At 51.7% G+C, this 66,503-nt stretch overlaps 6 protein-coding genes across 9 annotated transcripts in view; 2 read left to right on the top strand and 4 right to left on the bottom strand.

The window, feature by feature from the left end:
* The first annotated feature begins 9,102 nt into the window (after positions 1-9,102).
* Hsp90ab1 (heat shock protein 90 alpha family class B member 1) lies at positions 9,103-15,621 on the top strand. The gene is made up of 12 exons (XM_027950538.2): positions 9,103-9,212; positions 10,546-10,692; positions 11,030-11,236; positions 11,337-11,496; positions 11,856-11,989; positions 12,116-12,424; positions 12,871-13,036; positions 13,217-13,407; positions 13,635-13,782; positions 13,904-14,172; positions 14,780-15,113; positions 15,239-15,621. Exons 2-12 carry the CDS (start codon positions 10,546-10,548, stop codon positions 15,346-15,348), a joined length of 2,175 nt encoding a protein of 724 aa, XP_027806339.1. The 5' UTR covers positions 9,103-9,212; the 3' UTR covers positions 15,349-15,621.
* Positions 15,622-15,776: 155 nt separating this feature from the next.
* Slc35b2 (solute carrier family 35 member B2) lies at positions 15,777-19,206 on the bottom strand. Of its 3 annotated transcripts, none has more exons than XM_027950539.2 (4): positions 19,079-19,206; positions 18,370-18,566; positions 18,045-18,199; positions 15,777-17,253 (listed from the first exon to the last, which is right to left on the bottom strand). In XM_027950539.2, exons 1-4 carry the CDS (start codon positions 19,087-19,089, stop codon positions 16,315-16,317), a joined length of 1,302 nt encoding a protein of 433 aa, XP_027806340.1. In that variant the 5' UTR covers positions 19,090-19,206; the 3' UTR covers positions 15,777-16,314. The 3 variants fall into 3 exon arrangements, with proteins under 3 accessions (XP_027806340.1, XP_027806341.1, XP_027806342.1); XM_027950540.2 differs by having other exon boundaries at positions 18,370-18,563; XM_027950541.2 differs by lacking the exons at positions 18,045-18,199; positions 19,079-19,206 and having other exon boundaries at positions 18,370-18,542.
* A 1,220-nt stretch (positions 19,207-20,426) lies between these two features.
* On the bottom strand, positions 20,427-27,465 carry Nfkbie (NFKB inhibitor epsilon). Its single transcript, XM_027950388.2, has 6 exons — positions 26,853-27,465; positions 24,422-24,524; positions 23,502-23,724; positions 22,393-22,481; positions 21,997-22,236; positions 20,427-21,119 (listed from the first exon to the last, which is right to left on the bottom strand). The coding sequence occupies exons 1-6, from the start codon at positions 27,215-27,217 to the stop codon at positions 21,054-21,056; spliced, it is 1,086 nt and encodes a 361-aa protein (XP_027806189.1). The 5' UTR covers positions 27,218-27,465; the 3' UTR covers positions 20,427-21,053.
* A 4,269-nt stretch (positions 27,466-31,734) lies between these two features.
* Positions 31,735-40,332, top strand: Tmem151b (transmembrane protein 151B). The gene is made up of 3 exons (XM_027950377.2): positions 31,735-32,277; positions 34,718-35,158; positions 36,318-40,332. Exons 1-3 carry the CDS (start codon positions 32,161-32,163, stop codon positions 37,443-37,445), a joined length of 1,686 nt encoding a protein of 561 aa, XP_027806178.1. The 5' UTR covers positions 31,735-32,160; the 3' UTR covers positions 37,446-40,332.
* Positions 40,333-41,085: 753 nt separating this feature from the next.
* On the bottom strand, positions 41,086-50,516 carry Tcte1 (t-complex-associated-testis-expressed 1). Its single transcript, XM_027950374.2, has 4 exons — positions 50,213-50,516; positions 48,605-49,173; positions 43,170-43,619; positions 41,086-41,295 (listed from the first exon to the last, which is right to left on the bottom strand). The coding sequence occupies exons 1-4, from the start codon at positions 50,514-50,516 to the stop codon at positions 41,086-41,088; spliced, it is 1,533 nt and encodes a 510-aa protein (XP_027806175.2).
* A 10,888-nt stretch (positions 50,517-61,404) lies between these two features.
* Aars2 (alanyl-tRNA synthetase 2, mitochondrial) overlaps positions 61,405-66,503 on the bottom strand; it is an 11,978-nt gene continuing 6,879 nt past the window's right edge. Inside the window, exons 11-22 of one of the 2 annotated variants that reach the window (XM_027950502.2) lie at positions 66,051-66,195; positions 65,662-65,834; positions 65,430-65,543; positions 65,190-65,330; positions 64,440-64,577; positions 64,231-64,340; positions 63,973-64,081; positions 63,550-63,672; positions 63,219-63,329; positions 62,571-62,654; positions 62,351-62,461; positions 61,405-61,976 (exon numbers count right to left, since the gene is read on the bottom strand). In XM_027950502.2, the coding sequence (XP_027806303.2) occupies positions 61,812-61,976; positions 62,351-62,461; positions 62,571-62,654; positions 63,219-63,329; positions 63,550-63,672; positions 63,973-64,081; positions 64,231-64,340; positions 64,440-64,577; positions 65,190-65,330; positions 65,430-65,543; positions 65,662-65,834; positions 66,051-66,195 (1,524 nt within the window). In that variant the 3' untranslated portion in view covers positions 61,405-61,811. The remainder of the gene's footprint in view (positions 61,977-62,350; positions 62,462-62,570; positions 62,655-63,218; positions 63,330-63,549; positions 63,673-63,972; positions 64,082-64,230; positions 64,341-64,439; positions 64,578-65,189; positions 65,331-65,429; positions 65,544-65,661; positions 65,835-66,050; positions 66,196-66,503) is intronic. The other variant, XM_027950503.2, reaches the window with a different exon arrangement.

The following is a 66,503-nucleotide window of genomic DNA, read 5'->3' as shown; positions in this document are numbered from 1 at the left end:
GGTTCCTGGGATGCATTGGCACTGAGCATAGAGATGGGCAGAGTTCCAACCCAATCCATCAGTGGCCTTGTGTCCTGGCTGGTTCCTGCAGCCTGTGCACATGAACTGGCCTTTGCCTGGTGCTCTCAGGCCTGGCTGTGCCCACTCAACCCTCTCTAGCCTTGGCTGTGTTGTGCTCCCTGCAAAGGGACAAGTTGGCGTTCCAGCTCCAGGCTGCTGTGAGTGCTAAGTGGGTGAGTGGGTCAGTGTGGCCCATGAAGGCCTCTGCCCAAGAAGCTGCGGTCTCCTAGGCCTTTTGCCAAACAAGAGGGCCATCGTGTTTGGATTCAGAGCCTGGGATTCTGTTCTGGGCCTGCCACGCATTCTCTGTGGCTCTGGCTCCTTTCCTTAAAAGGGGAGGTCGGTATATGTATGGACTTGTTAAGGAAACAGAATCTAGATATAGGAGATGAGGTCCCCAGAGCCACAAGGTGCCATGGTCACTAGGATAAGCCTAAGCATGGCCGGGTCTCTTGTCTAGGCCACTCTGCTCTTCCCCCGTGTCATTCATTCCCCTCTTCCACACTTCCAGGACCTTGGAGCTTGAGAATCAAGCCATTCTTCCCCAGCCTAGCCATTTCCAGCGTCAACTACCGCCTGAGGGCCTGCTTGCCTCGGGACCGCTGGGAAACCTCACTGCACGTTTGGGGCCTGAAGCAGGGTGGGGGTGGGAACAGCCCGGCCAACGCCCCGCCCCTCGGGGAGGGGTGGAGGGTGACGTCACCCAGCGCGCAGGTGACTAGAGGGCAGCCCACGCGCTCTGCTCATCTGGGCTGCTGAACCTGACCCTTTCCGTCTCGCAGCCACTCATGTGTAAAGCAGGAATAGTGACACTTGCCCTGCCTGCGGGCGTGGGATTGTGAGAGTCCACTCAGATCTGAGTCGCAGCGTCACTTTCACCACGGCTCTGTACTGTCTGGCGCATTGTTTCATCTGCTTCCCCAATAGCCCTATGAAGTGCTGACTAGTGCTATGCCCATTTTACTCTGGAAAACCAAGTTTGAAAGGTTGAAGGATGAAAAAAAAAAAAACTGTAAACTGAATCAATCTGTCTCCTTGCACTCCCCCTCCCCATCCCCCAACGAATTACCAGGCAGCAAAGGAGACAAAAAGACACAAGGGATCCATCGCATGGCATCATACTGCAGGTGTGGTCTGCTACCTCCCATCTCTGAAACATCCCAGAGAATCGAGTCCGTTCACATTCCCAGGAGTTCCAAGCCTCTGGGATACTGAACTTTCATGGCAGCCTTCCAGATGATACCAACAAAGTCACTGATGTCTAACCTCACCCCCACACCCAGATTTCCTCATCACCCAGCAGCACTGTCACAGACCTACTTGTCCCTTATCTGGGTGGAAGTGAACCAGTCAGGCACGGGTCCAGTGAATAGTTGAGAAATACAGTTAGTTGAGACCTGCATATTGAAAAGGTGTGCCGGCTGCCTGAGACAGGACAGGTGGCAGGTAGAACATTAAGTAGGTCAAGATTGTTTGTGGGGCCACTTGCCTTTGTGCCTTCCCCTGAGGCAATCTGAGACAAACAGATTGGGGTAATGTTTTACCTTCTTACTCAAATGGGGGCCTGGAACACTGAACAAAGCCCAAGACAAACGCTTGGGCTGGCTGGCAATGGCAGGCAGGCAAGACTTAGTCACAACCCTTGGGCCCTTGAAAAGGTGAGACACAGTCACATATGTATTAATAGAGCAGATTACCAAAGATGCCTGGTTTGTAATTCAAGAATGGCTCCCCATTGCCCTAAGTGATTTTGTCTTGTCCTTGACATTAGCCATCAGCTTGATGGTGCCTAGCCCTACCAGTCCAGCCCAGGCCTCTCCATGTGTCCCTCTGCCTGCAGACCTCTCTCTTTGGTGTCCCACAACCTGTCTAAAACAGGCATCCTCACTCCTCCAATCTAGAGGTGTGCTTCCCACCCCCAGCCCCAATTCTATCCCTCTTCCTCTCCTCCTCCCACCTCTGCCTCATCTCGCTGTCTTCAGCCGCTCCTCCAAGATTTGTTCTGTGCAAACTTCAGACATTTTTTTGTGTTGGTTATTTTGAACAACACAGTGCATTTGATTTAATACATTGAACCCAACAACAAGATAGTATCTATTTTTTTCTCAAGGATTTACAAGTGCTAACCATATTCAAGGTGACAAATCAAGTCTCAAAACAAAAGAGCCAGTATAACATTCATACACATTGTCTACTACATAAAGGATAATGTAAAAAATTGAAAATTTAAAACACTTCTACATTGATCAAAGATACCAGAAAATCTTTAAAACTGAATCATAAATAAATACTATACAATATATTGAATTTTATGGGGTGTGGCTAATATAATTCTTGAGAAATATGTACCCTTAAATCCTTATGTTAGAAAGGAGGAAAGGCTAAATTTAAATGCACTAAGTATTAAGGTTGGAAAATAGAGAACAATGGAACTAGTCCAAAATAAGTAGGAGCAGAAAACTGTGGTATGGCTCAGTGGCAGAAGGTTTGCCTAGCAGCCATAAGGCCCTGTGTTTGATCCCCAGCACCAAGAAAACAAAAACAAAAAACTTTCAAGAAACATCCAAACCAGGCCAGGCACGGTAGTGCACACCTATAATCCCAGTGGCTCAGGAGGCTGAGGCAGGAAGAGCAGGAGTTCAAAGCCAGTTCAGTAAAAAGTGAGGTGCTAAGCAACTCAATGAGACCTGTCTCTAAATAAAATACAAAAGTTAGCTGGGGATGTGGTCAAGTGCACATGAGTTCAATCCTGGTACCCACCCCCACACACACACAAAAAAGAAACATCCAAACCAGGTGTGTGATAGCGCACACTCATAGTCCCAGCTATTCAGGAAGCTAAGACTGAGAATGAATTCAAGACCAGCTTGGACAAGAATGGTAAGATCCTGTCTTGGAAAAAAAAAAAAGTAATATCTAGAAAAATTATTATGTAGGGCTGGGGATGTGGCTTAAGCGGTAGCGCGCTCGCCTGGCATGCACAGGGCACTGGGTTCGATCCTCAGCACCACATAAAAATAAAATAAGGATACTGTGTCCACCGAAAACTAAAAAATAAATATTAAAAAAAATTCTCTCTCTTTTTTTTTTAATATTTTATTTACATTTTAGTTTTTGGCAGACACAACACCTTTGTTTGTATGTGGTGCTGAGGATCGAACCTGGGCCGCACCCATGCCAGGGGAGCATGCTACCGCTTGAGCCACATCCCCAGCCCCCCCCCCTTTTTTTAATATTTTATTTACATTTTAGTTTTTCTCTCTCTCTCTCTCTTAAAAAAAAATTAAACCATTGACTCAAATAAGTCATTTAAAAAAATTGAATCCTTAATTAAAGTGCTTCCATATGAGACCTAGGTAGTTTTTCAGGGTGGGGGGATGAGTTCTACAAAACTTCAAAGAAACAGGTCATGCCAGACTAATATTAGAAAGATTATTAAGAAATTAATGATTTAAGGGGATTAAAATGTAATGTTTTCAGTAGATGCTGAAAATGCAATATTTTCTCAGATTAAAATTCACAGAAAGTTGGGAAAAGAAAGACCAAGTGTTATATTCAATGGTGAAATGTTAGAAGCACTGCTTTTCTTATCAGGGATGCCCAGAAGCACAGCTTCCACTTGTCATTGTTCAGTGGGTCCTAGATGATGCGATAAAACAAGAAATAAGAGATATAAGAATCAGCCAAGTGTGGTAGTGCATGTATGTAATCCCAGAAGCTCAGGAGACTGAGACAGAAGGATTGCAAGTTTGAGGACAGCCTCAGCAATTTAGTGAGGCCATAAATAACTTAGTGAGACCCTGGCTGAAAATATAAAATGAAAAAGGTGGGGGATGTAGCTCAGTGGTAAAGTGCCCTTGGGTTAAATCCCCAGTACCCCTACCCCCCAAAAAAGGCAGACAAGAATTAGGGAAGGAGAAATCAAACTGTGTTCCTACATGTTTCCATCTAAAAACACACCCAAGAAATTGACAAATTAAAATTTAATAAGGTTATCAAGTTACTGGAGCAATAAACAAAAAATCGATTTTTTTGAGTTCTCTGAGAAACAGAAAATGAACAAAAATTTCCATTTGCCATGGCATCAGAGCCAAACCAGGCTGGGTGCAATGACACATGCCTATAATTCCAGCAGCTCAGAGGCAGTCAAAGCCAGCCTCAGTTACAGCAAGGCGCTAAGCAACTCAGTGAGGTCCTGTCTCTAAATAAAATACAAAATAGGGCTGAGGATGTGGCTCAGTGGTTGAGTGCCCCTGAGAGTCAATCCCTGGTTCCAAAAAAAAAAAAAAAAGTACTAGCAATAAGGTGAACAGCAGCTGTGTAAGACTGATGTCCTTGAGCAATGTGAAAACAGGTGACCATGCTGGTTGTACACACTTACCTAGTTGTCTTGAACCTATCTGTCAATATCATTGGCTTGGAAAGGTGTCAATTCAGGATATTCCCTGAGGAATTCAGAGATCTAGGAAATGGGGAGGGGATGGAGGAGCAGCCTGGAGGTCCAGCTCTTGCTAGGCATGGGAGAATCTCTGGGTCTATCCCCAACACCTCAAAGAAAGAAGAAAAAACAAACAAATCGGGAGGCCTAGAAAGTGACAGGACACATCTGACAGGCAATGAGCTTGGGAAGTTACTTGTTCTGGGGGTTCAAGATCCCTATCTTCCGCCTCTGTCATGGGATCCTGAATGCCCCCAGTGGTTTTCTTCATGCCTTGAGCCTTATCTCACTCAGCTCAGTGGCCTCCCAGAATTCCCCTGCCCAGGCTGACTGTGCTTCTTCAAGACTTCATTTAGCATTAGCTACCTTGGGGGTCTGCAAACCTTTTCTGGAAAAGGTAAGAGTATGGGCTGGGGATGTAGCTCAACTTGTTTTGCATGCACAAGGCCCTGGGTTTGATCCCCAGCACCACGCGGGGGGGGGGGGGGGGGGGGGGCAAAATGGTAAGAGTAAATGGTTTGCCAGCTCTGTTATGAAAACAAAAGCAGTCAAAGACAAAATATAGACAAAGGAGGAGTGTGGCTGTGCTTCAATAAAACTTTATCGACACTGAAATTCAGACTTCATATATAATTTTCACTTGTCAAAATAATATTTTTTATTTTTTCCCCCCAACCATTGAAAAATGTAAAAACCTGGGCTGGGGCTAAGGCTCAGTGGTTGCCTAGCATGCCCAAGGCCCTGGGTTTAATTCCTAGCACTGCAAAACAAAAGGTAGAATTATAAATGTAATTTTTTTAAGAAAATATAGAAACCAGCTGAGTGTGGTGGTGCACGCCTGTAATGCCATTGGCTCAGGAGACTGAGACAGAGGATCTCCAGTTCAAAGCCAGCCTCAGCAACAGTGAGGCACTAAGTAATTCATTGAGACCCTGTCTCTAAATAAAATACAAAATAGGGCTGGGGATGTGGCTCCTGATTGAATGCCCCTGAGTTCAATCCCCAGTACAAAAAAAAGTAGAACCATTCTTTGCCCACATAGAAAAACAAGCAACAGTACCCCTAGCTGCAGGAGTTGGTTTGTCAATTCCTGCTTCAGGGACCACCCTCCAACCTCAGGTTGGACCTGATCAGGAATAAGGGATATCTTGAGAAACTCTATGGTTGTAAGTGCTGTTAGGAATAAGGGTTCTACAGAACTAAGGTGTTTGAAACCTGTCTTTAAAGATGCTCTTAGTGGTCTCCCTCACCCTTAAGGTTATAGTTTCTCAGCAGGGTATCTGCAGCCTTCTGAGACCTGATCCCCACCTTTGGGGCCACTCTCAGCAGCTCTTACTCAAAGATTCCTGATCTATGGTACCTTTGTTGGTGTTTGTGCCTTTCCATGCTTTCCCTTCTCCTGGGAGCAGATCTGTACCTTGGCCTGGCTAGCCGTGGCCATAAGCCTGCCTTCTTTACCAGGTTGACTGGGGTCTCTGCTGTTTCTTCTATATCTCCACGGTTCAGCCCTGGAGAGCTGAGGGCTCCTTGTCCTGTGTATGAAGCTTTATATCCCCAGGCAGAACTCAGGGTGGGGGCTTAGTGTCAATGAGTCAAGAGGGATAGAGCTTGTGAGCACAGGCAGAGGTCTCCTGAAAGGCTTCCTCAAAGAAAAAAATGGAATTTCTGTACTGGTATGATTTGAGATTTTCCCAATTTAGAAAGTCCTCAGGGGCTAGGGTTGTGGCTCAGTGGTAAAGCGCTTGCCTAGCATGGGTGAGGCCCTGGGCTCATTCCCCAGCACCACATAAAAATAAATAAATAAAGATATTGTGTTCAACTACAACTAAAAAATAAATATTAAAAAAAAAAAAAAGAAAGTCCTCAGGAAGTCTCTGAGGAGTCTCTAGTCCTGACAATGCTATGTGTTCAACTCAGGAGAAGCCCATTTACAGGAATAGTTCCTGATCTGCTCTGGACCCAGGTCCTGGGAGGGGAGACCATATTTCCCATTCCACTTCTGGAGTGGGAAGGGCTCTGAGCTGAGTGACCAGGTAGTCAGTCACTGATGCCTTTATTTTCCTAGTCATAAATGTGCAAACTCACTTTCACCTGCTCACAGGTCAGTGAGATGTCCTGACTGCTCTTGGCAAACCATGAAACTCAGGGCTTGGTTCATGTTTGTCAAGCACTCTACCACGGAGCTAAACCACCAGCCTAGGCAGATTTTTTATTAGCTAGGACCATTCTGCTCAGAGGGAGAGGGCATGTTGAGGGAGGCTTCTCCTGACTTGAGGTTTGCTTTTTTTTTTTTTTTTTTTTAAATTGTGTCCTACTGTGTTGCCCAGGCTGGTCTCACACTTCAAGATTTGCAGAGGCTCAGCCTCCTGAAATGCTGGGACTACATGTCCTGCCAGCTTTGGTTTGGGATTTTTTTTTTTTTTTTGGTACTGAGCATTAAAAAGGACGAGGTGGGAGGGGCCACTTTACCAATGAGCTACAGCCTCCCTAGCCACTCCCCTCCCCCACCTTTCTTTTTTGGTACTGGGGATTTAACCCCGGGCTGCTTTTTACTACTCCTGAGTCACAAGCCCGGTCCTTTTCATTTTGAGACAGGATTTCACTAAATTGCTGAAGCTGGCCTCGAATTTGTAAATCTCTTGCCTCCCAAACTGTTGGGATTACAAGCTTGTACCACCACCCTGATTAGCCCCAGCTCTTTTTATTCTGTATTTGAGACAGGGTCTCACTAAGTTGCAAAGGTTGGCCTCCTCCTTGTGCTTCTCCATCTGAGCCTCGGAAATTGCTGGAATTACATCATGTGTCAACGTGCCCTGGCTGATTTGAGATTTTTATTTATTTTTATGGTTCTTGGAATCAAACCCATGGGCCAAGGGCTTCACGTATGCTAGGCAAACGCTCTACCATTGAGCTACCTCCCCAGCTCTTGGCTTGAGATTCTGATCAGGAATAGAGCACCGTGGGGCCCTCCTGGCAGAAACATCCAGTGCCCCTTTCCACATTCATTGACTTCGCCCAACCATGGGCTTCTTACAGACCAAGAAGGATGATAAGAACAGGTAAAATGGGAGTGGAGATGGCGGGGTTGATTAAATGAAGTGGGTAAGGAAGAAGAAATCAAGGATCCTCATTTGTTCATCAGAATTCAACAATAACTAAGGTGTATTAGGGAAGGTGTACCATGTGCCAGGATGGGTGAGGAAGGTGTGGGTGGGGGTAACCTTTTCAAGTATTTCAGGGGTAGACAGAGTGGGTTAAGAATGGAGCACATGGACATCTAACAGTCCTCGGAGAAGGGGGCTATTCTCTCCTAAATACGTCAGGCTTCCAGATGACGCCTTGGAAAGGCAAGGACAGCTTGCCAGCTGGAGCACAGGCAGGCTCATAGCCTAAAGGGCTCGGGCTCCAGGGGGCTGAAGAGAACAACTTGGTATAGGCCCGCCCTCCGGCCACCATCTTCATACTATCTCCTAGGACTCCTGCAGCTTCGTTGATGTCCTTGGGGACCCCCACCCCCACAGATGCAAGCAGCTGCAAGAGGGAAGAGGGAGAGAAAACCTAAAGCTGCTGGAGAAACAGCTTGACGTGCCCGTGTAGGGGGTGCATATGTCCCTAAGCTTTGTGTACTTTCGTGAACGCAGAGGCTGGGAAGGTCCTTCCGGTAGCGACGCGGTCACTGAGAGCTGCCCGCAGAGCCATCCCAGCTGTCTATGCACTGTGTGACCGATCCGGGGGATCTTTATGCCTATCCCATCCCCGAGGTAATACTCCCCCAACGCCCCGCGTGGAGAGAGGATCCAGCAGGCGACAGCCACAGTAAATGCGACAGGGACAAACACGCCGCTAAACTAGCACTTCAGACACCGCAGCGGGAGAGGCGGAGCCTCGCGGCGGTGGGGGCGGGCGGGGGTGGGCCCGCTGAGACAGGCCTGGAAACTGCTGGAAGTGCCGCATGACCGCCGCTGCCGCTCCTTCCGCCGCATGCAGGCAAAGAGTCCCCCTCCGGCCCGGCCCCGCGCCCTCCCTGAATCGGAACTACGCCCCGCCCTGAGCTGCCGGTCTTTCCGCTGCTCCCGCGAGAGTGGGGGGTCTCTGGGGTGCTCAAAGTTGGACCCTGAATGCCACATCGTCCGAGATCTGGACGTGAGATGTGTAGGAGAGACTCTAGGAAGATCAGCTTTAGGAAGGGCAGTGGGGATGATTAGCTGCCTCTTCTCCTTTCGATGTCCACAGAGGCCCGGCCTCTTGAGTGTATAGATGCCAGTTCAGAGGATTTTACGGAGTTGATGGGATCCTCGACCGTAGACCCGCTGTTTAGGCCCTAAGAACACTCCCGATTCCTCATCCTGGTGGGGTCATGTCCCCGATCTGCAGACACGGGGCTGAGAAGGGAAGCAAATGGGTGAACGGACCGATACTCCATCTGGAAGCAGAGCCGGAGGCGGGCTGCTCGGGCTCCTCTCCGCCCCATCCCTGATTTCTGGCCATGACGTCAGGTGGGCGGGTGGCGGCAGGTGCGAGTGGACAGGCGCCCTCCTTTAAGGCGGAGGGATCCAGGGGAGGGCGCCCGGACCGTGCTTCGCCTTATATAGAGCGACTGGGGGCACACGGTAGCTCTCTTGAGTCACCCCCACGCTGCCTAGGTGTCGCGAGCGAGTCGCACACTCTTTGGGCCCACCCTTCTCTTAACACTCCCAGTCCTTTCTCTGTCAAGGTAAGGCCGCAGTCTTCTGTCCGGCTTTTCTCCTGCGGGGGCTCGTCTGCGGTGTTTGACTCTCTGACCTTTTGAAGGCCAGTCGCCACCGTGCTAGGGCGGCCTGTGGGAAAACTGGTTTTCGGGGTGGTACGTTCGGGCGTTGAGGTTCGTCTATATTGTGCTTGGGCGGCGGGGCGCTCTCCAGGCGGCGACCAGCCGTGGGCGAGAGGAGTGGCGGAGCGCGGCCTGGGGGGGTGGGCGGCCGCACGTGGTGGCCGCGCCGGTACGGGACGCTGCCATGTTTGCTGCCCACTTCCGGACGCGGCCGTGGGGGGCCGGAGCGTGGTGGGGCCTCGCGCGCGCGGGGTGACTCAGCACAGCCCGGCGTGGTTGGCTGTGTCACCTGTCTCGCTGGAAGCGTTTTCCAATTCTTTCGGGTTGTGTGAGGGTGTGCCACGAGGGAGGAACGTCTTGAGTCCTCAGTCTGCTGGGGACCACCGCGATTTTTCGAGATTTTCTTGCAGTCCCGGTGAAGGAGGAGGGGCGGGGGAGGCGCTGGAAGATTCATGGGTCCCTCCCCCGCTCCTCCCAGAGAGCTGAGATTGTTCTGGAAGCTTCTGGAGCCTGGCGCCCCGCCCCATTGCCCGGATGCTGGGGCGATGGGAGGGTGCACGGCGGCGCCCCCTCCTCGCATGGCCTCGGCCGACGCATGTCCGGCAGTGACGAGGGTCGGGCGACGGCTTTGGCCACCATCTTAGTTATATGCCCTGTTAGCAATGACGGTGGAGCTTTTCCTCTTTGGTTCTTTGTCCTGCTTTAATTGCCCTTTGGGCGGTTACCCCATCGATCTCAGGTTATCCCTGCAGAGTAGAACAGCACATTTAGTGGACGTTGGAGATACTAAGGGGCAGCTGTTAAAAATCAGGGCTCCTTTTGCTCGATTTGTCCTCTCCCAATTAAAAAAAAAGACTGTTTTCACATCAAAATGTACATGGGCGTTACTTGGCGTTCTCAAGATACCTGTGATGCCCCTCCAGTATTCTGAATTTCTCACAAGGTACCCGATGATGCCGAGGCTGGGCCCTGAGATGAATCTTACAAAAAATGTCTCACTTTCGCATTTGGTTGAAGGATTTAGGTTTTTCCTGGGTTGGCTTATTATTTAGTGTGTAGCCTAACATCTTGAAAGAAATGGTGTTTTCAGTTTCTTGGGAATAGACAGTACTCTGCGCAAGGTAGTTTGAATTCCAACTTCTTAAGGTTTTAATTGAACCCATGAACCTTGAGGATTCTTAAGTATGGAGCCATTGCATGTGTGTTCCTTTGTAACTGTTGATCATCTTTATTTTAGATGCCTGAGGAAGTGCACCATGGAGAGGAGGAGGTGGAGACGTTTGCCTTTCAGGCAGAAATTGCCCAACTCATGTCTCTCATCATCAATACCTTTTATTCCAACAAGGAAATTTTTCTTCGGGAATTGATCTCTAATGCTTCTGATGTAAGAGTTTGAACAAGTCCCCACAGTAGTATTGTGTGCCCCCCCACCCCACACACATACTTCAGAGCACTTCAGAAGAGGGAGAAGGGATAGATTGAAGTGGTGGGAGCTGCAGCTGTTTGAGATAAATCAGCAGCTGTTCCAAAAAGATTTGCCTTATTCTGGGTGGCTATCACACTTGAAAGGGAAGACACCAGAGAAGTGGATAATGTTAACTGTTGGTCTGAAGATCTAAGGGATAGCAGAATTGAGGCTATATGGAAGTAGAAAAACCAAGATTTGTGGGGGGGTGAAGAGATGGACTATAAAAAAAAGATGTGTCATTTCATATTTACAGGCCTTGGACAAGATTCGCTATGAGAGCCTGACAGACCCTTCCAAGTTGGACAGTGGTAAAGAGCTGAAAATTGACATAATCCCCAACCCTCAGGAAAGGACTCTGACTTTGGTGGACACAGGCATTGGCATGACCAAGGCTGATCTCATAAACAACTTGGGAACCATTGCCAAGTCTGGAACTAAAGCATTTATGGAGGCTCTTCAGGTATGTAGCACTCCATCTATGCACATATTAAAATTTAGGATTTTTTTTTGTCTTGCTGTTTCAAATCTCATATTTGATTTTTAAAAATATTCTTTGGCAGGCTGGTGCAGACATATCCATGATTGGGCAATTTGGTGTTGGATTTTATTCTGCTTATCTAGTGGCAGAGAAAGTGGTTGTGATCACAAAGCATAATGATGATGAACAGTATGCTTGGGAGTCTTCTGCTGGGGGATCCTTCACTGTGCGGGCTGATCATGGTGAGTTGGCTTTCCATATGGAAGTAGCTGGGTTAGAATTCTCTGGAAGAAGAGAGAGAAATCTTGAGTATGATATTTGTGGAGCAGTTTCTTTTTCTTTTCTTTTCTTTTTTTGGTACCTGGGATTAAACTTGGGCACTCAAACCACTGAGTCACATCCCTATCCTATTTTGTGTTTAGAGATAGGGTCTCACTGAGTTCCTTAGTGCCTTGCTTTTGCTGAGGCTAGCTTTGAACTCATAATCCTCCTGGATTATTGGTGTGTGCTACTGCTCCCGGCATGGAAAGTTTCTTTTAAAATCATTAATGCTTTTAGCCTCACAGCTTTATACTTTATTGTGATTGATTGATTCTTCTAGGTGAGCCCATTGGCCGGGGTACTAAAGTCATTCTCCACCTCAAAGAAGACCAGACAGAGTACTTGGAGGAGAGGCGGGTCAAAGAAGTGGTGAAGAAGCACTCACAGTTCATAGGCTATCCAATCACCCTTTATGTGAGTACCAACCAGGCTGGCAGCCTATCTGCACTGAGTGTCTATGGTTGTGGAGTTTTGTGGTCCCTGGCTTTGTTTTCCTGGTGTTGTGTTTTTCACACTTAACCACTATGTTTGGTACTTTAGTTGGAGAAGGAACGAGAGAAGGAAATCAGTGATGATGAGGCAGAGGAAGAGAAAGGTGAGAAAGAAGAGGAAGATAAAGATGATGAGGAGAAACCCAAGATTGAAGATGTGGGCTCAGATGAGGAGGATGACACTAGTAAGGATAAAAAGAAGAAAACAAAGAAGATTAAGGAGAAATATATTGATCATGAAGAACTGAACAAGACCAAGCCCATTTGGACCAGAAACCCTGATGACATCACTCAGGAAGAATATGGAGAATTCTACAAGAGCCTAACCAATGATTGGGAAGACCACCTGGCAGTCAAGGTGAGAAACCTTATATGTGGGCTCAGCTGGAGAGGAACAGGTAGAAGTGTATTGGCAGATAGTAGAGTCCACAGTGGACTTGCCCAACTGGTTGGTAGCTGAGACTGTGAGAGTCATGGAGCCCCTTGAGTTCACTTATTACTAGTGACCCTGCCACAGTAGAGAGATTCTGTTCTCCTGAACGACTTCACTTTTGTCTTTTAATAGAAATCTGGGTAATGTTGATGGCAGCCTTACACATAACAGGGTTCTGATTGGAGAACTATTCTCTTAATTCAACAATTATATATAGCTAGGATAATCTAAGATTTATTGGCATTAGGGTTCAGGGTTTTTTTTTTTTTCTCTCCTTACGGAGGCTCTTCAGGTATATAGCATTCCAGTTGTAGATGCTTTGGTGTGGCTGAAAAGCACTCTTGTCCTGAAATGTTGGGTTTTTCTCCTAGCACTTCTCTGTAGAAGGTCAGTTGGAATTCAGGGCATTGCTGTTCATCCCTCGGCGGGCTCCCTTTGACCTCTTTGAGAACAAGAAGAAGAAGAACAACATCAAACTCTATGTCCGTCGTGTGTTCATCATGGACAGTTGTGATGAGCTGATACCAGAGTATCTCAGTGAGTGTTTCCTGTGTCTGTTATAGTGGGTAAAGTCTTTTGAGATCTGCAGTGTTCTCCTGGGATTGTAGTCTGAGAAGGGTAATAGTAAGTGAAGGTTCAGGGAGCAAAAGAGCCTTCTGCTTGAATCTGGGTTTGGGTCTTGTTATTTATATTGAATTTTCTGCCATTTGATTGCAGATTTTATTCGTGGTGTTGTTGACTCTGAGGATCTGCCCCTGAATATCTCCCGAGAAATGCTCCAGCAGAGCAAAATCTTAAAAGTTATTCGCAAAAACATTGTGAAGAAGTGCCTTGAGCTCTTCTCTGAGTTGGCAGAAGACAAGGAGAACTACAAAAAATTCTATGAGGCATTCTCTAAAAATCTTAAGGTATAGAGGCAAATGCTTATTCCCTTTGACATTTTTTTTGGGGGGGCACTTTACCACTAAGCTCAGCCCTTTTTATTTTTGTGATAGGATGTCACTATGTTGGCTGAGGTTGGTCTTGACCACTTTCTTAGTAATTAGAGTGTATTTCCTCATTTATTGGAGAGGAAGGGTATTATCTGTTAGGTTATTTTTTAAGTTGGGTTATTTTTTTTCCTCCTACCCTTAAGCTTGGAATCCATGAAGATTCTACTAATCGGCGACGCCTTTCTGAGCTGCTGCGCTATCACACCTCTCAGTCTGGAGATGAGATGACTTCTCTGTCAGAGTATGTCTCTCGCATGAAGGAGACACAGAAGTCCATCTATTACATTACTGGTGAGTTAAAACCTAAGTCTCATCAAAGCCTCCTATCTGGGGTTGGATGGACATCAGGGCTAACTGGGAACTGGCAGTGTAAATCCTTTTGGTCACTAAGTCACATTAAATAACTTTACAGGTGAAAGCAAAGAGCAGGTGGCCAACTCTGCTTTTGTGGAGCGTGTGCGGAAGCGTGGCTTTGAGGTAGTATATATGACTGAGCCTATTGATGAGTACTGCGTACAGCAACTCAAGGAGTTTGATGGGAAGAGCCTGGTCTCTGTGACCAAGGAAGGCCTGGAGCTACCTGAGGATGAGGAGGAAAAAAAGAAAATGGAGGAGAGCAAGGCGAAATTTGAGAACCTTTGCAAGCTTATGAAAGAAATCTTGGATAAAAAAGTTGAGAAGGTGAGAAATTTGGATACATTTTTGTAATCTCTTTGGGGGCTGCTGTTTTCAGAATTTAATGTTGCTGATTAGGAGGTTTACTTTGTTTAAGCCCCCCCCCCTTTTTTTTGTGAGTACCATACTCCGGGTCCTCCACTACTGAGCCACATCCCCACTTCTGTTTTGTATTTTATTTAGAGACGGGATCTCACTGAGTTGCTTAGTGCTTTGTTTTGCTGAGGCCGGCTTTGAACTCTCATCCTTCTGCTTCAGCCTCTCAAGCGGCTGGAATTATAGGCATGTGCCACCTGGCTCAGCAAGATCTTATTTCTCTTAGTCCATTATACAAAATTTGATGGAGATTAGGTATTAATTCTTGTGTTTGGGAACATAGAAACTTAAAAAAATATGGACCATAATTTTTAACCTTTTAGATGATCCAATCTAAACCTAAGGTGTTTGATTTTTTTTGTTTGTTTGTTTGTTTATTAAGAGAGGGTCTCCTTGTGCTTCTCAGCCTGTCTTCAAACTCCTGAGTTGGAGTGATTCTCCTGCCTTAGTCTCTTGGAAGAGTCAGGACTACAGGTTTGCACCATGCTCCACTAAAAATTTTTTTAACTGTCTACAGGTGACAATCTCCAATAGGCTTGTGTCTTCACCCTGCTGCATTGTTACCAGCACCTATGGCTGGACAGCCAACATGGAGCGGATTATGAAGGCCCAGGCACTTCGAGACAACTCCACAATGGGCTACATGATGGCCAAAAAGCACCTGGAGATCAACCCTGATCATCCCATTGTGGAGACATTGCGGCAAAAGGCAGAGGCAGATAAAAATGACAAGGCTGTCAAGGACCTGGTGGTGCTGCTATTTGAAACTGCGCTGCTCTCTTCTGGTTTCTCCCTTGAGGATCCTCAGACCCACTCCAATCGCATCTACCGCATGATAAAGCTAGGCCTAGGTAGGCACTGTGGACTGATTTGATGTGGGGGCAAGTTCTGCAATTGACCTTTTGGACAGATTTTGTTTAATGCTCTTCAGTTCACATCTCACTGGGCCTTTTTTTTTTTTTTTTTAAACATTTAGGCATTGATGAAGATGAAGTGACAGCAGAGGAACCCAGCAGTGCTGTTCCTGATGAGATACCCCCTCTCGAGGGTGATGAGGATGCATCTCGCATGGAAGAAGTAGATTAGGAGTTGCTACTGAGAAATCTGCCCTCTGTATAGTTTCCCCATGGCTCCCACAGTAGCCTTGAGTGGCCCTCTCCCACCTGGCTTCCTCTGCTGATTGATGTTATAGTGGTTTTTTTCTCCTGTCCTTGGCATCTTAATTAAGGCAGGAAATAAGGGCCTCAAGCCCTCTCCATCCCCTACCTAGTTTGGCAGGGTTGGATGTTGTATTGTGTTTTTGTTTTATTTTGTTCCACAATTAAAGTATGCAAAATAAAGAAGATGCAGTTTTATACAGTTCTGCTCTCCCTTGTAAAGTGATGCTGCTTCATAGCATTCTCTATCCGTATAATATAAAAACTCGCTGTTGACCTGGGCTATGTGCAAGTTTGAAAGTTGTATATATACATTCTCATTTCAATCACTTAAGGCAACCAAAACACAGAGCCAAGTCCATTGCAGCAGTTTAATAAAATTATTATAAGAGCAAAAAGTGACATTTCCTAAGTACCAAAACCTGCAATTGGCTCATGGAGCAGAGCCTAGGACCCCAAGGGCATAGTTTTGTTGAGCAGGGCTCTTCATTCACCTCCCTTGGCACTCCCATCTTTACTCACCCTCCTGGGGAAGCAGCATTCAGACCCTACAATACTTGTGCTTCTCTCAACAGTAAGAAATGAGAGTGTATAGAAGGTAGGGGGCAAGCAGATAAGTTCCACCAGGTGGGTCAAAACTTCATTCTTGGAAGCTTGATGGAGGAGCTTTCCCTTTACACCTCCATACCCCAAGACTTCCTTCTACCCTGAGGCTCAACTTGCCTACTGGAGGATGGTGGCTTAAGGCAAAAGGGAAGATACCTTCTGGGCTCCCTATCCCCAGCTGCAGAGCTGGATTATGATACTGAGAAAACCCATATTTTGTCCTTGAGCCAGCACCTCTGAAAGTATGGTGAGGGTCCTATTCCATTTCACCTCTCAGGTCCTTATCTTTTCAGACCTTCTGCACTGGGGACTCTATAGGTACAGCCTTCTTTCCCCGTTGCTTTAGCCGGCCTCGGGCATAGACTCTGAGCAGGAGGGCAGCAAAGACCACAGCTACCCCTAGCCCACCCACCACAGTGACAGTGTGGCCATAGAGGAGGCAGGAAAGAAGGATGGCAATGGCCTGGCGGAGGGTCATGATGATGGTGAAGACAGCAGCCCCAAACTGCCCAATGGTGTAGAAGATGAAGAGCTGGCCACATGCGGAACAGACAGACAGTAGCAGGGCATGGGCGGCAAACTCACTGTGTCGCCCCATGAAGCGGGTCCCTTCCAGGAGGGCCCCCTGCTGTAGCAGCGAGATTACTGTGAAGAGGCAGGAGAAGAAATTGACCCCAAACATCATCTGCACTGATGACATCTTATAGGCAAACAGGGCATCCTGCCAGTTTGAGGTGAAGCTGTCAAAAGCGATGTAGCCTGCCAATAAGATGAGGCCTGAGAGTGTGGTGGCTGGGGAGCTACGGGGCTCTGGTCCACTGGACAGCAAAAACATGCTGACCCCGATGGAGATAAGTCCAGCTGTCAGGTATTCCCAGTGTTCATAGCTGCGCCGAGACACCAGCTTTCCCATCAGCATGACAGGGATCACTTTAGAAGCCTTGGCCAGCACCTGGGTGGGGAAACTGATGAACTTGAGAGCTTCATATTGGCACCAGCTGCTTAACACATTTGACAGGCTGGCAAAGGAGTACCGGTACATGGGTGCCCCATGTCGAGGTTGCTTGCAGAGGAGGCAGTAGAGGCCAGCCACAATCAGTGCCAGCACACGGTTCATTAGCACCAGGAACTGCGAGTCCGTGAAGCGCTCACCTGGTGATGTGGCTGTGGCCCCATAGCTTCGGGTCATCACTCTTTCCTGCAGCACACCCCAAGTAAGGTAGAACACCTGGGTTGGGGAGGGTAGACAGGAGACAATAAGAGAAGGAAAAAGTAGGCAAAAGAAGATCTTAACTTCCCTCTTCCTCAGGATAATTCTCAATGACAAAGGACAGCATGTGCGTTTCTCTGCAGTAGAAATTTCCTCTCCTAAGTCTGGATTTACCTTGTAGAAAATCCGCTGTGGTGAAAAACATTAACACATGCTTTAGAACTCCCTGGACCCTGTTTGTTCCCACAGTATGGGAACACTAGAGTTAGCTCTATCCAGAGTGTTCTCTTACCTACTTTCAAACTCAGGGAGGCAAAAAGACAGAGTTTGACTCCTATATAGTTCAACATGCTCCAAAAAAGGGGACTAGTACCCACTCTAAAATTCCACACAGTCAGTGCCTTAGGACCCCTTTCTCATGTAGTACTGAATGGCTTCCCCAATCTTTTTTATCAGTGGGTTTACAGCGTATGAAGTACATCAGGGGAGAGGGAAGTATAATAACAGCACAATAGATGTCACCAAAAACTTCGGAAAGAGATGAGCCCTCTTCTGCTCTACACATCATAAAACAATAGTGCATTGTTACTTGCAGTACCAATGCTGGAAAAGCAGAGGGGATGAAGAAAGGAAAGTCACTGCTTCCTCCAAACATTTTGAAGATAGTGCTCTGTGTGTCTGAGAGAAAGGGACACATAACACACAGACCCGCAAACCTTTGAGATGGACAGAATGAAAACTGAGTTCACAGAGTCCCTGCCCACTGAGCTCAATCCAGGACAAGAAGCAGAGCTTGCCTGCCTACCTACCTGGAGCCCCAAGGTACAGAAGAGCAGCTTCAGAGCCTGCCAAGTGGGGGTGGTCTCCACTGTCTCTGTCCGTGGAGCCAGGGGAACCTCATCAGAGGCCTTGGGCTCATTGCCAAACACACAAGCTTTCACCAGGGGGTAGCAGAGACCCCTGCCTGAAGAAGACACATATAGTTAAGTCCCAAACCTCCTCCACAGCAACTCAACCTGCCCTGCTGTCCAGCCTATTGGCCTCCCCCCTCCTTCCCTTTCCAAGTCACATTCCGGTTTGAACCAACATCTGCAATTCACACCTAGCCCTCTTCCCCACCCTCTCTCCACACACCTGTCTCCAGGTAGTTTTTCCTCCTGAAGTAATGCACCAGGAAGTAGCCAGGTACCATAAAGGTGGCATAGCCAGCAGCATTCACCAAAAAGCGAAAGAACCACAGCTGGGTCCATGACTCCGGAGGGGCTTCAGGAGTCTCCCCACCAGCACCCAGGGAAGGGAGCGCAGCCAGTACCACCACTGCCCACCACCTGCTGGGAGCGCGGACATAAGAATTAGAGTGCAGTTCTCCAGCCCTCTGGCCCAAAGAAGGGGACCGCACATAAGTGCCTCGTCTTCTCCCCGCCCCCTCCGCTAAAGCCCAGCGGGACAAAGAGCCTCTCTCTGTCTTGGGGGGTTAGGCGCGGGGCGGGCAGGCAGGGCCTCCTCCCTCCCCGGAGGCGGACCCGCCTCTTTGGCCACACAGGTCCCCTCTGTTCCCTCCAGCGCGCCCAGGCTGTTCTGGCCAGAGACAGCTCCCCCTCCCCCCATCCCGCCTCCCACGTTCCCGGACCGCCAAGGTCCCCAGCTCCTTCTCTCCTCATTCCCCCAAGTCCCACAAGGAGCACAAGCCCACGCCGCGCCCCCGTCAGCACGGCTCTGTGCAGCGCCACGCGGGCCGGCTGCCTGGCGGCTGGGACCCCACCCGGCCCCCAGTGCCGAGAAGCGGCGATCACGTGGCCCAGGGGCTCGATCATGTGCGCTGCCGCTGCCCTAGTCCCCCCACCTGGTGTCCATGACCCGGGCCGCGTGGGGCGGAGGGGGACCGGGGAATGCGAGTCCCCGGGCCGCGCGCACCCTCCGCCGCCTCCGCTAGCAGCCAGCGAGCGGGCGGCTAGCGGAAGTGCCGCGCTCTTGGCGCCTCCCTCCCGGAGGCCGCCCCCCGCCGCCCCCTGCCGCTACCACGCAGCGCCCCGGCCGCGGTGGGCTACAGCGCCCCCGCGCGGCCTGGAGGCAGACGAAGCTGGGTTCCAAGAGGTTGGGCTGCTTTTGGGCGGAGGAGCCCAGAGCCCCAGCCCAGGAGCGACGCCTCCCCCGGGTGTCGTCGCTCTCAGTCCTCACCATCCTGGGAATAGGGGTGACCACTGCCCTCTTGTGGACTGGGACGTCGAGTCTCTGTGTCCCAAATACTTCCCCTTTATGTCATTCTTCAACTTTTTTTTTTTTTTTTTTTGGTACTAGGGATTTAACTCAGGGTCTTACTAAGTTGGCCAGGCTGCTTTTGAACTTGGATCCGCCTCTCTCAAGTCTCCTAAATCGCTGGGATTAGAAGCAACACACCCCACTAGTTCTCCCATGTTCTGACAGGATGAAGATGTCTCCTTCCTTCTTTGGTTGGGCTAGTAATTCTGTCCCCCTCGTCCCCGTGACCACTGAGGCTCCGCATGACCTAACTGACCCATTTCCTCGCCCACTTACCCAGGCCCTGTAGAGCCTCGCTAGTCTATTCTCAGTTCCTCTAATTCTCCAAAGGCTTTCCCCCACCGAAACGCTCTACCCCATCACTTACTCATCCTATGTCCCAATGAGATGACTCTCCTCAGAGGCGTCCCTGGAACATCCAAAGAAGGGTCCCTCACCCACTTTACTGTCCTCTTTCCTCCTCGTGTTTCCCTTCACAGCACCCACTGCATAAATATTTGGATATTTATGATTTTAATGTTTATGAGTGAGGCTGTAAACTCTAAGAGTCAGAGACCATGTTGGTTTATTCCTCCTTTCTTCATGCCAATGTAGGCATCACTGGTATAAAATATGTAAAAAGTTGCAGGTCTCTGGTGCCTAGCCTCCTCTGGCTACTCCAGATGGCAGCCTCCAGGGCCTGTGTCTTCTCATTCCTCTTCCTCTCTCTTCATCCCTCATTTCCACAAAAGGACAAGGGTCTGCACTGGATAGCGACAAGCCTGAGGACTATTAGCTCCTTATCATACCCAGGGGATAAATTTCCTTCTCTTTGCTTTTATCAAAAGGTCACAGAGCAGGTCTGCCTATGCACATGCACAAAACAACTCTAGAAAGGATGACCCTCCCCAACCCCTTAACACTGGGGATTGAACCAGGGGTGCTCTACCAGCTGTATTCCCCACCTTTTTTATTTTTTTCTTTAATTTTGAGACAGGGTCTTGCTAAGTTGCTGAGGCTGGTCTCAAACTGGTGATCCTCCTGCCTCAGCCTCCTGAGGTTTGTACCACTGCACCCGCGTAGGAGGAAAACACTTTTAAAAAGTCTCTGCTACTTTAGTGTTATGTTACTGCAATGTCCCTTTCTCAAAGGCTCAGTTCAGGGCCTTCTGTTAAAAGTTTTTAGACAAGAGTGTTTTGGAATCTTCAATAGCAGTAAGGTGGGACCCCTCAGGGCCCTGCTTCTTCTATTTCAGTCTCTCCTCACTCAGAAGCCTCCACATTTTCCCACTGGTTGGCAGTTTCAAACTGACCCGACAGGTAGAAATGAGAGCCCTGCCATCTCCAAGAGAGGTAAAGAGACTTCACCCAGGATGCCTGGGGCTTAGGCGCCTCTCAAGAATCTCCATCCAGTCCACCTGGGAAGCTCTTTCTTCCAGCCTGGCTCTCTCTGACTTGCAATCTCTTTTCTCACTCAGAACCATACTGGCTCTAGGCTCTGGCTTCAGTAGTCCCTAGGACACCAGAAGGCACATTGGGCCCAGGTTGCAGCAACAGTGGCCCCAGTTTCCTGTCCTGGCTTTAGTCAACACACATCAGCGGCTTCCCGGAGATCTTCAGGTCATCGAAGGGCAAAAGAATAAGGGGCTGAGAAAGAGAATAGAGAGAAGCAAGATCAGTGGCCATGAGAAAAGTCAGTAGTGGAGGAGACCTAGGGAAACTTGTTGGGCCACTCCCTCCTCACCAGAGTTGAAGAACTTGAGGGAATACATCTTTATACTAATGAAGGCCTCCTGACATGGCAGAGCCTTCAGTCTCTAAAATGATGCCAGAATATCTAAGCTAGGAGGGACATTAAAGATGATCCAGCTCTGGGGGCTGGGGCTGGGGCTGAGTGGTAGAGCACTCGCCTGGCATGCATGAGGCACTGGCTTCCATCCTCAGCACACATAAAACTAAAATAAAGGTATTGCGTTCACCTACAACTAAGAATATCTAAATTTTAAAAAATAAAAGATGATATAGCTCTGTATCTACTTTTGTTGGGGGGGGGCCACAACATTCTGAACATTTGTTTTATACTTAACATTTAAAAACAGGAAGACTATACAGAAAACCTGGGTTTCACCTCTTGAAAATTTCCAAGACCTAGAAACATGGGGCCTACATTCCTATGCCTAAGCATTTGCTGGAGCCAAGGAGAGACCCCGAGGTATGGCTCTTTGCTCTCTCCCACGCCTCACCACTTGCTGGTCGTACACCTGGCCAGTTTCACTGATTCACGCTAGTTGTGGAGCCCCTGTAGGAGTATAAATTGGGGCTCTTGGTCCTGATCAACTAAGGAAACCGGTTTGGAGAGGGATAAAGGTTGGCCCATGGTTGCACGATTGGTTGGTAAGTGGCAGAGTCCCGGTTGTACCCCAAGACTCCTAACTCTCTGGTCCTTCCAACTATTGACAGTCCCTATCTCTGCTATGGGTGTGAGAGGCCTTGAAACCAGAATGGAGAAGTTTATGCCTCGTACATCCTCAGCCAGGTCCTGCGGTGTCTCATCTTCCACATTCAGCAGCAGGGAGTCAGCGCCGGCCTCACACAGAGTGGATGAGATGCCACTGAGGCCCCGTCCAGCTGCCAGATGCAGGGGTGTACACCCATTGAGCATGCGGGCATCTACCTGAGCACCAGCCTGGAGTAGGAACTGTACCAGGCCCCGCTCCTGGGTTTCCACAGCTAGATGCAATGCTGTCTTCCCACTGGTGCCCTCCTGGAAAGGCATAAGGATGTCAGCCAAGGCCCTGAAGTGGCAGTGGGATCTGGGAGGAGAGCAGAGGCACCACTTGCCATGTGGGGTAGGGGAACTTGCAGGGGGAAGGCTGGGTCAGGTGCCATGAGCAGGCAGTGCCCTGATGGGTTACCTCACCTGGGCATCAATGTCAGCTCCATTCTGAAGCAGTAGTTCTATGAGAGGCTGGTTCCTCTGCAGAGTGGCAATGTGAAGACAGGCCAGACCTGGGGTAAGGTGGGTAGGGACACTGATTGGCATTCACCAGCTCTCTTTCACTCTCTTCAGGGACCTCCCTAACCCTCAGCCCCAAGGGACTCCTGCCCACTCAATGCCTTTAATCACAGGACTCTTAAAAATGCAACCCCGAAAACCCCCTCAAAAGTCTGAGGGGAAAGGAACTGCAAGTTTCCACCTTTCAGTCATGTTATTGAAACTTTCATGCTTCAGGGGTCAGCCTGCTGAGTGACAGCCCCCAAACATACCCTTCTCCAGGGCACATACCCCTCAAGCCCACACATACTCTAGAACTCTACTTGCCTTCAAGCTCAATCCAGATTTCTCCGAGGAGCCATCTGGGGATCCTCCTGCCCCAGACTCTCTCCAGGGGCCACTTCCTTCTGTGTGCCCCGCCTTTCTTTGCTTATCTCCTTTTTGGTCTATAACTCTCCCTCCCCCACTCTCTGCTTATAACAGAGATTCAAACGTTATTTCCTTCAAGTTTTTGTTCAAATGACCCTGGTCTTTCCTGACTACCCTTTTTAAAAATCACATCAACCTCCCCACCACAGCACATTCCAGTTCCCCTCCCTCTGCTCTACTCGACCATAGCACTTACTTCCTTTTAACATACTATATAATTCACTTCTTATATTTATTGTCCATCTCTATCTTTCTCATTTTTGTTTTCAGATGGGAGCTGAGCTCCTGGGTAGAATCTGGCACACAGAAAGGCACTCAGTACATTTCTGTTGAATGAATGAAGGAGTTCATTTAATCTCTATTAAACTATATATTTTAAGGACAAAACTTAGATTTCTGCTCAACACTCAGTAGGTGTTGGGTCAATTCTGAATCAAATCATTCATCCATCATCTATTCCTTCATCTAGCAAAGATGTACTGAGTGTCCAGGTGCTTAGAGCTGGAGGAACATCAACAGACAAGCTGAGTCTCCCCCTTTCCTAGGAGTGGGGTCCCTGTTTCCTGCCCCCTCCTCTTCCCCAAAGGCTCTGGGGCTACCCAAACCTTGCCAGTTTTGCAGCTGGAGGTCCAGGGAGTGAGATGTTCCTCTGCCTGGCTCTGGCTGCCCCTCTAGCAGGCAGCGGGCACAGGCCAGATGCTGGCGCTGGCATGCCACATGTAGGGCTGTGTCACCATGCCGATCCTGTAGCACCCGGCTGGCCCCCTTCAGCACCAGGGCCTGAACTGCATCCGGCTGGTCCAGATGAACAGCCAGATGGAGTGCTGTCTGCAGGCACAAACAGAGGGTTAGTCGGCTACTGCAGCATGCTCCCACCTCTGGGACCATGCTAGATGCTAAGGTGGGCATAGCAATATCCAGATGCCATCATTTTCTTTGAGAGCAGCTTACAAAGGCCATAGCCCTGGTCTTCTAAGAAAGTACTAGCAAGTCCTTCCCTCTATCACCCTACCACCAAGTTCATAGGACCCCAGTTCTGGAAGCAGAGTGAGGGAAATGACCCCCTGTTCTTCTCATAGGTCTGCTGAACTCCTAGAGAAAGAACATGTGGGATCAGAGTCCAGTCACTCACCTTCTAGGGAGACCTGTGCTATCCCCTGGGGTTAGGCTGCAGGAATTGGCACTAGGCAGTCTCCCGGGGCAAACTCCTTCCTTCCTTAAGTCTTCATTCAGATGTCACCTCCTGTACTAAGCCTTCTCTACCTGTTCCATAAAGACACTGGACCCTACAGTAGCAGGTATGAGTCTTTCTCACACCGTTTGTCACCATGATGTATAATTAGGCGTTTACACGGGTCCTCCAGACCAGACTGTGCCCTGTGGGCAGAGGCTGGGTCTTACTCATCTCTGCATCCTCCACTTCAAGCCCAGCATCTGGCATATAGGTCCCAAATGAGCAGCCTAAGAACCCTGGTGTGGCTTCTGGGGATGGCTGCTATGGACACAGACTCCTCCTTCTACCTACCTGGTAAAGGTTGTTCTGAATGTCCAAGACCTCCTGGGGCAGCAAAGCCAGGCAACAGAACAGCACCTCTGGAGCCTCGTGAATCACTGCCAGGTGGACCAGCCTGGGGAGCAGGGGAGTGCCTGGGGTCAGGGCCCAGGCCAGAGAGGGTGACTGGGGTCTTGGGTTTAGAGGGACTGTGTTACCCTCTAATTAGCAACCTGAAAGGTAGGTGCAGGAGATGAGTTTGGGCCAGGAAGTGAGGGTTGATGTGGAATGGCAGGATTCTGGGGATGGAGGCCCACATTCCCATTTGTGGCCTTGAGGAGGGCCTTGGCTGGGTGGGCACGTAGGCAGGGTGCTGACAGGACAAGGGCCTTCCTGTCCAGCCTGCCCACACCCTGCTCCCCCCTGCCCCCAGGGCCCTGCGAGGCCAGCTGCAGCTCAAAGCCAAACTGAAAGCCGCGGGAGTGGTGCAGAGGGGGTTTCCAGGGCCGAGCTCCCCACCTCCCCACAACAGGGAGGACAGGAGGAGGCAGATGTGGGGTTCCCCCCAGTAACTCAGTGTTATGCATTCCAAGGGAGGGAGACAGAAGTTCTTGGGAGACAGGCAGGAGACAGCATTTTGTTCTGCTGCCCTTCCTAAGGGAGTCATGAGGGCCACTCCTCAGATGGCACAAGCCAGACGGGGCTTGATTAGTGGCCCTGTGCACTTCTAAGAGGAGATCTGTGCAATGCAGAAAAGGTCTGTTTGATAAAGGGGACAAGAGTCTTAACCTCGAGGTAAGGGGGAGCATCGGGCAAGGGAAGTTCCAGTCTTGGGGTTTCCCCACATCAGGTGGGGAAAATGAAAGCCGGAGCTGGAGGATTTAGGCCTGGACAATTGCCTTGCAGCATTAGTGAGGGGCACATCTTGGCTAAAAGGCCCATCTGGGCTGGGCAGGGGGCTGCTCAGCAGGAGAGGGGGCAGGCTTTGGCTGCAGGCAAGCGGCAGGAGAGGCCCAGGAGAGAGTGACGAGGGAGGGAGGAACCGCTCTGGAAATCCCCTCGGCCAGGGCCTGCTCTCTGGGTCACATTCCTGCAGCCACCTCCCTCTCTCCCTCAGTCTCCCCTCCTCCCACTTCCTCTTCCCACTTCCACACCTCCCACAGCCCAACAACCTCCAAGGGAGGAAAATGCCCACCTTCTCTTGAGGGACCTGCTGGGAGTCTTTGCACCTCTCTCTCTCTCTCTCAGACACACACACCACCTGTCTCTAACTAGATATGGTAAAGGCTGAGGCTGAGAGGCCAATGAAAGAGGGAAGTATCAGAAGTCCCATTCACTGGATCAAAGGTCAGCCATAGATAGATATCTTGCATGAAGCCCCTGAAACCTTGGAGTTCTGGGGTAGTGATCTAGGCACAGAGTACAAAAGCCCTAGGATCTCTCCTCTCCCACTCACTGGGTCTAGAGGATAACTATGTCAACATCCACCAAAGATTACAACTCCTGCATCTCCAAAAAGCAGGTCAGAACAGGCACCCCCGCCTCCCCTATGCCTATTCATTCCAGCATCTCTGATCAGGGACTCCATCCCTCCTCTCCCATTTCTCACCCCGAAATCCCAGCTGCCAGTGTTTTCTTCTTTTCAAGTCCTCAACTGACCATCCCATCCCACACAATCACTTGTAACTTCAGCTGTCCCCTGGCCCAGTGCCCATCAATCTCCCTCTGGGCCTGGGAGAGGAAGAATAGAATGAGGGGGTAAGACAGAACAGTAGGGAGGATTTGGGGTGCTCAGGAATGAAGGGTGTTGGGGGCTGACTTCAGCCCTCACTTCCCCTTTCTCAGTAGAGGAGGAAGTAAGCTGGGGCAGCCAGTCGCCTGTCTGCCTGGGCACTCTGGCCCCAGCCTAGTCACTCTCTTCTTCTCAGGGCCAGTCCCAACCCTGCACCCTGCCAGCACCCCCATCCCAAGCTTCCTGGCACTGAATGGCAACCTGTAACTGGTGTCTCTTTTTCCTTGAGACAGGGCATTCTGAGGTCAGGAGCTGGGAATCCCAGATATTGAGCAAACACGGATGCCCCCTCCCCCAGCAAGTTAAAAAAAAAAAAAACAAAAAACAAAACTGGACTGGTCAGGGGAATTTTCTCTTCCCAGGGATGGGTTATTGGTAGATTTCCAAGATACTGGCTGGGGTTCCAGGTGCCTGGGTAAGAAATGTGCTAACTCTAATAATTTCCCAAAAAGAGGGCAAATAAATGATGACAAGTCCTCTGGTCTGGACCTGGCTAGAGTACAAAAGTGGGCTAAGAGTTAGTAGGGAGTTTGGAAGAGAGTGGGGACTGTCCCTTCCACCGTGGGGGTACCTTGGGGTGTACTCTGTGGGTAGTGGTGGGGTACCTGGACAGTTGCAGCCCCTGGAAAGCCCAGAGTTAGTATGACATCTCAGCCTAGCCCCCATACTCACGTGTCTCCGTCCTCAGAGATATAAGTGAGTGCTTCGAGCTGTGGGCTCAGCGCCCCCGCGGAGGGCAGTGACGATCCTGGGGCTGGGTCCTCAGCCTCGGGATCTCCCAGCAAGGGCAAGGGCTCGGTGAGCGAGGAGGAGCCATAAGTGGAGTCAGCCCGCTCCCCGTCCCCGTCTTCCTTTTCCCGCGGCTCCTTGGAGGTCCTCGGAGGATGGGTCCAGGGCTGGGGGCTGCAGCCGTCCGAGGGCCTGGAGCCTGTGGCCGGGGTGGGCTCCGGTAGGGAACGCAGAGAGCGTAGAGACTCTATGCCGGAGTCACACTGGCTCTCGTCCGCCTCGTCCGGCCCCTTCCGCGCCTCCGACATGCCCGCGGCGCCAGCCCGCTGGGGCCGGGTTCGAGCAGGATCGGTCTCCGGGCTACGCCGCGCGGCCTTTCCGGGTTGCGGGTCCGCCTAGTAAAGACAGCGCCGGGCTCTCAGTTGCCTCGGTTCCAGGTTGTGCCGGCGCAAAGACTGGACGATAAGCGCGGACGAGGTTAGCAGCGTCGATCCGGTCCACGGCAGCCGTTTACTCTGGGCAGCTGGGCAGTCCAATCAGGTCCTCCCTCTCGCCCCACCCACTCGGGCCAAAGAAGTGGCCGCCCCGGGATGGCCCCGCCCCGGGCCCCGCCCCGACGGCGCTTCCGGGCAAAGGCCCCGCCCCTCCGGAATCCCCCTTGCCGCCTCTGTGCGTAAGTTCAGAGTCCATGGTTACCCGCTCTGACTCACTCCTTCGTTGATTAATTTGCCTGTTCATCATTCATTCATTCATTCATTCGTTCATTTTCTCACTCTTTCCCCCTTCCTCCTTTATTCCATTCATTAATTCCATGCAGTCATTCTTTTCTTCCTTCTGTTTCTTTGTTTGTTTTGAAGGAATATTAATTTTCTGCACAAGCTGGGAGTCTTGTGGGGAAAGCACGTAGGTGGTGGGCTGGGAAGCACTGCTTCCTATTCGCAGCCTATTTCTCTCGATTTTTCTTGCTTTTTCATCTTTCCAGGTTCAGGAGTATAGGTAGAAAAGGGATCCATTATTATTAGAGAAGAAATTCTTCCCTGTAGTCCCACATAGAGAGTCATTTCTCTAGATCACATAGAATTGGGCAGGAGAATATGTTTTTATTAAATGGGGTTTCTCAGGCAGACTTGTTTAACAGGCAGAGTGCTCATGGGTTTCTTCTTCCTCACAGGGTGAGCACTGACCTTGAGTGGTTACAGTATCTGGCCACCCCGAATGGTCAGGGAAATTTAGTTCCTTAAGGTAGGGCCAGGGTGGAGAGGCCCCAGACACACTGCTGAGGCCCCTTCCATTTCCTCAGTCTCAGCCCCCAAACATATTTTCTTCCCAGTTCCTGCTTTCCTTGGGCCCACAGAGGCCATGGGAAAACATCTCCCAGGTGAGTTCCATGCCACTGGTCATAGTTTGCTCCTTTCACGCTACTTCCTGGGACTTCAAGGGCCACTGACCTTGGGTTAGCAGTGGTCTCAGAGGATCATCCCGAAGGTAACAGCTTTTTTTTTTTTTTTCATCTCTGGCATGGGAGGAAGAAAGCTGGGGTGAGGAGGCTCCTAACCAGCTCTCCCCACTTCTCCCCAACCTCATTTTATGCATCCATCCATTCACTCATTTGACATTATGTATAGGGCTTCTGCTATATGCCTGACATTGTTATCTCTTCTGGGAACAAAACCAACCATCACAGTAATAACCAACAATTCCCCCGCCCCCACCAAGAAAATCCCAAGGTCCCAGCTTTCACAAAAACTTCCTGGCAATTGCAACTCAAGGTGGTTGTGTTAAGACAGGACACAGAACAGTGTTGGGGGGCACACGGTGGGCCACTTATTCAGTGGGGTGAGATGAGGGAGCATTTCTTTTGAGCTGAAAATGGGAAGGGAAAAGGGTAGATAGGGAAAGAGAAGGGCCTGCTCTTATCCACTGTTCTCCATCCACGTGGAGGACTAAAATGGGGAGGATGTGTTGAGCATGAGGCAGAGAGGAGTCATGAGGGAAAAGCCCAAGGAAACTGAGGCATCTCCTTCCCTTGGGGATGCTGGGGTGTAGCTCAGTGGTAGAGTGCTTGCCCAACAGGTGAACAACCCTGAAAACAAACAAGACATTACCAAAACCCCCAACCCCTCTCCTTCCCTTGGGTCAGTGTGATTTCAGATATTCTTAATCTCCTCCCCTGCATGCTTCTCTCCCATCCTCAAAGTCTAGAGCAAAAGTATAAACTCCAGACCTAGAACAGACAGGTTCAAAATCCGGTACTATCACCCCCATTTTAATGTTGGGAAGCTGAGGGCCAGAAGGGTGAGTTGAATTGCCCAAGTTTCAGAGGTCAGGAAGTGCAATGCTGACCTCTGGGTTCTTCTGACTTAACTCAAACCTTGAAATTCATTTCAGTGAAACTGTCTTCCTTTGTCAAGATCTAAGCCATGCATGGATGGCATCTGAGCCCTGTTCAGGGATACAGAACTCAAGAGAGTTCAGTGACCACCCTTCTAATTGACACAGAGGCTAAATTTAAAGAAAAACCCATCCCAACCCAGCTAGATGTCTGGCCCTGAGCCATAACAGGTGTGTATCAGCCCCTTTCATGGCCACATGAGGTCAGCATTGAGTCACCCACTGCCACCAGCACTAGAACCTGCACTCTCTCAGGAAGCCCTCCTGTCATTCCAAGAATGGGGAAAGGGACCATGGCAGTGTTATTTGGAAAGATGCCCTAGGAACTTCGACTCAGGTTATAGCGTGTTCACGGCCCTGACTTTGCTCCTCAGTAACAGTCTTGTCCGAGGCTAGGCCCCTGAAGTCCTTCTCTCCCTCTGCTGAGTTCTCTGGTTCCCTTTGTTCTGCCTTCACTCCCCATCTCTGCCCACCCTAGCCAGGCTCATCTTGGGAAACAGTTCTAGTTTCCATGGTGACCAGCTGGTCAGCTGGCTCATCCCACCATCCCCCCTCTCTACCCTTTCCTGGAGCTTCAAGGGAAGGGTAGTGTGTGTGAATGGAGAAGGCAAGGTAGTATTTTGTGTCTTGGGAGCTGTGGCATTGGCCAAAAGGAGTTGGATTATCTTTCCTCCAAAGGCCCTTGGATGGGAGGTGGAAAGGCAGTGGGGTTGATGTCAGAAGGAAGATTATAAACACCTACATGGGGAAGTAAAGAATCCTGCAGGTTAGGAAGGCTGCGTTAGGACCTTGGCCCTTTGTCTGCATGGAGGACTAGAGTCCTGATTTCAGTCTGAATGGGCTGAAATCACCCAAAAAGCATGGGTGTGAGACATTGGAATAGCCACCAAGAGATTCTGTCCTCTGCCACAGGAGTGAAGAGAGGCCCCACCTCTTCAGTACCACACCCTTCTCTACTTGGGCAGGGAGAATGCACTCACCAACCTGGAAAGGATCATTCAGGTTGGATGGTTCTGAAGTGATGGAACCTCACCTTGACTGAAAAGGGAAAACGGAGGCAGGACCAGGTGGAGGAAGTGGTTCTTCTGCCCCAGATGAGGTGCAGGAATAGCCCCTGCACATATATTTGCTTGTATCCTACACTCAGAGATCAGATATCCAGGCTTTGCTATGAATTACTTTTTTTTTTTTTTTTTGTAATGGGGATTGACCCAGAGGTGCTTTATCACTAGCTACATTCCAGCCCTTTTCAGCTTTTAGTTTGAGATGGTCTCACTAAATTGTTGAGGCTGACCTTGAACTTGTGGCCTCCTGCCTCAGTCTCCCAAGTAGGTGAGATTACAAGCATGTGCCCTTGTGCCTGGCTCCCCCTGAATTTTTGAACAGGAAAGATCTGAATTCTAGGACTAGCTAGCTCTGTGAGTGTTAGCAGATGACGGGTTAGTTACTTGCTCTCCTTCTGCCTTGGTTCCTTGAGGATAAATAAGAACAGTTACTGGGTGTCAAGGACCCTAATGACACAAAGTAGGATCCCCCAGTGACTGCAAATGAACAAACTGATCATGCATGCCTTTATTACATCCTATCATGATTGGTTTCCATGCCCTTTAGTCCCTGTAAACTTCAAAATTGTGTTTCATTTTATACAGGGCACACATTGGCTGTCTAATACTTGTTTATTGAATGGATGCATCCATCCAGGAATGCATGAATGAATGAATGAATGTCAGTCCCCTTCCTTACTATCCTACCCGGTGTAGGGAAAAGCAATGTGAGATGGACAGCATGGGGTGGGGGCAGGCTGGCTGCAGTCACTCAGCCTGGTTTGTAGTCTGTGACTCTGCCTCCTACACCCACAGACCAGAAGCCTTAGAGATTATCTAGTCAACATTCTCACTGCACTGATGAAAAAATAAAGGCTGAGAGAGGGAAAGGCACTTGCCCAAGGTCAGACAACTCACTAATGGCAGAGCCAAGATTAACAATTAGAACTCAAGTTTCCTTGACCTCCAGCCTAGGGCATTGTACATACTTCATTGCTTTTCTGGGGCTGTTCTTCTAAGGGAGGAAGAAGGTTCAGTGAAGGCCGGTTCCAATGTCCTCTCCTCTGTCCTCTGTTAGTCCTTTTCTTACAACTAGCTTCATTCTCTCCCCTTTCACCCTATTCCATCGTCTGAAGTTTGGCTCTTGCCTTAACCCTTTACGATGCAACTAATAAGGATCTTCCTTATGATACCAAGACTCATTTTCCTTTCCCCCGCTCCTTAGACCCAGGAACTTGCGGGAGCCGGCTCGCGGGGGGTGTTGGTTGACCCTCGGGCGCCCCCTCCACGGAGGACAGGAGAGGAGTTGCGGCATAGATCTTCCCAGGATGGGCGGGCGGGCAGGAGGGAGGTGTGGAAAGCAGGGCTGGGACCGGGGAAGGGGTGCGCGGAGCCCCTGTTGCTTCTCCCCTTTACGGGGTGGTTATTAGGAAGGCTTGAGGAAGGCGGAGTTTGGGGGGCCGAGGGCGGGGCTGGGCTGCGCTGGGAGGAAGAGGGGGGGCGCGCTGGCTCCAGCTCCGTTCAGACAAAAGGCGGCGGCGGGAGCGGGCGGGAGGCGGAGCGGCGCCGCGAGGGCCTCAAGGTGACACCCGCCCCCGGCCCCGGCCCCCCCAGCCCGGCCCCTCTAGCCTGCCCCCCAACCCCGGCCCCCATCCCCTTACCCCGGGTGCCCTTTCCAGGCCCCCTCCCCCCGTCGGGGGGTGGGGAGCAGTGAGGGCCCCGCCCCCTCCCGCCCCTTCCCCAGGGCCAGCGCAGGATGCCCCCAGCCCCTGGCAGCCCCCCGGGAGGTCTTGAGCTCGACGCGCCCCCTCTACGCCATGTCCCCCCCTGGCTCGGCCGCGGGAGAGAGCGCCGGCGGCGGCGGCGGCGGTGGCGGCTCGGGGGTCCCGGAGGAGCCCATGGCAGCGGCGGACGAGGGCCCCGCCCGAGAGGAGGTGAGAGCCAGCGGCCCCTTCCCCCGGCACTGCCGCGGCCTGGTCCCCATCCCCCCCGCCGTGCGCGGCCCCCGCGGTTCCGCCGCAGCGCGGCCGGCGCCCCGCACCCCGAGCCGGCCGCCACAGCCGCAGTCCGGCGCCGCCGCCCCCACCTGGCGGCCGGAGCTGTCCGCGGTGGCGAGGAGGGGGCCGCACCGGGGGCGGGGCCAGGGGGTCCCGGGCAGTGGGAGGGGCCTGGGGCGGGGCCTCGCGGACCCCGGGGCTGGAGCCGGGGACTAGGCTATCCCAGGGTGGGGTGAGCATGGTGGTGGGATCCCATCTTACAGAGGGGATGCTCTCTTGATGGCTATGAAGGGGGACTTTATAGGGGCTTCAGAGTCAGGAATGCACCTTGGAGAAATGGTGAGGTTACCTAGGCTAGGGCCCTGCGAAGTTCAGATGTGTATGGAAGCTGTACCTCCTGGGGTCACAGGGGTGTGAATGTGTATGTGGGGAGCACCCCATCTCCCAACCCTCTGCTCCTTTCCCTAGGGGTCCCTAAGCTCAAGAATCCTTCAGAGTCTTGGTACTAAGCATATCCCTAGTTGAGGGCCATAGGATAGTCTTCTGAAACTGGAGACAAAGAAACTAAGGAAATTACCAGAAGCAGCCCCCCCACCGTGGGCCTCTCATGCACACTTATGCACATACATGCACACTACACTAGACCAGGAGCTCAGCAAGAGGGACAGAATTATAGGTAGAGCTCCTTCTGGTTGTGCCCACACTGGGACAAGCACATAGTCAGGTGGGCACAAAGGTGCATGTATGCACACACCTCCCAGAGACAAGGCTTCCAAAAGGTATGTGCTCTTATAGGTACATGCTGTGTGCTATTTCCTATTCCACCTACCTATCCATACTAAGTCCAGGGCCTGCTGCTTGTTACTATGCTCTTTCTTTCCACCCCTTTTTTCCTTTTCCTGGCTGGCCTCCAAGTTAGGCCGGCAGAACTGAAGGGACAAGTCAGGATTCCAGCAAGAGGTCATATATTACGTGACTGCTGAGTGCCAGCACCATGGTAGGCATCCAGGATGCAAAGAATTAGGCATGGGCCCTGCCCTCAGGGGTGCTCAGTCTAGAGGAGGCTCAGACATGTAAACAACTCACTGGGCCAACCATGGGACAGAATGTGCCAAATGCTTTAACGGAGCACTAAAAACTGTTTTCTGTGACAAATGGCTGGATTTCAAATGACTTTCTTCCTAACCGTGCCCCATATCCCCTGTTCCCATCCTCTCCCTAGCCACATGACTCTGCCTTTAAAAAAAAAAAATTTTTTTTTTACTTGTAGATGGACACAATACCTTTATTTTATTTGTTTATTTTCATGTGGTGCTAGGGATCGAACCCAGTGCTTCACGCATGCGAGGCAAGTGCTCTACCACTGAGCCATAACCCTGGCCCCAACTCTGCCTTTTTGAATACCTCCCTTTGGACTGCCTTTTGCTTAGGGACCCCATCCCCTCCTTCTCATCCTAGAACAGAGGGAAACAATAATAAGGTGTAGCAGGAAGACTCATTGGAGGAGTCCAGAAGGGGGCCTGGGCTTTCTTCTGGATCCTCCTCCAAAGAAGTGTTAGACTGATTGCCATGAGAGTTAAGAGTTGGATTGGTTAAAGGGGAGTGGCTCCTCCAGAACCTAGACTGAAAATATCTGCAAGAAGTAAGGGCCCAGCCGGGTGCGGTGGCACATGCATGTAATCCCAGTGACTCGGGAGGCTGAGGCAGGAAGATTGAGAGTTCAAAACCAGCTTCAGCAAAAACGAGGTGCTAAGCAACCCATTGAGACCCTGTCTCTAAATAAAATACAAAATAGGGCTAGGGATGTGGCTCAGTGGTCGAGTGCTCCTGAGTTCAATCCCCAATACCCCCCCAAAAAAAAGTCAGGGCCCTCACCTGATAAGTGGGTGGTGACGTGGGTCCCTCCCCCCTTTCCTGGAACACCTGGAAGGGGTCTAGGCTGGCGTCCTACCTTTGCTGATGCCTATCTGTCTGTCCTCCCTTCTTCCCCATCCACACCTCCTCCTGTTTCATTACCATCTTTGTGTCTGTCTTTGCACTCTCTTTCTCTGGGTGCCATCCTATCCATCTGTGTCTTTGCTTCCTGGGCCTCCATTTCTGGTTCTGATCCCTCTCTGCCTCTTGGGGTGTCTCTCCGCACTTTCCTGTATTGGCATTCTGGTCCCTTTTACTGTCCTTGTGGCTCTCTCTGGATCACTTCTGCGTTTATCTCTGGTCTGTGGTTCCCATCTCGGTCTTATGTTTTCTCTCTACACCCCCGTCTGTGTCTCTGATGCTGGTCTCTGCCCCTTCATTCCTGCGTCCATCTCTTTGCTGGGTCCTGCCACTCTGTCTGACTTCCCACTCATCTTGACCCCCTCCCTGCCCATCTGAGCAGCAGCGTCCCATCCAGCCCTCTTTCACAAAGTCCCTCTGCCGTGAGTCCCACTGGAAGTGCCTCCTGCTCTCGCTGCTCATGTACGGCTGCCTGGGGGCAGTGGCCTGGTGCCATGTCACCACAGTGACCCGCCTCACCTTCAGCAGCGCCTACCAGGGCAACAGCCTCATGTACCATGACAGCCCCTGCTCCAACGGCTATGTCTACATCCCCCTGGCCTTCCTGCTCATGTTGTACGCCGTCTACCTGGTGGAGTGTTGGCACTGCCAAGCCCGCCATGAGCTCCAGCACCGTGTTGATGTGAGCAGCGTGCGGGAGCGTGTGGGCCGCATGCAGCAGGCCACACCCTGCATCTGGTGGAAGGCCATCAGCTATCACTATGTCCGCCGAACCCGTCAGGTCACCAGATACCGCAACGGAGATGCCTACACTACCACCCAGGTGAGAGGCTGGAGGGGAGAGCAGGCCATTCAAGATGGGAGAGGGTGCACAGACTTGCACCTGTGTGTGAAAGAGCACAAGGCAGCTGTGAGCTCAAATGGGCACTGCAATAAGAGGGTGGTAAGAATAACTTAATAATAGCAAACACCGAAAGAGCCAGGCTCTGAGTACTTTACAAATATTAAAGCATTTATTTAATACTCAGAGCAAGTCTATGAGGAAGGTGTGTCCCCATCTTACAGATGAGGAGGCCAAGACCCCATGAGGTTAAATAACTTGTTCAAGGTCACTTAGCTAGCATGTGGATGAGATGGGAGTCAGTCCCAAGCTGTCTGTTCCAAGGTTTATACTATTCAGTGCTTATTGGCTACAGATGACTTCACAGGTCCAGTCTCACAGCATGTGCTCACCTGTTCAGTGAGGTGACTGCCACTGAGTTCTCTTTCACAGGTAAGGAGACCTAAGCTTAGAAACTGGCCCAAGGTTTGCAACTCCTGAATGATAGACTCAAAACCAGGTGTTTGGATTCCTGGTTCAAGGCTCCCAGAGGATGGTGTGGGGGAATTTATGGAGAGTCCACAAAACAATCACCACTTTGAGAATTAGACTTTGTGAGGTTCTGGAGGAGTTGTGCTGGTGACCTCTGTTTCAGAATTGGGATGAGTAGACAAAAGCCTGGGACCTATGAGAGGAAAGAAGGAGGTTGAGTGATAAGTAAGGCCAGAATGGGGAGCCTAGTGACAGAGAGGTTCTTCCGGGGCTCCTTTGGATACACATTTGGAAACACACGTAAAAATGAAGACGGGGAGGCAGCTTGTGGTAGTGAGGAGCAGCGCAGGACAAGGCAGGCAGTGAGAAAAGGATCAGACAAACCAGGGATCAAGAGGAAGCAGAGCTTACTGAATGCAGTCAGGGAGGGTTGACTGTAGTCCAATCTCCTCTCTTAACTCATTGATTAAGCAAAGAGCTCAGTGTTTCCATAGCCAAGACGGTAAGATCTCCCTGCTCCAGCCGCTGCTTAAAACGGGACAGGCTTAGGGATGGACCAGGCAACAAGAACAGCAATGGGACGGGTGGTCCGGAGGGCCAGCGTGAGCAGATAGAGGAGGGCACCGTGGCACCGGCTCTTGGGGACTCCAGCCGCCTCCCCGTGCTGCAGGTCTACCACGAGCGTGTCAACACGCATGTAGCAGAGGCCGAGTTCGACTATGCGCGCTGTGGCGTCCGAGACGTGTCCAAGGCGCTGGTGGGGCTGGAGGGCGCGCCCGCCACGAGGCTGCGCTTCACCAAGTGCTTCAGCTTTGCCAGCGTGGAGGCTGAGAACGCGTACCTGTGCCAGCGCGCGCGCTTCTTTGCGGAGAACGAGGGCCTGGACGACTATATGGAGGCGCGCGAGGGCATGCACCTCAAGAACGTGGACTTTCGAGAGTTCATGGTGGCCTTCCCGGACCCAACCAGGCCGCCCTGGTACGCCTGCTCGTCGGCCTTCTGGGCTGCGGCGCTACTCACGTTGTCGTGGCCCCTTCGCGTGCTGGCTGAGTACCGCACGGCCTACGCGCACTACCACGTGGAGAAGCTCTTCGGTCTGGAGGGCCCGGGCTCGGCTAGCAGCGCGGGCGGCGGCCTCAGCCCCAGCGACGAGCTCCTGCCCCCGCTTACCCACCGCCTGCCGCGCGTCAACACGGTGGACAGCACGGAACTTGAATGGCACATTCGCTCCAACCAGCAGCTAGTGCCCAGCTACTCGGAGGCGGTGCTCATGGACCTGGCGGGGCTGGGCGCGCGCTGCAGCGGGGCAGCAGGCGGTGGCTTCGCGCCCACCTGCCGCTATGGCGGGGTGGGCGGTCCGGGCGCGGCGGGAGTGGCCCCTTATCGGCGCAGCTGCGAGCACTGCCAGCGCGCGGTCAGCAGCTCATCCATCTTCTCACGCAGCGCGCTGAGCATATGCGCCAGCCCGCGGGCAGGCCCTGGGCCCGGCGGAGGCGCGGGCTGCGGGGGCAGTCGCTTCTCGCTCGGCCGTCTCTACGGTTCCCGACGCAGCTGTCTGTGGCGCAGCCGGAGCGGGAGTGTCAACGAAGCGAGCTGCCCCACGGAGCAGACGCGGCTGTCGAGCCAGGCCAGCATGGGGGACGACGAAGACGACGACGAGGAGGAGGCCGGCCCGCCGCCGCCCTATCACGACGCCCTCTACTTTCCAGTCCTCATCGTCCACAGGCAGGAGGGGTGTCTGGGCCACAGCCACCGGCCGCTGCACCGCCACGGCTCCTGCGTGGAGACCTCACTGTGAACTCCGGCCCTGGGGAGGCCCACAATGTCTTCCCTCCTGCCCCTTGCCGCCTGGGCTCCCTGCGTGTAGCAGGGGGAGACACGATGACTGAGGCTGGGCGGGTTACAGCGGGAAGCGGGTAAGGGGAGAGCGCCCAGACGGTCCCAGGTGGGACTGAGACCCCTGCCTTCCCTGTACATAGAGACAGAAGGGTGGGAGGGGATCAACACATCTCCTAAAATCCCACCCACCTGGGCAGAGTCGCTCTTCCAGCCCCACTCAAGTTCCTAAGGAGATGCCTCCTCCTCCTACACGCACATTCGAGATTTCCCGTCCAGCCTGTCAACGGGTCTCCTGACTGTTATTTGGCAACTGTGCTGTTGGGCCTCCTCTCAAGGGAGCAGCCCTGGCAGTGCAGCTGGGAGGTGTAGAGGCTGCGGGGAAGGGCAGTTGGGGCTTTCCTTCTTCCGTTTCATGGCCCCGCTGAGGCCTCTATTGAGGGGGCGGTGGTTTGGTGAACCCGAGGGCTGGCTTCCAACCAGCTAATGAATTCAGCGGGTCTGAGGCCAGGGTCAGGTGGCAGCCCCAATACTCCATCTCCACGTCGTGGAAATGTTGCTGTCCTTTTCTTGGCGCTGGCCCCAAAGCTTGGGGTTTCCTTTCTGCCACTCCCTCCGCTGTTGTTTATCTCACTGAGCCCCAGGAGCCAGATCCTGGAGGGACTGTGCTCACTACACCTACGTCACTCATCCCTGGCTCTGAAGAGCTGTTGCCAGGGTGCAGGGGGAGGGGAGGGGAGCCATAGAGGGCAGAACGCCTCAGTCCTCTCTGGAAACTCCCGCAGCCTCCCAGCAGCAACCTCCTCACCTGGGTTCTGGGCGGGTGCTCCCTTTAGAGAGACTCAGGTGCCACCCTGGCAATACTCATTAGAGCTGGCCAGGGTGAGTGACTAAGTGGAGAGACCACAAGATACTTGTGTGTCAAGCAGAAGAATTAAAGAGCAGAGGGCAGCGGAGGGTACAGTGAAAGGACCTCTAAAGATAGGGGTGCCCGGGTGGCAGCCCTTTCCTCCCCCAGAACCATGCGGAGGAGTGGAATGTGCTTGCCCCTTTTACACGCCTCTCTGGGGCTGAGGATGGTGTCATAAGTCCCAGCTGGAGAAATACTCAATTCCAGTGGCAGGGTCAGAGGCAGGAATTCTCTGAATCTTGCCTGACCACTCCATCTTCCTCTATCCCACAAGCTGAAGCCCTGCTGTGTGTTCCAGGGTCTTCAGAAGGGCATCCTGCCACCGCCCCAAGGCGCTGGCCTCCCGTCCTGTTCCCCTAAAGCTCTGACACCAACTTCTCTCCCCCTGTGCTCTTCCACTCCAGTGTGTGTCAGTGTGCATGTCTTGTACAACCCATGCCCTCCCAACTGCCCTGGCTAAGGTTTTCCCAGCAGATTTAGCGTCCCAGGGTTGAGCTCACTTTTCAGCCTAGACGGGATTCCCTGGGGCCACCCAGGCACGGCCCACCCCTGCTGCTTCTTGCTTTGCCTCAGCCATCAGATCTCCACCTCCAGCCTCTCCCATATTCCTCCAGCCCAGCCAGGCCTGCCCTATAGAGGGGTGTGGCCTCCACCTATGCAACATCACCCTGGCTCCCCTTCCCTCCTTTCCAGGAGGAAACGGGGTGGAGGGAATGGACAAATTGTGGAGACACCATAGCCCATGGCTCATCAAGGAGTTGAACTTTCCAATCACATAGATAGCTGAGAGGAGGAGGGAGGGGACATCAGAGAGGGAGAGGTTTGGGCAGAAGGGAACAGCTGCCCACTGGGTTTTCCTGGGCAGCAGTGCTCACCTGCCTGCCAGTATGAAAACTGCCTGGACCCTGAGTCTGTGCTTATCAGGGATCTGGAAGCAGGAACACCCTTCTTTCCTCTGAATTGACATCTGTGAGGTACAGGTGGTGAGTTGTGGCCTCAGGCCCCAGTTCTTGGCCTGGCACATGGATGTCCTGTCCTCATATGGGGTCATCCTGGCCACCTTGTGGCTCCAAGGCTGGAGGAACTTGGCTCCTCCCTCAGGCCCAGTCCTGAGGCCACAGCCTAGCCTCAGAAGACGGGAAGAGGAGCCCCTGTTATACTTTTCCCCTGAAAGGATCATTTCTGCCTAGGTCATCTTACACAGACAGACTCAGCTCCCACACACGCACAGACTTAGAGAGAAACCAATTCTTTGGTCTATTTTCTTGGTGACTTTATTGATTGCCAGGGAAAACGAAAACCAGAAAATTAATCTCTAAAATTAAACTTTACACTGAATGTTCTTGTTTCTCTAATTAGAACCTCTGCTAGCAGCTGTGGCTACACACACACCTACCCTCACACCTACACGTTTGCACTCCGGAACTGTCAGAGGGTGTCAGGCATGGAAGGACTTTAGGTGGCCCAGACAGGCACATGCTGCAGTCACTCCCAAGCCCCCTTTGGTGCTCTGCTCAGCGCCTGTTTGTTAGAAGTCTCTAGAAGGCAGGCACTCCTGGATTGTGGTTGTAGCCCATGGCCCGCCCTATGGGGACATGGGTTTGGAGGCTCTGGGCCACTCAGCCCAAAGAGAATGGAGGATGAAGCTCAGCCTGAATCCATCAGTCAGGTCCTCTTGTGGCCCCATGGGCTGATGTGATTCCTGTGGGTTTGGTCCCAGGTTGGGCAGCCACAGAGTGCTGGGGATTCATGGAGAGCACCTGGAAGGCTCCATGGTCCTGGGGACAAGGGCTTGTGGGGTGGGCTGGGCCTGGCTGGGGAGAAGACAGGTCTCTGTCAATTGGGTGCATCACACTGTGGCCTTTCTGTTGTGGATATCCAAGCGCAAAGATTGTACAAATCAAACTGGTGGATAATAAAGTTGCGGATGACTCACTGATCTCTCTTTCCCAGTGTGCGCTGCTTCCCTATCTCCTTTGTCCTGCAAGAAGCTCCCTGGGGTGGATGGCAGGAGTAATACCACACTTCCTCAGCAGTCATTCTCTACGATTGCCTCCTCAAGGGAGGTCTGAGCTCCTGTCACCCATTGTCCCTTTCTCAAATTGAGAGTTGGGGATTAGGGGATGGTGTGACCTATAGAATGTGACCAACATGACCTTATAGAATCAGGCAACAGGAAGGTGGCAGAAAGAGCCAGGCATGATTCTACTGTAGCCAGAGGGGAGAGAGAGAGGGAGAAGGAGAAGGAGAGAGTGAGAGAGAGGAAGAGGGAGAGAATGTGTATATGTACTTGAAGGTTAAGGATCTGCGCAGTAGAGAGGAATATGGGAGTGGTGAGCCAGGGAGGTGGGCAGCCCTCACAGGAGAAAACCTGTCTGATCAGGTACAGTCCTCAGAGTCTTCTCTGCCTTACCTATTGCTGGAAGGAGTTGGTCATTTGTGGGGTCCAGTAATCCTTTTTCTGGGTCCCAAAACTAGGTGTCTGCTTTATACTGCTTCTTTCCCTATCTCAGTTCCCCTTCCCCACCTCCCATCGGTTTGCCTATGACCCTCTATCACATACTTCAAGGACTGGTCTCCCCTCCCCCTTCCTCTGAACCACTGTGACATTCTGCAGCAGAGTGCCCAGCAAAAGCATGAAATTCCCGATGGAGCTGAGGTAAAGACCCAAGTCAGGTCCCTGTCCCCACTCTTATTCCACAGAATGATCAGGGTCATTGGCAATGATGGGAGACGTCAAATAGCCAGGATTCAAGGTCTGCTGACGGGCAGCTTCCCGGTTGGCACAGAGGGCCTGGCCAATGAGGTACTCGCTCTCCTGGGCTACATCTGATAGGCGGAGGTCAAATTCCAGGAGGGTCTTGTTGTCTGACATGCCTTCCAGGAGCTGCTTGCCACCATCCTGGGACAGTAGGAAAAGGGAAGGGTCACTTTTCATCATCACCCAGGATCACGTGCACACACATATTTTAATATGGATATGTCTAAAACAATTTCACAAAACCATACTTAACCTATCTATGCATGCTGACCCATTCTGTCCCATTCTACTTGAAAAATGGTGGTCAAGATCCCTAAATTTATTTTTCAGTCTCAGTGGTTTGAAAAACTTGGATGTCTAGCATCTGGGTAGGTCTTGGAATGTGGGACTATTCTGTCTAGGGAGATGTGAGGGGGAATTTGGGCAGGGTGACAAAAATAAAAAAAGGAGACAGGAACAGTGTTCTCCCCTTCACTGCCTCTGGGCATGTCCCCATATGAGATGTCAAAACTTCAGCTGCCATCTTGGGAGCACCAGAGAGGCCATGGCCATGGGACTGGCACTGAATGGAGAGATTTGTCAGCTCCAGGATCCCCACTCTGGGGCTTCTGGTTATGTGAGATCCTAAATATTCCTCCTGTTTAAGTCACTTCCTGGCTCAGTTTTCTGTTACTTGCAGCCAAGAGCATATCTATGGTGCACATGGTGCATGCCTGACAGGCATAGTGGGCGAGAGTGCAAGGTTGTTCTCATGGAAGGTGTGAAAGAATGACACCTTGGAAGGTAGAATATTGCTGTTCTGTGGTTGTATCCCAATAGTGTGTTGTGAAGTCAATTTAATGGGTCACAGAAGCATTTAAAAAAATGAAATAAAACAGAATCCGAAGAAAAATAGGATAAATCACAGACAGTAAATGTAAATTTCAATGATATTATGTTTATGTGCATGTTCACTGGGTGTTCACATAACTTTGATTTCCATTTTCTTTTTGGTACTGGGGATTAAACCCAGAGATGCTGAGCTATATATATCTCTAGTCCTTTTTCAATTTTTATTTTGAGACAGAGTCTAGCTGAGTTGCTGAGACTGACCTGAAATTTGCAATCCTCCTGCCTCAGCCTCCCAAGTCACTGAAATTACAGGCATGTGCCACCAAACCTGGCTGTAACTTGTATTTTTTTAAATTATTTTTTTTAGTTGTATATGACTCAATACCTTTATTTTTATGTATTTATTTTTTATGTGGTGCTGAAGATCAAACCTAGTGCCTCATATGTTCCAGGAAAGCACTCTGTCACTGAGCCACAACCCCAGCCCTGTAACTTGTATTTTTTATTCCAGGACTTGGTCAAGGAAGTTTGAGAATCACTGTCAGAAAGGACTCAGGCTGGGTTGGGAATATAGTGGTAGGCTTGAACCCCAGCTTTGTCAAAACAGAGCAAAATAAAAAAAAGAAAACAAAACAACCCCCCATTTGATTGTATAGATTTAAAGATTAAAGGAAAAATATTGGATATTATTGCATACGCATATATTATAGCATAGTATGTATGCATATTCAGTGCAGAGTGTAGTAACTCAAGCTGTGATTTCTTCTTCTTTTTTTTTTTTTTTTTTTTTTTTGCAGTGCTGGGGATCAAACCAGGGCATCATTCATGCTAGGCAAATGCCCCACCACTGAGTCATACCACCCGCCCCCATCTATAACCTCTCGATACTTGTCCTGCAAGGGTCCCATGGCAGTTGGGTTTTGTTTTGTCTTTTTAGTGATAAAGGCAACCCAGGGTTGCTTTATCACTAAGTCACACCCCCAGCCCTTCATATTTTTTAGAGACAGGGTCTTGCTAAATTGCTTAGGGCCTAGCCGTGTTGCTGAGGCTGGCCTTGAACTCGTAATCCTCTTGCCTCAGCCTCCTGAGTTGCTAGGATTACAGGCCTGCACCACTGTGCCCGGTTTCCCATGGTAAGTGGATTCCACACTCACCCTCTGCCTGCCCCCAAAGAGAGGACTCACCAGCCCGATGTGGTTGCAGGACAGGTTGATGCTGGTGAGCGTAGTGTTGATGGCAAGCACCTGGGCGAGGAGCGTGGCTGTGGGCTCGGACAACTCATTGCCACCAAGGTTCAGTGTGGTAAGGCACTTGTTGGTCTGCAAGGCATGGGCAAGTGCCTGGCCGCCCTCATCTTCGAGGCAGTTGAGGCGTAGGTTGAGGGAAATGAGGTTGGTGTTGTGTGCCAGGGCGTGAGCCAACGACTGCGCGCCCGGCCCACGTACTTGGTTGTTGGCCAGGTTAAGCACGCGCAGGCGGCTGTGGCTGAGCAGCTTTGCAGCAGCATGTGCACCACGGTCCCCAATGAGGTTGTGCGACAGGTCCAGCTCCCTGAGGGCTGGGTGGTCAAGCAGGCTGCGGATCAGGATGCGGGCCTTCTCATCGTCCACCTTGCTTCGAGTCAGCCTGAAGATCTGAGGGTAGGTGGAGGGTCTATAGCACCTGCCAACAGGGCAGGCTGCCCACCTACTCCCCTTTTGCAGGTAGAGAAGGTACCAAAGGTAGCTATGAGGAGGTCTGAGACTCTGTTCCACTGGTATTGGCCACCCAGCTGGTTCTTGGACAGGACAGGTCTACCCAGTGGTACAGAATTGGTGGTAGGTGGCAGAGGGACATGTTATTCCTTTTTTTTCTTTTTCCCAGTAGTGGGGATTGAACCTACTGGTGCTCTACCACTGAGCTACATCCCCATCCCCCCCTTTTTAATCCCCATCCCTTTGTTAACTTTCTTTTTTATTTTTGCGCGGGGTGGGGTGGGGGCTCTTAAGCACTGATCCACATCCCCAGCCCTTTCTTACATTTTAGTTAGAGACAGGGTCTCACTAAGTTGCTTAGGGCTTTGCTAAGTTGCTCAGGCTGGCTTTGAACTCGTGGTCCCTCCTGCTTCAGCCTTCCAAGCTGCTGGGATTACAGGTGTGCACCACGGCCTGGGCTGCTTTGTTTTGTTTTACTGCTGGGAATGGAACCTAGGGCCTGGCTCTTGCTAGACACATGCTCTACCATTGAACTACACTGCCAACCCTAAGGACAGGAACTCTTGAAAGAGGTTAGCTGGGGAGACAGGAAGTGGGGAGGGAGGATGAGAAACAGAAAACAATGGAATGAAAAAATAAAAGGTACAACCCGAGATATGAAAAATTGTTCTGTATTTGTGTAATAAGAATTGTAATGCATTCCGCTGTTGCTTTTTTTTTTTTTAATCAATAAAAAAATAAGAAAAGGAAGATGGTGGGGATAGCATTATGAATGTTGTACATAGGAGCTTGTCCCCTCTGCTTCCCACTGGCTGTTCCCTATCCTCTGACTCCCTTCAGACTTCTCTGTGGCTGGCCTCTCTCTCCTTTCCCTTTAATTCTTTCCTTCCTTTACTGCCCTCTTAGCCAGGTCAAAGCCTGGTGAAAGTCCTCTTGTATTTTTATTGCATTTACCTGATGAAGCCCAGAATCTGGATCAGCCTTGCTCTCTATTTTCTGCATGCCTTATGCCTAGTCAACAAACAGGATGGAAAACATCACCTGATGGGACTGATTGGTATCATTGGCACCACCAGCAGGCCTTCAGTGCTGTGTACCTATGCAACTTTACTTCTCTGGACAACAAACTCTTTCATAATATACAATGACTATTTTATTTTATTTTACTTATAAATATTGTTTGGTATCAGGGATTGAACTCAGAGGCTCTCTACCATTGAGCTGCATCCCCAACACTTTTTATTTTGAGACAAGATCTCAATAAGTTGCCCAGGCTGGCCTTGAATTCGTGATCCTCCTGCCTCAGCCTCTTGAGTTCTTGGGTTACAGGCATAAGTCACAATACCCAGCTTTACAACAATTATTGTTGTTGTTGTTATTATTATTATTATTATTAGGTACCAGGGGACTGAACCCAGGGGCATTTTACCACTGAGCTACAGCCCAGATGTTTTTGAGTTGCTCAGGCCTCACTAAATTGCTGAGGCTGGCCTTGAACTTGCTGTCCTCCATCCTCAGCCTCCTAAATCCCTGGAATTACAGGCATGCACCATCGTGCCTGGCTACAATAACTATTTTAACCTTTTCCAACCTCAGACTCCAAGGGGCCTCCCTATAGAACTCCCTTTCAGCTTGTGGACTCTCCTGACTTCTCAGCAACTGAATGGGATCCCATTTCTGATATCAAACACACACCCACTGCTCCTCACCACATCCCCACTTCCACTGCCCAAGGCCAACTGCCTCACATCAGTGCTAGATCCCACTGTTCTTGCCTTTTCAAGAACTTTCCCTGATCCATGGACCTGGACTTCTCCTCCCCCTCCCCCTCCCCCTGAAGCTGTTTTTTTTTTTTTGGGGGGGGGGTACCAGGGATTGAACTCAGGGGCACTCAACCTGAGCCATATCCTCAGGGTCTCACTGAGTTGTTTAGCACCTCGCTGTTGCCGAGGCTGGCTTTGAATTTGTGATCCTCCTGCCTCAGCCTCCCAAGCCGCTGGGATTACAGGCGTTCGCCATCTTGCCTGGTCCTCCAGCTGTTTTTAAGTTGCTTAGGGCCTCACTAAATTGCTGAGGCTGGCCTCAAACTTGCTATCCTCTATCCTCAGCTTCCTAAGCTCCTCCTCTTTCCTCTCCCCCTCCTCCCCTTCTTTTTCTCCTCCTCTTCCTTATTCTTCCTCTAAAACTATCTTTTTTACTTTTTCTACATTTTTTTAATTGGTGCATTATAGTTGCACACACACAATGGTGGGATTTGTAGTTACACAGTCCTACTGGTACCTTTCTTCTGCATTTGCCCCTTTTATGCAGGTGGATGGGGCCTTGCTTTCATTCTAAACATGCAAGTTTCTTAAGAAAACCCAACGCCCTCATCTATCACCTCTCTCCTCATCTCTGCTTCCCAGATGAGTTCTCCAAGAAGCTGGTCTCAGCCGCCCCCTTTCTCACTTCCCACTCTCCCCATGAACCACGCTCACAGCTTGTGCTCCTGGAATGCCTCTGAACCTCCTCTCAGGGACGTCCAGGTTTGCAAAGGCCAGTCCTTGGCTGCACCCTACCCCATTGCTCACTCCCTCTACTTGAAACACGTGCCTCTGTCGCTCCGTGACACAATGCCATCTCCCCCTCTGCCTGCCTGCAAGCTCTTGCCATCAACACCACATGCCAAGTCTCTCTCCTTCCCTCACACTTGGTTCTCCCTTATGAGACTCCATCCAAATGCAGGCCTTCACGGGCCATGTTGATAACACGGCACCTGTTTCCATGTTCAATTCAGACTCTTCAGCTGAGTGTCGGACCCTCTACCCAACTAACAAGATGACCCCTGCTCTAGGATGTCTCACACTGGAACTCAAAACAGGGGTCCCCCTCAAGACAGCGGTCCCGGATCCCCTGTCTCTGCCGCAGCCCCCTCAAATCATCTGGTCTCACGAGCAAGAATCCTTGATGTCTCCTGCTGCTTCCTTCTCTTCCACATCCTTCTGAGGCCACCCTAACCCTAATCCTAACTCTAACCCTACTGATCATACTGCCTCCGTACCTCTTGAGTCTCCCCACCTCTGCAGACACCTCCATGGTTCAAACTACCCTCATCTCATCTGTGTTTGGCAGTGGTCTCCCAGGTCACCTGCCATGTCCACTGTTGCCCTTCCCATTCTCCTTCCCAAACATGGTCATCTTTTCATCTTTTCCAATAACATGACCATCCTTTTGACTGACACCCTTGGATGGTGCTATGGTTTGTCCTCCAAAGGATCACTGTGTTGGAGACTTCATCACTAGTGTAGTGAACCTTTAAGAGGCGGAGCCTAGTGGATGGTGGTGGAGTCACCAAGGGTGCTTCCCTCAGAAGAGATTAATGTAGTTCTCCTGGGACCCCATAAGAGCAGGTTGTTATAAAGTGAGATCATCCCATGCACTTGGTTTCTTCCTTACCTGTTTCCCTTCCTGCTTCTCTACCACATTGTGGAGAGGAAAAACAACGGGTGGTGTCATGCTGTATGGACCCTTCAGCCACCAAAATTGTGAACCCAATACACTTTTTCCCCACCCCCATGCATACCAGGCAAGCACTCAGCCACTGAGCTATATCCTCAGCCTCCACCTCTTTTCTTCATAGTATACCCAGCCTCAGATATTTTGGTATAGCAACAGAAAGCTGACTGATCCAGATGGTGCCCCAGAGCTCTTCAGGATAAAGATAGATTCCTTGACAAGGCCTCCTTCCCCCAGTGATTCCGGCTGCTGATTGGCTCTCCCTTTTTATCCCATCCCTGTTCCCCCATATTCATGGCTCCAGCCACACGGCCTTCTCTTCAGGCCCTGGAATTAGCTGTGTATTGACCATACCCAGGGGCTTGTATGTGCTGCTCCCTCTGCCCGGAGTGAGCTTGTCTCTTTCCTCAAGACTCTAACTCCCACTCTTCCTTATAATCTCTACACAAGTGACACTTTCTCAGGGTAGCCTTCCTGGGCAAGGTCAAATGTCCCTTTTATAATCTCTCATAAGAATGTCTTTTCTGTGGGCTGAGGCTATAGCTCAGTGATAGAGCACTTGCCTAGCATGTGTGAGGCACAGGGTTCAATCCTCAGCACCACATTAAATAAATAAATAAATAAATATTTTTTTTAAGAATGCCTTTTTTTTTTAAAAAGCATGCATTTCATCCCAGTTTAGGGTTACCAGAGGCAATACAAGATGGCCCGGTGCGGGTAGCTCAGTGGTAGAGCAGGTGTTTAGTGGGCAAGAGACCTTGGGTTTGATTTCTAACAGTCCAACAGTCCAACAAACAAACAAACAAGGCAAACAAAAAGCACTAAAAGAGGATGCCCTGTTCAGTTTAAATTTCAGATGAACGAGTATGTCCCATGGAATATTTGGGACATAACTTCTAAAAAATTTGTTATTTTTCCGAAATTCAGATTTAACTGGACATCCTGTATTTCTAGTCGCTAAATTTGGCAACCCTTTGTCTAGTTACAATTTTACATTTATATGATTGCTCATTAGTGCCATTCATCCCTCCAGACTGTTAGCTGCAGAGGGCACAAATAGTATAATTTTGCTCTCTAGATCTTCAGCACCTGGGACAGGGCCTGGAGCACAGATGTTTGTAGGATGACTAACTGGCTGGCGAACTGAGCCTCCTTCATCTACATACCCTGAAGCTAGTCGCTTGGTGCAGGATGCATTTTAAAAAACAGTCAAGTCTGGGTCTGGGGGTCTGCGCCCGTGCTTAGTATGCCTATGTGAGGCCCTGGGTCCAATCCCCAGCACCCCAACAAAACCCCCCAAACTCCTAGGTGGATGCATGAAAAAAAAAAAAAAAAATTGGAAAGAAGCAGATGGGAGTAGAGAAGGGAGAGGAGGGAATCCGGAAGACGCTGGGGAGAGAAGGTGGGGCTACGCAGGGGGCAAATGGTACCTTAAGGGTGTGGCATGCCTTGATGGTGGCCGCCAAGGAGTGACAGTCTCGGTAGGTGAAAAGGAAGAGGTTCCACTCGAAGTTCATGCCACAGTCTTTGACACCGTACACCAGGTCCAGCTCCTCCAGGTGGATCAGGCCGGCCACCAGATCGCCCAGATGGTAGTGGTCCATGGTGGGCTCCTCCGACTCCACCTCGCTTTCCGACTCGGACGGCTCCCGGGTCAGCGGCGAGGTTGGGAGCTGCACCGGTGGAAGGAACTGATCCACACGGATCCTGCGCACGTAGTTCCTGCAGAGGGGCAGCAAGTCGAGGATGACGCTGGGGTCCGTGGTACCCGGGATGAAGTGCTTCAGCAAGTTCTCCAAGTGCCTCTCGAAGAACATGTGTTTCCAGCTGCCGCCATGCTTGGCCACGTGGCACACCGGCCAGCGCTTCGTGCAGCAGCGACGCCAGTAGTTCTCATCTTCGATCAAGTTGGCCGTCACAGCCAGCGGCAGGTCAGGGGACAGGTGGTTCAAGACCTTCTGCTGGTGCTCTGGGAGCAGCTGCTTCAGGATAGGGTTTTCTTGGGGAGAAGAGGAAGGAAAACAGGGGATAGGTCTCAGTGTTGGGGATATGACAACATGGTTCCCTGGGGTTGGCTTTCCTGGGGGCACTGAGGAAAGGAAAGACCCTTTTTGCCCTTGGGGAGCTCCACTCCGAAAGGAGAGACAGCCTTTGCTCTAGGAGGCTCAATGGGAGGGGAGATGAGAAGTCATAGCCCGAGAATATTCCCTGGCTGCAGCTCAGTATCTGGGCTCAGGGAACCCCGGTCCAGGATAAATCTCCACTCCAATCCTCCATGAAAACCTCCTCAGATGGAGGAGATAACCCCTGACTCCCAGTCTGACCCGATTCATTTATTTGAAAACAAATATATTTGCTTTAACACCTACTATGTGCCAGACACTTTCTAAGCGCTGGAAATATAAACATGTAGGAGACAGATGAAGCCACTCCCCCTCAGAGTTGACATTCCAGCCAGCAGAGGGCCACAGTAAATGAGGTCAGGTGGCAGTAGTTGCTGGAGGCAAATGATGGTCCTGTCCTCAGAGAGCCCCCCTGCTATGGGAGGGGCTGGCAGTAGTCTTTGGAAAGTGTTAACGTTTTGGGATCAGAGAGTACCTAACAAATGAGGAGGAACCCACACAAACCAGGGAGACTCCATCTGGGAGGAGGGGTTAACCAGGGAGGGCCTTCCAGAGGAGGAGGTGAATTTGGTTCAGGTCAGGTTTTGCTGGAGAGTGTGGACAAGACTGGGAAAGGACGCAGGGGTGGGGGTTTGCTGTGTGTGGGGGTGGTTGCTGTGGAGGGGGTGGGGTTGCTGTGGGGAGGTGGGGGGTTGCTGTGTGGGTGGAAGTCTGGTGGGGCCCGAAAGTGAGGCAGCACCAGACATTGTCTTGGTGCCTGGTGAAAGGGAAGTCCCCAGCAGCTAGGAGGATGCTACCAGGGGGTGCAGGCTGCCCCAGGACCTTGTTTCTGGGGTCTCCACACCAGGAAGCCTCCACTCCTGCCTCCCTCCTGGTCTGCTCCTGCCCTCCCAAGCCCAAGCTGGGCAGGCTCACTCTCGAAGTTCTTGATGATGTGCTGAATGCAGAGCTCTGTGAGGAGGGGCACAATGGCCAGTGACCACTCAGCATCCTCAGCGATGATCCGGCGCATGTGACGCACATTTGTGGGCTTGCTCTTTGCTGGGAGTGGGCCTGAGGAGGACACAGTCTTCGAAGGCTGTGGGCCTGAGGAGGACACGGTCTTCGAAGGCTGTGGGCCTATGTTTGAAATCTGGCTTGCAGTGGGCGGCGGGCCCTGGTTGGAGACTGTGGACTGGCTGGGGACGGACACTAATGGTGGTGTTAGGGTGCCCTGCATGCTGGGGCCTGGCAAGGAAGGAACACGAAGCCCCTTGGTGACCTTGCAACAGGAAACTTCTCAGACTGGCCGGTCCTTGGTTCAGATGGGGACCTAGAGCAAAAGAATGGGGGGAGGGGTACAGGTGTTACTTTGGAGGATCTCAGCAGAGTGGTGCTTAGCTGTCAGGGTCTGGAGTGGAGTAGATCCAGGTATAAATCCCAGTGTGGCCTTGAGCCAATTACTGGACCTCTCTGAGTTTCAGAGAGGTTAAATGAAATTTTATCCTGTGAAATAAGGGTTACAGGACCAATAGGATTATTTGGAGGAGTAAATATACAAAGAGGTATTGTATATTGTCTAATACATGGAACTGTAGCAAGGAGCAGCCCAAATTTTTAGATAATAGTAGTTACACAGGAATTACAGTCATTGCTATACACCCACTCTTTTAGTTTTTTTTTTTTTTTTTTTTTTTTGGTACAGGGGATTGAACCCAGGGGCTCTTATCCATTGAGCCAAATCCTAGCACCCCCCTTTAAAATACATTTTATTTAGAGACAGGGTCTTGCTGAGTTGCTTAGGGCTTTGCTAAGTTGCTAAGGCTGCCTTTGAATTTGTGATCTTCCTGCCTCAGCCTCCTGAGCTGCTGGGATTACAGGTGTGTGACACCGTGCCCAGCTTCAGTTTTTTTATGTATATTAACTCATCCTTACAAAAGTTTTCTAGGTATAGGTACTTGTATTTTCCCCATGATTCTAATGAGAAACTGAGGTACAGAGAAGCTAATTGATTTGTTCAATGTCACACAGTTTATAAATAATTAATTCATTTTATTAAGTTCATATTCTGAACCCTACATGTACTGTGCCTCCGAAGGTGAGGGGATTCAGTATGTATTGCTAAAAGACAGAGGTTTGCGAAAGAGCCATTTAGTTCAGAACAGCTCTGTGCATTAAACATTGTGCAGAAAGAACAGCAACTGCCTGACCCTGAGGACTGGGTTGAGAATAGTATGACCAACAGAAATACAAGGTGACCCCAAATGCAAGCCATGTTTGCTATTTTAAATTTTCTAATACCCCTATTCAAAAAGTAAAGAGGGCTGGGCTGAGGTTGTGGCTCAGTGGCAGAGCGCTTGCCTCACACATGTGAGGCACTGGTTCTATCCTCAGCACTACATAAAAGATAAATAAACAAAATAAAGATATTACGTCCATGTATAATATATATATATATATATATATATATATATATATGTGTGTGTGTGTGTGTGTGTGTGTGTGTGTGTGTGTAAAGAGGGTTGGAGGTGTAGCTCAGTGGTTGAGTGCTTGCCTAGTATCCACAGCATGGCAAAAAAAAAAAAAAGTTTAAAAAAAAGGTGAAATTAATCTTGCATTTAAATCAGTATGTCCACGATTTTGCCATTTAAATATGTAATCAACAAAACTATTAAAAATATGTTTTTAGCCCGTGCTGTGGTGCACATTTGTAATCCCAGTGGCTCGGGAGGCTGAGGCAGGAGGATCACAAGTTCAAAGCCAGCCTCAGCAACAGCAAGGGGCTAGGCAACTCAGTGAGACCCTGTCTCTAAATAAAATACAAAATAGGGCTGGGGGTGTGGCTCAGTGGTGGAGTGCCCCTGAGTTCAATCCCTGGCACCCCCCGCCATTTGTTTTTATACCCAGTTTTCAGAATCTGATACTCCATAGGAGCACTGAGTGTCTGAGACCGTTGAGGGCAGGGCAGGGCGGGTTGAGACAGGAGAGAGGACCCACACACACGCCTGCCCAGGCCGCCAGGCTCTCCACCTCCTCCCTGCCAGGGGCTCCAGCTCTGGCCCCTCCCTTCAGCCTCCGCCCAGTCTTCTGGTTCTCCAGACAGCAGTGGGCTGGCGTGGGAGGGGAGAAGGCAGCTAAATCTGGGGCTGAAGACAGAAGGCGTTCGCCCACTCCTCCAACATTGCTGCGGGGCGCCCCTGTCCTGAGACCTGCAGGTGGAGACCAGCTGCCCCGGCGCTGGCTGCTCCTCGGGCAGTTCCCCCTCCGGTGGCGCCCTGACCCAGTGCACTGTGCAGCGTCCGGCGGGAAGGAACATTCTGATCCAACAAACGCGTCCTTGGCAGAGGGAGGAACCAGATGGTGCTCCCCAAGCCTGCCAGGCATCTCAAGGAGGAAAAGCCTGGCTGAGAGGGGGTTGGGGACAGGGCCAGTGTAGGGAAGATATTTATGCACTGTGACACCCCTCAGGGCAGATCAAATGCAAATTCCCAGATTGGGTCCATCCAGCCTTTTGGCTAATGGCTTCTCAGACAGAGGGTGGGGCTGGAAGCAGGTGTTGTGTGGATGCACGGGTCTGACTTTGCATTTCTGGCTTTGCTGATTGCTATGTAACCTTGGCCAAGTTACTTACCCTATCTGAACTTCAGTTTTCCTTATCTGTAAAATGGGATACTAATATCTTCCTAAGAAGACTACTGTAGAGATTCCTCTGTGATAATATTTGCTTAATATTGATGAAAATTGAAAAGGGTGCTGGAGGGGTGTTAGAGGCACTATGGAAGGCAGGGATGCTGACCTGGCACCTTTGAATGAGTGTCCTTTTCTATTTCCAGGGAGAGGTGAAGGACAAGGGGCAGTGGTGGTATTGGGGGCTAGATGCAAGCAGGAGAGAGGTAATGGAAGGGAGTCACAGGTGACAGGTTAACAGGTCAGCCCCGCTACTGCCAGCCCTGCATCTGGACTCCTGGGCTCTTTCTAAGGTTCTAGCTTAAAACATTCTGTCGTTCCCCTTGTCTGGGACATTTCTCAGCCAAGCAGGACTGGGCTGGGCAGAGGAAGCGCTGGGGTTACTTGTAGGCATTGTCTTGGGGGAGGCGCTTCTGTCATTACTCACAATGCCACCCGGCCTCACTACTCTGGGAGGCAGGACTTGCTCCTTCCTCCTGGGGGCCACACCTCGAGCAGTCCTACCTGGGCCAGGTGAGATGCCCTTGGGGACAGGACAGCCCTAGGCTTAGGGCCTGTAGCCCACTCTCTCAGGAATGGGCAGCTTTTCCTAAGGCCTGGTCCTGACAACTCTCGCTGTTGTTGGGGGGCTGTAGTCTGCCCCTGCTGTGGCATGGCGCAAGGGACCCACCATGGCTCCCCAGGGCGCTGGCCAACTCTTCAGAAGGAAGGGGCGGAGCCTGACTCTGGGAGGCTGCCACCTGCAGGGCTGGAATAGAAATAGGCCCTGCCACCTTCTGTGTTTACAGAAACAGCAAGGCCACCGGGTTCTGATGTCATTTTAAGGCAAATGTTGAAGACATTAACTGCATAATAATTTTCACTTGATCAACTCTTTTAAAAATTAGACTTTATGAAAATATTTTTGGCAGATACCTTATTATCAGACACAGAGGATTTTTCTAAGCAAGATTTTAGTTTTTAAATGTTTCCAAATATTTTTTAAAAATATATGTATACATGGGTTGGGATTGTGGCTCAGTGGTAGAGCGCTTGCCTAGCACAGGTGGGACCTGGATTCAATCCTCAGCACCACATACAAATAAAGGCATTGTGTTGTGTCATCTACACCTAAAAAATAAATATTAAAAAATATAAATGTATACACATATTTGTTACTGGAGATTGAACCCAGGGGTGCTTAATCACTGAGCCACATCCCAGTCCTTTTTTAAAAAAATATTTATTTTTTAGTTTCAGGTGGACACAATGTCTTTATTTTATTTTTATGAGGTGTTGAGGATTGAACCCAATACCCCATGCATGACAGGCAAGCACTCTACCACTGAGCCACAACATCAGCACCCCAAGTCCTTTATATGTTTTATTTAGAAAGGGTCTTACAAGTAGTTGCTTAGGGCGTGGATAAATTGCTGAAGTTGGCCTCAAACTTTCAATCCTCCTGCCTCAGCCTCCTGAGCCACTGGGATTACAGGTGCACAACACTGTGCCCAGCTTTAAAATCTTTTTAAAAAACTAATAGTAGAGCATATATATATGTGTGTGTGTGTGTGTGTGTATATATATATATATATATATATATATATATATATATATACACACATACTTAAAAGGGTAATGAGCAAAACCAACTCCTTGCCTTGCAGTGGCTCTTGTAAAGCCAGTATGAAGCACAGCTCCTGCCTTGGCTGCCCTTGGTCACCACCACCTGGCTCTCCCACTGCTCTGACAGTTCACTTCAGAAGTCTCCATCACAGCTTTCTGGCGCTCAGCTCCCCCCCCCCCCCATCCTCACTCCTTTTACGGGTCCCAGCTCTCATCCCTCCTCTGAATTCCAGGCTCAGGCTGGGAAGCTTCCCAGCTCCTTTAGGTTCGACCCATCTAGATACCAGAACTGGCGCCAGCCTCCTGCAGGCCCCACATCTGGTTACTGACTCTACCCCGCCTCTGTCACCAGCATCTCTGAGCCTTTCCTGCTGCTGCCTCCGCTCAGGGACTCCTTGTCCAACACATCATAACTTCAGATGTTGGGCACCTGGCCTCTGGCACCAGGGTGGTGCTCTTACATCTAGCCCTGACCCAGGTCTCTGTGCAAGGCTTCCGTGTCTCATGCTGCCCTCAGGCGGAAGTCAGCCTCCTCAGCTCCTTTCCCTGCACACTGGGTGCTCTCTGAAATAAACTGCCCCCCCCCCCCAGTTGGTACTTGGGATCCAACCCAGGGACACTTTACCACTGAGCTACACCTGCAGCCCCTTTTGTTTTTTATTTTGAGATAAGTTGCCCAGGCTGGCCTCAAACTTTCCATCCTCCTGCCTCAGTCCCCAGTGTCGTTGGGATTACAGAAGTGCACCACCACACCTGGCAATAAACTCCTCTCAGCATCTGGGACGCTGTGGCTACTTCATACTTCCCTGCCTTTGCTCAGGCTGTTCCCTGGGCCTAAAACACTGTTCCTGCCACCTTGACCCAGGAAGAAGACTATTCATGGTTCACGGAATCTGACCGCCAGCATCTCCCCCCCACACACACACTTTCTAGTCAGAGCCTTTGTCAGAGCCCCAGCCTCCCAGAACCTGTGACCCTTCAGTGACAAGCTGCCTACCCTCTCTCCCCGCACCCAGGCCAGACCCAGCTCCTCAAGGTGTGGGGCTGCTTCCTACTCCTTTGTCTGCCGTCTCTCACCCAGCCGGGCCTGCCATGGGGGTAGCTGCTATTGGCTGTCCCATTTGCTTCTAAGAATAGATTCTGACCAAGAGGAGATTCCTATTGGCCAGAGCAATTGGTTCAGGGCTGGCTGCCTGATGCCAGCCAATCAGAGCCCTTCTTAGGATTTGTCCAAGTGGAGGCAGACAGAAGGACACGTCCTTGAAGGATCTGGAGCCCCTGCTGCTGGAGCAGGAGGGAAGGAAGCCTGGGGGAGGCAGCAGAAAGGAAGGGTGGGTCCAGGGCACCAGAACTTCAGTCCCCATCCATGTCCCCAAGGCCCCCAGAACGGCCTGGTTCCTCGCAGTCCCTGCAGCTCTCAGACCTAACTTGGCAGTCTTCTCATCAGCCCTCTTTGCAGACGCTAAGAGTTGGGCTTCTGTGACCAGGGGGTCCTGTCGTTTTGCTAAGCTCACAATTTGGTGAATGAAACGATGGGAAAAAAAGTCCTAAGTCGGTAGATGAAATAGTTCAATGGGGGAGCGGAGAGGGACCAAATGTCTAACTCCTGAGACCCCTTCCTCTCCGCATCACGCATCACGCTGCACTGCCAGAGTCACATCCCAGCTGTGCCAGCCTGAGGCAGTATCAGCAACCCACAGCTGTTCAGCACCCGACAGTTACAAGGTCCCTTGGGAACTCAGATCTGAGTCTTCCACCATCCCAGGATGCAGGCGGGGTGGCACCCTCATCCTCATTTTATAGAAGACACTGATGGCAGAACAGGGAACACCCAGGAGGGCGGCACATTCTATGTAACATCTACAGTAAGAGGGACATACATGTTTATATAAGAGCTACCTCTCTGATCCCTAGTACTGCCAAAAAATAAAAAATAAAATAAATCTATATCTCAGTGTGAATGAATTTCAGATGCAAGAGAGCACCATTAGAAAAGGGGAAGGGAATGTCCCACCGAGAGGAGAACGGTGGGGGGACCACAGGAGCTGGAGGCGGGCTTGCCATAGCCACCTACTTCACAGGTGGGCCTCAGTCTGGCCTGGAATCACCAGTCTGCAGCTGAGGGTGTCAGTGAGCAGCGCTGTCTTCCCTGCGAGCCTGCAGGGATGGATAGACACCCATTAGTTGAAGGTCTAGGGGGAACCCAGAGAGTTCAAGGTCCCCAGAGGAGGGGACAGTCCCCGAAAGGGCTCAAGTTCCTCTCTGGAGCCTCATCTCCTTAGGGAGCCTGTGGGGCAGTCAGGGGATCCCAGAGTGAAGACTGGAAGCATGTTCCTGACCTGGGGCAGGAATCCTCTCTGACATTCCAGAGAGGTCAGAGCTACCAGCAGGGTGGCTCTTGGAACACAGTTGGTGTCCCCATCTAAAGGATGCCCTTGGAGGAGGAGAGAGGAGGGTGGGGGGTGTGCTGTGGACTTTCATCTTTCTCTGGGGCCTGACTCACAGGCAAGGTGGGCTTCATGTATTGAAGTCTCCAACATCAAGCACAGCCAGCCCAGGACCATGATCCCTGGGGAAAGGCCAACCCTCCCCAGGCCCCCACTCTTTGTCCTTAGTCAGGATCCTGAAATCACAAAGGGACCATGTCCACACTAGGTCATAACCTCAAGGGTCCATTCTTAACATGCACAGGAAACAAAAGTACTACCCTAGTTTTTTGATGGCTGGTTCTGGAAACCATATCCTTGACTAGATAGAACCATCATTTTTTGAACTGTAGGTACTTAATAGCATGCAGGAGCACACAACTGGCCCAAAGCTCAGATGCTGGGCCTCAAGTCACCTCCCCACTCTGTCCCTTGCATCTGTGGGACATTTAACCCCACTAAGTTTCAGTTTCTTTATCTATAAAATGGAGGTGGCAACACTTCCCTTCATGGGATTATCTAGAGGACTAAGGAATTAATGTGTGTGTGTGACATTTCAGAGTGCCAGGCCCAGAAACAGCACTGAGGGCATGTGTGGATACCATGACAAAGATGCCAGATGCCTCACCTATGTAATTTATTCACTCCTCAAATATATTATAGAGTATTGTTATTATTAAAACACCATCATCCCCATTTCACAAATGAAACTGAAGCTCAGAAAGTGGAGGGCTGATGTCTGAATTTCGGTCTGTCCAGTGCTCCCTCTCCTCCCATGAGGTGCTGGATTGATCCCAACCTGGTGATTCACAGCACTTGCCCTGTTGGCCTCCCGCCTTCTCCAGCTCATGAGCTCTCGTCACCAGCATGGAACCCAGGGTTACCCACTTAGGTGCTGACGTAGGCAGCCCAGCCCTCCTTGCCTCCATTCACTGCTGGACTCCGAAGCCTCTCCCAAGCTGGAATTCTGCCTGCCTCCTTTGGCTCTCCTGCCCCATGACTCAGGCAGGGCCCTTGTTCCTCACAGACCGGGGAGTTGATGCCTCAGTCTCTAGCACATTCTCTCTGCACAGGGGAAGTCTTCGACCTTCTCTGTCTTTTCTCAAGTCCCCAGGTAAATTCAACCACTCCAGGCAGAGGTTCTTCCCACTGCCCAAATGGGAAGTAGATGACATTGTGGGGGAGCTTCCTCACCTTGCTCCTCACACCCTGGTCCTCAACTGTCCTTGCATCCCTTCCTCTGAACTGGGAAACAGAGGTGTCCAGCCCTCTATCAGCCCCTGGAGGTGCCCCAGCTGTGATGGCCTGCCTGCCAGAGCCCCTGTGGCTCTTCCTGCCGCTGCTTCCTCTGCCTTCTTAGTCCCTACCCCACCACAACCTCACACCAGGATTCCCTGAGGATTGCCCTCTTCAGGGGCCTAGGCTTTGGCCCACACCTGCCTTGACCTCTTTCATGGCCACCATGTCTCACCTTAGTATGTCACTCCTGAATTCCCAGCTGGGAATTCCCAGTTTGTGGAGTCACAAGAAGAAGGGAAAAAGAGTTTCTGTGACAGAGCCCAGGCTTGGTCTTTGTGGTGGTGAAATAGCGGGTTCATAAGCTCTGGGACCCCTCCCCCAGCTTGGGCTCACTAAGGCCTGTTGTCTCAGAAAGGACTCCAGAGGGAGGCTCCTCTCCCCATCCCTCATCCTCATCTTCCCTCAGACACCGCGGTAGGGAAGCTTGGCTCCAAAGGCCAGCGGGTCCCTCCCTCGTCCTACCTGGGGTGAAGAGGCTCTGGCTCTGGTAACCAAGGGAAACCAGGAGGGAGGCACGGGAAGCTTCTGGAGCTTCAGGTCTGCAGCCCTCCCGCTGGGGATGAAGGGACAGTGTTTCTAAGAGGACGGGGGCCCCAGAGTAGGAATGCTGTCCCTCGCCACCTACCTGATGTCTCACCTTCCCCCTCCTATTCCCACAGTTCTCCACTCCCCTCACGGGGACCCCAGGCCTTGGGGCCAGTTTGCAAATAGTGACGGGGTAGGGCGTAGGACAGGGAAGTGGGGCGGATCCCCGCGAGGGGACCCGGGTAGGGTGGGGACAGAGCAGTACGTGCCGACCTGGACCGGCGCTTCCCCGCTACTGGAAGTGTGGGGCCGAGGCGATGGGCTGTGTGTTGGGGGGCGCTGGAGCCCCAGGGGCTTCCGGGCCCCGCTCCCGTGCGTAGGATCGATCGGGGAGCCCTGGGTGGGTGTCCCCTGTCCCAGAGGTCCCTCTCCAGCTCCGCAGGCCGGGCGCTCGCCCTCACTGGCCGCAGGGTCGTTAGGGACGCCTGCGTCGCCAGGGGGCGGGCCGTGTGGTCGTCGTAGGGCGAGGTGTGGGGAGCGCAGGGGTCGGCCCCCACGGTTGTCCTGCGGGCGGGCACGTGGCACGCTGGTCGCCCTGGGGCTTCCTGGGGAATCGGCTGCGTGGGGCCGTTGGTGGTAGCGGGAGCTTCTGACCTTGGGCGAGGCCTGGTGCTTCTGGGGGCGAGTTTGGGAATGGGTGGACTTTTTGTGTGAAGAGGTGAAGGCAGAGCTCTTGCAATGGGTGCTTTGGCCTCTGGATACCGTTGTGTGAAAAGGTTGGGGTGGGGCGGGAGGTGGATCAGGAAAAGCATGGTGGAAACCGAGGATGGGAAGGCTCTTTCTGGACACCCCCAGGAGTCACTGAGCTTCCTCAAGGCTTCCTGCAGACCCACACCTTTCTCCAAGATGTAAACAGGGGGCCGAGGCAGGAAGGATCCAGGCCTTCCCAGCCCCAAGCTGAGTGCCAGCCCCTCTTCTGGCCCTGGAGTGACCGGATGTGGTTGATGTCCCTGATCTCCAAGGGGCTGGCTACTTAAAAAACAAACAAACAAACAAACAAACAAAAAGAAAAACATCTTTCTGGAGGGGAGAGGCAGCCTGGTGGGGGTGGTGTCTCATGAAGGCGTAACTCAGCTTTAACTTCAACTCTGTGGATTACTGCCACTTAGTTATCTTGGGTAAATGAATATCTCAGATGCTCCACTATCAATAGAATGGGAATACCACAATGCACTGCGGTGCCCAGGGAGGAGCTGGGCCTGTGGTGAGCATCATTGAACAGGAGCAGCTGGGACACTCCTAAGGTACAGCTATGCAGTCCAAAGTCAGGCACAAGGGATGTCAGCCCCTTCAAGCCCTGCATGGGTTTACCCACAAATCATCATGACTCAATCAGAATGAGATACTGTGCAAGGAATGACACCCTGCATTCCAACACTTTTTTTTTTTTTTTTTAACTAGACAACCCCAGAACCTGGTAGCCAGGTGACCCCTGCACTGAAGATGGGTCCATAGAGGTTCTTTTTCACCCCATTTTGCAACAGGATTTGGGAACAGGCAGTTCTAGTGCCTGGTTTGGAGCAGAGTGAACTCATTCTGGCGGGGGAGGAGGCCATCCCTCCAGCCCCTGACCTCCTCCAGCTCTGGGCAGCTGTTTGCTTCAGCTCCGGCTGGGGCAGGTGCTGTGTAACTGGTTTTAAAAAGCCTGTGGTTGGTCTGACCCCTCACCTACTGTCCTAGCTCCCTGCTCAGTGGCACTGACCTCTTCACCCCACTGCAGGGGCCTGCACTGGCTGCCCTCTGCCTGGAACACTTGTCTTAGACTTCTGTGGGGCTCACACTCTCACCTCCGGCTCCCAGCTCGGATGCCACCTGAAGGTGAGGCAGTAATGCCACCCCACCCTCCTGACCCCCAGTCTCACTTTAGTTGTCATCACTGACACCCTCTTCTTTTTTTTCTGTGCTGGGGACTGAACTCAGGGACTCACACATACCAGGCAGGTTCTCTAACTCTGAGCTACATCCTCAGCCCTTTTTAGTTTGTTATAGGGTCTCACTAAATTGCCCAGGCTGGCCTCAAACTTGCCTTCCTCCTACCTAAATCTTCTGAGAGGCTGGAATTACAGGCCTATGTCACCGTACCTGGTTCTTGTTTCTCTTTCTTGCCTATTTCTCCCACTAAAAGCAAGTCTGAAACTTGCTTCCAAGCAGAAACTGCTGGTGCTTGCCACGGTCTCAATGATTGAGCAGTTCCTGTTGCTCAGTGTTCTCAACAAGTCAGCAGGGCCTGAACTAAAACAAGAAGTCACTGGACCTGTCTGAGCACTCTGAGGATGAGGATGGTCCAGACTGGGATCCTGGGTGGCCTTTCTGCTCTGTGTGAGTGGTCGGACTGGTGATGGGGCACCTATGCCATGCTGGGAAGAAAAAAAAATTTTTTTGATGGTGCTAGGGATTGAAGCCAGGGCCTTGTGCATGTGAGGTAAGCACTGGACATTGTTTTAAGTAGAAGAAACTTCCAGAGCTTCCTATCCTTTGTGAAGTACTTTTTTTTTAAAGAGAGAGAGAGAGAGAGAGAGAGAGAGAGAGAGAGAGAGAATTTTAATATTTATTTTTTAGTTTTCGGCGGACACAACATCTTTGTATGTGGTGCTGAGGATCGAACCCAGGTCGCACGCATGCCAGACGGGCGTGCTACCGCTTGAGCCACATCATCCCCAGCCCGTGAAGTACTTTTTAATAAGCAATCACAGCCACAACAGCTCTTGTCTTCACGTTGGGTGGGGATGGTGTGTCTCTGGGCCCACTTCTGCTTCCCCTGGCCCATGTCTCCTCGTGTCATGCAGGGCCCAGACGAGGTGGCCCAATTCCGCTCAGCCACTTGGCCTCCAGCCTCGAATCCTCTCTGCTTCAGCTTCCTGGAGGTTCTGCTGGCCCTTTCAGGGTGCCAGCTGCGTGCCTTTAGTCCATGTGGGTGCCAGGGTGGACCTGGGTCAGAGCTGGTTAAGGGCGTAGGTTCGGGCTGTCCTGAGGGCAGCTTCCAGGTCTGTGGTGCTTCCAGTGCCCTGGGCCACCACTCGAGAGCCCCAGGCCTTGCCTCCCATGTGGCTGCACACGGCCAGCGCCCATGCCTCTGCCGTGAAGGTGGGTGTGGCACCCTGAGGACAGAATCAGAAGGGAAAGGGATGCACAGTAGCCCTCGCTGCTAGCCTCCACTCAGCGGACCCGCAAGAGTGGCATCCTGGTGACCAGCAGCCCCTCTCTAGCTGTGGGCAGAGGCTGATGAGCATCTGTGACTTGTTGCAGGGAAGTGAGCCTGGGAGGGGTGGGGATTAGGGAGTCCCACAGTGTCTTCTGGGGCAGCAAAGGGCTACCTTTAGGGAAAAGGAAACTGCCCTATGCCTATTCTGAGATGTCCTCTAGGGCACCTCCACTCAGCCCTGGCCTTCTTGTCTGGGAGGAATAAAAGATACAGAATCAGAGAGCTGGACCTGGAGCTGCCAGGGGTGGGGTGCTCTCCCGCTTCCCTTACCTGGGCCACCTGACAGGCACACAGCACGCTGCCCACTGGCTGAGGGCTGAGAAGGAGCACGGACGTGCTGGGGGCCTGTGTGCACAGCTGCCGTACCACCTTCACCAGCACCTGGTGGGAGGACACAGGGGACTGCCTAGCTTCCTAGACTCCCAGATACCTCCCAGCCAGGACCGTGTCCTCCTCGGGCCCTGATGCAGCCCCCAGTGCCAGTACTCACTGACAGGGACTCGGCAGGGACTGTGTCCACAATCAGAGGCCCCTTCGTGTGCCTCTTGAGCAGCTCCTCGGATTTCTTTGCAGCCTGTGGGGCAGGAAGGACAGTAGAGGGGTCAAGCTGAGAGCCAGATTTCCCATCATCCCCACCTCAGAATTAAGCCCCAGTCCAGATCCCCATGTGCTTCTGTGCCCTCTCTCAGTGAAGGTCATCAGCTCTGAGTGGTGGTGGCGGCAGGGGCTCTGCCAAGGATGTCCCTGTTTTTTGTGCTCCACCCACGTCCTTCCTGCCTGCCTTGCCTCTTCCCTTTCATCATAGCTCTAGGCCCCTACAAATAAGTCACTGAAGGTGACAGGAGGAAGGCTGAGCACAGATGGACCAGGAGGGGAATGACAGTCACAGGGCAATGTGGGTTCAATGGGGTTAATCAAGTTAGGTTTCCTGGAGGAAAGGCTAGGGGAGAGACAGTTTGGCAGAGAGAAAAATGGGGACACATTTGAGATGGCTCCTGGCTGGCAGGTGAAGGAAGCAGTGGTCACCAGCCCCTTCCCTTTGTCCCTGCATAGGCTCTGACTTTGCCTCCCATCACCCCAGCCCTTTTTAGGGGAAAGCTTCTTGGGGTTCACAGGGGCGTGCCACACCCCCTCTTACCTGGCCCATCTCCAGCTTGCGGATGGCTGTGTTGGCGCGACGCTGGAGCACCTTCAATGTGGCCTGAAGCTCCCGCCGCTGCCACTGGGGCATCATGGCAGTGTCCACAGCCTGTGGCCAGGGTGTGTCATTTTGCCCTTTCCCTGGGTCATGCCTCTGAGGCAAGGAGCAGCAGGGCCGGGGCGGACACCTCACCCGCCCTGCAGACAAACCCCTGGAGCCCAAACCAACTGGAGTGCTGGGTAGAGACTGGAAGGGTCCAGGGAAGCCCGGGAAGGGAACAGGACCAAGAGAAGGTGGGAAACAGCTCCATTATGGGGATGGCCCCTACCTCCGTGAGCCGTCCCATGTCCTTGGATAGCCGCTGTGCCTCCCCCAGGTCCTGGGTGCCTCGACTCAGTCGCTCTGTGGCTGCTTCCACCTCCTGGGTGAGGCTCTGGCCCACTTCTCGGGCCTGCAGAGAGGGGACAAGATGGTCAGAGCTTCCAGGCTTACTGTCACCTCCCTAGGACAGGGGCTTGCAGCTGGTCAAGGTCAAATTAGAAATATTTAACAGCAAGAGCTCATCAAGGCAATAGCACCAAATAATCTTACCAGGTGCCAGTTGCCAACAGCTGGCCTGGCCACACCAGTGTGCGTATATGGACACTGGCTCCACTGCGGGGCATCCCTGAGCCCAGCAGTATTGGCTGTGTGTGTCCCCTGCCCTCCCTGTCCACTCCTGGGAGTCTCCTGGGCCTACTGGTGCACTGACCTGCTTGGCCTGCTCCCCAGTGATGGCCAGCAGACGAGTGGTGCCTTTGGTGAGCTGGTGCTCCCCGATGATAACCAAGTCCCCCACATCCCCTGTGCGTAGCAGGTGCCTATGGGAAGGAGGAGGCAGGACAAAGTCAGAAGGGATTATTGAAGAGAAGGGAGAAGCCTGAGCCCCAAGCAGAGGTGTGGTGGCTCTAAAGACCATGGAAAGGTAAAGATCTAGGGCCCCGGGTCAGGGCAGCAGAGAGAGACTCACGTCCCACAGCAGAGCTCCACGGAGGTCTGCAGTGCAGCCTGGGAGGCGGGGTCCAACGCACGGGCCACAGGTACCCCCACGGACACCACCCGCACTGGGTCTGGGTACACCTGAGGGTTAAGAGGGGACAGGCCTGTAATGCCTGTAAAGGACAAGGAGGAAGCCTTCTGGATATGACTGAAGGGAGCAGGCCATCTCCATCAACTGACCTCATCCAGAAAGCGCAGGCCAGGGATGTGGGCAGTGAGTGCCAGAGGTACCTCCTCCATGTATACAGCCTCGTCCTGCCCCACGGCTTCCTGCACAGTATCTTCTATTCTCCGGAGCTGCTCTGGGGTCAGTGGGGCCTGGGGGGTTGGGGGAAATGGACATGGAAACAGGCATTAGCCTTATCCTTGTAACTGATACATTAAGGAGCAGTTGATGTTCATTGAACTCTCCTCAGGTTCTACAACAGTGGCTGGCACATAATAGGTACTCAATAAACATTGGTAGAGGAATAATTATCTTCCTTAGAAGGCCACCTGGGAGTTGGGCCTACTAGAAGCTGCAGCCCTTTCACTGGGCATCAGAAGTTGGTGAAAATAGCAACTTCTGTCCTTAGAAAACTTACAACAAGAGGCCCAATGGGAGAGAAATATAGCTGAGGGCACTGCAGGAGCAAAGGGTCAATGAGTGCATTTTGGTGGAAGGATTAGAGCTGATGGGTAGAGAGGGGGAAGGGGAACAGAGAAGGGAAAAGGCAGCCCAGTGTGAAGAAGAATGGCTAGGGTGACAATAGGAACAAGGTAGATGGGTGGCTGGAGGTGAAGGGAGTGTCCTTAGCTGCAGGGCCTGCAGAACCCAACATCAGAGCTAGGAGAGGTCCACTGACTAGTCTGGTCACTCCTGGCACACTGGACTGTCTCTCTCTAAGCAATTTGCTTTATGTAAAGCCTGTCTTCCTGTGCCTGGCTCACCTGGGTGGCCACATCAAAGCGCAGTCGTTCCGGATTGAGATGGGAGCCCCGCTGCTCTGTGTTGGGGCCCAAGGTTTGCCGCAGAGCCCAGCTCAGGAGGTGGGTAGCCGTGTGCTTCTCCATGCAGCCCAGACGCCAGGCCTGTAACGCTTTTGTCATTCAGGGTCCTGGGTGAGGATGGGGCCTGGGGAGGTTGAAGGGGTCACAGGATATTGAGCATAACTGGGCTGGGGTCCTTACCTTATCCACATGAAGCTGCACCTGGTCCCCCACTTGCAGGCATTCAGGGGCCACTGCCTCATGCAGGACAAAGCCCCCGAAGACTTGGGCCCGGGCCACGGGGAACAGAACATCCTGAGGGAGAGCAGGGCCAAGATGTGGGAGTGTTGCTTGGGTCTTCTCCTTCCCTTTGGCCCCCATCCAGGCTTAGATCTGCCTCCACAGAAGTTAGCCTAGGGTGGGGAACACTCACCTGCTGTCCCACCCGCACCAGGTAGCCTCGGTCAGAAGCCTGACCCCCCTGTTCAGCATAGAAGTTGGTCCTGTCCAGGAGGAAGCCACAACGCTGGCCTGCCCCCACAGAAGCCACAGCTGTCCCGTCCTCTGCATACAGCCGCAATACCTGGGCCTCACACGTGCCAAACTCTGCCAGGGTGCAGAAGGGTTATCTGTGGTAGGCCGCAGCTGGGGATGCGGAATGTGGGTCTGTGACTTGAGGCCAGCAGGCACCAGGCTGGGGCCGCAGCGACCCCTGGTGTCTAGCCTGGGGAATGCATAAGGGCTGGGAGCCATCATCTTTGATGTCCTCCCCAATCATGGTCAGGCAAGCTTGTGGCCACCGGCTTGGGTCCAGGCTCTCACCATAACCCCCATCAGGTTGCAGGGAGTAGCTGTACTTGGGGCTGTCATCGGTTGGGGGCACCCCTTGGCGTTGCAGCTCCCCCAGTGCATGGATATTGAGGTGCAGTCCTTGCTCTTGCTCTGGCTCAGTGCGCTGAGCCCGGTGCTGTAGGACCCGTGCATGAAAGAAACAAGTACAGAGAATGCCATGGGACTTGTGCCTTGGAAAGCCCTGTCCCCACGAACTCTGCAAAGGGGTATGGAATAAGACCTCAGGGCTTGGTTGGCTGGTGGACCCTCCCTCACGCAGGCTCCTTGGGCCCGGGCCTTCCTACACACCACCCCTGGAGCCCCCTCTCTAGGATGCTGTTCTGGACTCCCCACTTCTTCTCTGTTCAGCTTACTGCCAGCTAGTGTTCTTCTCTATAGGCTCTGAGCAGGGGCTGAGCTTTCTGTTCCATCATTCCCATGGGT

This window comes from Marmota flaviventris, chromosome 6 (assembly GCF_047511675.1).
Source record: "Marmota flaviventris isolate mMarFla1 chromosome 6, mMarFla1.hap1, whole genome shotgun sequence".
Taxonomy (NCBI): Eukaryota; Metazoa; Chordata; class Mammalia; order Rodentia; family Sciuridae; genus Marmota; species Marmota flaviventris.
This window is presented reverse-complemented; position numbering and strand designations above follow the sequence as displayed.

Excerpts from the sequence above, each read along its gene's own strand:
- Hsp90ab1 (XM_027950538.2), top strand. The coding sequence starts at position 10,546 with ATGCCTGAGGAAGTGCACCATGGAGAGGAGGAGGTGGAGACGTTTGCC. Across the intron at positions 10,693-11,029 it reads TGATCTCTAATGCTTCTGAT|GCCTTGGACAAGATTCGCTA; the intron begins GTAAGAGTTTGA and ends TCATATTTACAG. Across the intron at positions 14,173-14,779 it reads TGGATAAAAAAGTTGAGAAG|GTGACAATCTCCAATAGGCT; the intron begins GTGAGAAATTTG and ends AACTGTCTACAG.
- Slc35b2 (XM_027950539.2), bottom strand. Across the intron at positions 18,200-18,369 it reads GAAAAACTACCTGGAGACAG|GCAGGGGTCTCTGCTACCCC; the intron begins GTGTGTGGAGAG and ends TGTCTTCTTCAG. Across the intron at positions 17,254-18,044 it reads TCTGTACCTTGGGGCTCCAG|GTGTTCTACCTTACTTGGGG; the intron begins GTAGGTAGGCAG and ends TCCCCAACCCAG.
- Nfkbie (XM_027950388.2), bottom strand. The coding sequence starts at position 27,217 with ATGTCGGAGGCGCGGAAGGGGCCGGACGAGGCGGACGAGAGCCAGTGT. Across the intron at positions 24,525-26,852 it reads ATCTCTGAGGACGGAGACAC|GCTGGTCCACCTGGCAGTGA; the intron begins GTGAGTATGGGG and ends CCTGCTCCCCAG. Across the intron at positions 22,482-23,501 it reads CCAGCTGCAAAACTGGCAAG|GTCTGGCCTGTCTTCACATT; the intron begins GTTTGGGTAGCC and ends ACCTTACCCCAG.
- Tmem151b (XM_027950377.2), top strand. The coding sequence starts at position 32,161 with ATGTCCCCCCCTGGCTCGGCCGCGGGAGAGAGCGCCGGCGGCGGCGGC. Across the intron at positions 32,278-34,717 it reads AGGGCCCCGCCCGAGAGGAG|CAGCGTCCCATCCAGCCCTC; the intron begins GTGAGAGCCAGC and ends CCATCTGAGCAG. Across the intron at positions 35,159-36,317 it reads ATGCCTACACTACCACCCAG|GTCTACCACGAGCGTGTCAA; the intron begins GTGAGAGGCTGG and ends CCCGTGCTGCAG.
- Tcte1 (XM_027950374.2), bottom strand. The coding sequence starts at position 50,516 with ATGCAGGGCACCCTAACACCACCATTAGTGTCCGTCCCCAGCCAGTCC. Across the intron at positions 49,174-50,212 it reads CATCATCAAGAACTTCGAGA|AAAACCCTATCCTGAAGCAG; the intron begins GTGAGCCTGCCC and ends CTTCTCCCCAAG. Across the intron at positions 43,620-48,604 it reads AGGCATGCCACACCCTTAAG|ATCTTCAGGCTGACTCGAAG; the intron begins GTACCATTTGCC and ends ACCTACCCTCAG.